We start from the raw sequence: 72,089 nt of genomic DNA on the forward strand, positions 1-72,089 counted from the left end.
ACTTTGTGAATCAACTATTATCAACTCTTTATTATCACTAATAAAGAGAAAAAAAGTCAATCTGGTATTGAAATGCTGTGATTTTTCCTTAGCACAAACAGGATTAGATTATGCTACAGAAAAATTAGCAGTACCATTATAACTTAAAATATCAACATCATTATAACCATGGATTTGGAAGGTACAAGATCAGTGAAACTATGGTTTCTTTTATGTTTACCAAAGCAGTGCAGTAGGATAGTGGAATTAAAACTACAAACTTCAGCAGCCTTTGTTTCATCAGCCATGTCCTAAAGATGATTCAACACTCTCTAATCGCCATTTGAAGTTTTAATTCAAATGGCTATATCATGTTTTTTTTTAAAAAAAAATAAATACTCACCCACAATTTCTGCAAAATGCAGCAGCTATCTTTCCAGCAATTGTCCTTTTCAGAGAGAGATATTCTCCCTCATATCACACATTAAATTCTTAAGAGTGCATGGCTTCCCTAACATCAGATGCTGCCTTATATTTCATAATCCAACATTTCCATCTGTACAGCACAATTCATACATACATCTTCACAGGTATGTGCAACTGAAATAAACTATTTTAGGATAAGGATGTATAGGAATATGGACCAGCCCAGAAGTCTTCTTTTACTAGTTACAACAATCTAGGGGTATCAGGTGGTCAGTACAAGATCTCAAATGGATGTTTTCCCCATATTTCTTGTTAATGATCAAACTTACAAAGTCAACACTGGGTTGTACTGAATGCAGTATTTAAGTGGCTTGTGAAAAACAAGAGTACATTACTCCTAAAGATAGGCAGACTCGGGACAAGCAGGGCCAAAACAAAGCTAAATGTGACCAGGATTTTCATCTATTAAAAGATAACCTAGAAATGCAATTTGAATTACTGGAATGGATAAAGTATAATTTGGAATTGCTATTAATTCAATTTGATACTGACAATACATACTAACTAGAACTGGAATGTCTATGGGCAATAAGAAGTTTTCAAGTGCATTTTTGCATATATGCAAAACATCTTTGCAAAACATCTTTTCTGACATGGGCAATGTTCACCACAGTACAGGTGAAACTTGCAAAAAAGATGCAGCTTCCTCCTTCCCCTGAATATGATCTTGCCTCTATGTGTTTGTTATCAGTGCTATTTAATGCAGAAATCAACAAAAATAATAAACATTGTCAGGTATTAATCTGTTAACCATCCATAATTTTGAACAGCTTCTTAAATCACACAAAAGCATATGAATTGGTATTAGTTTAAAACATCTATTTGAATAAAATGAAGTCTGTGTCAGTAACAAATGCATAGTTATTATTGACACCATTAATTTACAAAAATACAGTTTGGTTAAACAAAACTATACACATCAGAAATACAAGGTATGTATAATCTTCCTGATATAATACATTTTGCAAATAAAACTGCATCTGTATAAAAATCATAAATCTCTTTTAAAGTACAAGAAGTTTCTTTTTAAATAATGTTCACTTTGAGGTAGTAGAGTTCTTGGTTCATGAGCTGATTTTGGGCTGGCACTGATGGCAAACTATGTATCTAAGTCAAAAGATTGAAAAATAGAAGTCCTATAGTTTTCAGTTGATTGCCCACAAATAAAATTGCAATTGTCCACTTCAGGAAAGGTCCTACCCATTTTATTACCACCTTCAAACTCCAAGTCAAAATCCAATGATTCCTTAGAATAATGTTGGGAGGCTTTTGGCTGCAAAACTGAGGACTGCTTATAGCTTGGCAAAGAATCAATCTGAGGCTTCCATATAGGTTTTCCAAATGTTCCTAAAGAGATAGAGAAAACATTTATTATAAAAATGGACAAGCAAAATAAGTATCCACAAAATAGCCAACGATCAAGTCTATGTTAATATAAATTATACTTTTTCTAATTACTCAATTATTCTGTTTCAGACCTGTGTTCACATATTTGGGAGAAACAAAGCAAGACATTAATTTCCTATTCATCTTTCAAGATTTGGTGTCTTGTGCAAGTTAAAGAGAGATTTGAGTTCACATTTTTATGCAGTCATGAAGTTTAACAGATAGCCTTTGAAACCCGACAGGCTCACTGTAAGGCTCATTGAATGAGAATTCTCTCTCAATTTACTCTACTTCTAAGGATTATCAGAGGATAATACTGGAAGGTAGTAAGACTTAATACTCTCTGAGTTCTTTCAAGAAAGAGCAAATAACATAGATGCTTGATGAATGAGACCTTTATTTCGTATGTGTAAGTTTTTTCAGTTACTACTATATAGGAAAATGGGACTTTTTCAATGAATACAGTAGTTAAGTCCTCATTTTTCAACTTTACTGCCTTATAACTTTATTGCTTGCATTCAAATGTAGTATGGCATAGCTTCTAGCTATCCCAATATGGAGACATGCTAAAAATATTTTAATGGGCATAGGCCACTAAGTGGTCAGCCCCTTTTTAGCAGAAAGGCAAACTCAATGTTTAGTTAACACATCCTGAAAGAATCTCTAAAGAAAATGTTTAATGGGTATGGAAGAGAACAGTTTTTCAAAAAGCAATTCTGTTTACTTAATTTCAATGTGGTTTTCTTCCCCATTACATGTATTTAGGATTTCTGGATTAGAAAACCATTAAAACATACCCACGAAAGTGGTGCTTGGTGTAACAGAAGATAGTTCTTGACTTCTCTTAAATTGACATGTGTCTACATTTAGATGTGAGCTTCTTATTCCATTCTCTTCATTTGGGGGATAAATAAAAGGAATCAACTGATTACTTGGCATGTGTATTCTAGAGATACAGAGGTATCGGTCAAAAGGATCTCCAGGTGAGTGGATATATGGGTAGCAGTCTTTTTTCTTCAAGCAGCTTGATGGAAATAATTAAAACACGTATATAATATAAATTACCTGTATGGTATGTTTCAAACATTTCTGCGCTACATAAATTTTCTTTTAAATGCAGGCTTCCTGAAGTTCCCAGATAATGGCAAAAGAATGGATCCATTACAGCTTCCAAGTCATTTTCACTACAACTATCCGTATGACAACATCCTTTGAAAGGGAGATGACATGTATCAGTCTCCTTTGATTTCAGATTTATTTTCAAACCAAAACATCTTTGTATGGTATTTCTCAACTCACTTAGTATATGTTCAAAGTTACGACATCCCTGCCAAAAGTACTGACAACCAGGTCCCAAAGTTATGTATGTTGCAGCACCACAGCGATTAGTCTTTCCAACTTCTTGTGAAAAAAAAAAAGTTCTCACAAAGTTGGAAAGGCTGATTTTGCTTTTTTTTTTTATCACCAGAAACTTGCCCCATGAAGTTGCTTGGTCTCTCCTGCTCTGTGTTGGGGAAAGCGACAACTTTGGAGAAGTACCGAACCTGCCCAGATTTCACAAATCTTTGGAGGATTCTTCTATGGTTTCCCTGTGCAACTGGTTCCCAGTGGTTGGTGATGGTGTGGGGAGGAAAGGCTCAAGCAGCCTGGGACCCCAGGAGATGGGAAGAGGAGTATGGGATCTTTCAGGGGGTGGGGGTGGGGCTTTGGTGGCTGGATGCACTAGAGCCAGTACCACCCACTCCTGAGGTACTCCATGTGCTCTTAACAACCCAGCATTTGATTAACAAATGACTGGAGAGAGGAGCGATGGGGCTCCTTCATTTAATGAGTTCCAATTAATGAATTCTTGTATGTAACTGGCAGGTTCCATTACATTCGTAACTCGAGAATTACCTGTATAGAGAAACCTAACCAAATAGAAAGCAATGATTATCCTGAATATGCCGAGTTCCAGATTCTTTCAGCAGTTGCAATCTTAGTGGCTTCCAATTTTTTTAGTAAGACACACTCTCCATTCATTTATGATCACAAATTAAAACACTCTATTGATGGATATCAAATTGATTCTGCTGGGGATACCTGCAATCCTTAGATGCCTGCAAATCTTCCTAACTATCCAAGGCAACTCTTCAAAAAAAAAAATTTGAGGAATCTTTATTATGAGGGAAAGATACTGGAAAACAACATTATGCAAAAGAGTGTTTTATGTGACAAAAATCTAAAGTTATATTATGCTGAAATTCTAACTCAAAACTTGAAATAGACCAGTTTGGAGGCACTGCCTGCAACATAGTTGAAATATTCTTTCTCCAGATATGTGCATATATAGAGGGGGGAACCTCTCCTTCCTTTTTAAGCCATGGATAGACAAAACTATCCACATGAAATATAGCCACTTCCTGTTCCATGATGTGCTTCATAAGATCAATACTGAGAACACCGGTTTAAAAGTTTGGGGTTAGGTTAAATCTTTAGGGAAATTCTTGGAACATAAGCTCTGTTTCTTCTTTCACAACTGTGAAAAAACCAGAACTTTTCTGTTAACAGCAAGGCTTTAGCTAGTATTGCAGCTGAAAATACTGGACAGCAATCTGTGATTTTAGCATTATGGATTTTTGTTGAAAAACATGGCTCTAGGTGAAAACTAAAAATGAAATAATAAGCAGAGTAACAAGAATGTTCAAGTCATTTCCTGGAAGTGTTCTTCAGCTGGAAAAAGCTGTATATCAAGAAGATATACAGAATAGTGTCTAGTGTAAAACTAGAAATATCTGGACATATAATATTATGATGTCTTTGGGCCAAAATAGTCACAATCCTTCATTAAAACAATTGATGAGAAATTTAGAAATAGTAAAACTATTGGTTCTCCAATTTTTTTGATTAAAAAACAACAGTGATGGAATCTTAAATTGCAATTTTGTAGCACATTACATTGGAATGAATCCTCAAACACACATGAATAGCATAGAGCAGTTAAATCCTTACCGTTGCTTTCTCTCTGTTGAAAGAAATATCCACCCATGGGAGATGATTGTACAAAGCGATGCTGGCTTCCATTCTCTGATGACCCATATCCATCTTGTTTTTCAGCTAAAGTTCCTTGGGATGACAGATAGCTTGGAATATCTGCAGGTAAGTTTGTCTCATCTGTGATAATCAATATACGTGCACAAAACTATCAGTAGCTGAATTCTTTGAAGTATTTTGTATGAGCTACAGAAGAATGAGTTTCAAAAATGATTTAGGTTTCTGAATCTGAGTCAGAACACCCAAATATTTCTGCAAGGAAAACTTCAGGAGGGTAACCACAAACATCTTTGAGAATCTGTTCCAAATTTTAGTTTACTCACCTGTGTTTGTGACACTGCAATCTTCGTTTCTCCTTCTTGTGTGGTATATGATGACCACCCACACAAGGGAAGTGGCAACCACACAGCACACCACAGCTATGATCACTACTCCCACAGTAGCCCATCCATCATCATCGAGAGACAGGGCAGCATTTTGAGGAGAATCACAGGTAGGAGTAGGAATCACACTTAGGAGAATATTGCCTCTCTCGGTTCCAAGTGTGTTAGACATTTCACATGTATATTTCCCAGCATCTTCAAAGTCTGTGTCTACAATAATAAGCAACTGATTTCCCGCAGCAAAGAAATGCCTTTCTGTCACTGCTAAAGTGCGATCATCTTTGGTCCAATTCAACCAAGGAGATGGGCTGCCCCCAGCAATACACTGCAAGACTGCTGTTTCACCTTTCATCACAGTTCGATCCAGCAACGGTCTCAAAAAGGAGGGTGTTTCTGAAAATGGATAAAAAGTCAGTAAACTCATAAAGTTCTCAGGCTGGAATCTTAATCATAAATTGCATAATTATGTGCAAATGTACTGAAAATAATAGATCAAATCTAATAAAGAAACACTATGTGTATTAAGCTGTATTTATTGCTGTCAAAAACAAAATGGTGAGCTATCAAATTACCAGTGTTCAGCTGAGAGACATGATATTCTTACCTAATACTGTTAATGTCGCATTTGCAGAAATACTTCCTGCAGCATTCTTAGCTGTGCAGCTGTAAACACCTGTATCCTCAATTTTGACATCCACAATAAAAAAGACATCATCCTCAGGCATCACATGCATGCGTCTCTTGCGGGCTGCAGGGAAGTCAGTACCACCATCCTTCTGCCAAGCAATCTGGGGCATGGGATGACCAACAGCAGCACACTCTAGCCGTGCTGTTGCCCCAGTGCGGATTGTAAGATCCATGGGCATCTTGGTAAACAATGGAAACACTATAAGAAAGAATAAATCTATATATTGGGAGTGGTTCCAATGAAGATTTGTCATGAATTCTTTCAGGGAAGGTCAAAAGAATAGAATAAAAAGTCTTGTTTCTCAAGCCATTTTTCTGTATCTTGTGGCTTTGAATCAGTCTTGATTCCTGGTAGTTGCCTAGACAAGTACACATGACCTTCTTGGCAATATTTTTGGAAGTGGTTTGCCCTTTTTGCTAGGGCTGAGTAAGCATGACTGTCCCAAAGTCATCTAGCTGGCTTCATGCCGAAGGTAGGACTGAAACTAGCAGTTTCTGGTTTTTAGCCTAGTGTCTTACTACACTGGAACTTAACTTTATAAATTTGCTGACAATTTGTTGATTTACTTATTGATTTTTAATTATTTATCATTTTTAATATTTATTGTGAACTTTTTAGAGAAAACTAATGCTAGGAAAAAAAAACAGGTTTATAGTCTTAAAAATGAAAACAAATATATATCTGGTAAAATCCCCAGGGAGACCATTTTAGTGAGGATGTCACCTCTGAGAACCTTCTTGTTGCCACCTGTTTTTTTTTTCCAATTCATAGGGTTCCTTGAGAAGACCCACCCATCATAGAAGCAGATATAAAGATTAAAATGTTTTTATATAACTCCATTCTCAGTTATAAAGAACCTCATTTAATTCTGTCAGGAGAGCAGAAGCATAAGAGCTCATAAAGAAACCCTTGGTCCTCATTATCAATTGAGCATCTATATTCTAACTAGATATTTCCAGATGGCCTTGAAATATAGTTTTAGTATTAATAAATTCCCAGAGCAGGGATCTGCAACCGTAAACACTCAAAGAGCCATTTGGACCTGTTTCCCACAGAAAAGAAAACACTGGGAGATAATAATTTAACAACTGGTGTGACTGGGTGGGCGTGGCAACTTGACATCACTCACGCCCACTCAGTCACCTCCTGCTCTGGAATAGGGAGCGAGTCTCCATCCCCCGCCATCACCCTTACTTTCTCAGGCCAGGCAAAGAGTGATGGGGAGGGGGGGGAGGGGACAACCAGTGGTGGGATCAGCCAACAGGGAGCCGCAGCAAAGGGCCGAAAGAGCCGCATGTGGCTCTAGAGCTGCAGGGTGCAGACCCGTCCCAGAGGTTTCCACATGTTGTTGAATACTTTACAGAAACTACAGCTAGAATAGCCAAACATCGGGAATGATGGGAGCTATAATATGAGGCGCTCTAGTTATTTTACCTACAAATTGCAGCAATCTAAACAGAGGCTTGTAGGTATAAATAACTGTGATTAAAATGAAAAGCAGGATTTACTCTTTTAAAGTTCTTCAATAAAACTTCAGCAAAAAGATCAATTTATTTTCTCATGTATTCATACAGCCAGCTAATATGTGTTCAATATCTATTAAATATGCTAAGCAAAACCTTTCAGAAGGAATGCTATATCATACATTTTATTTTAATATGTAAGTATATTGTAAATGCTTACTGTTCACTGTAAGTTTTGCCTTGACAGAGTACGATGAGCCAAAGTGATTGGATATAACACACTGGTATTTTCCTTCATTACTGAATTCAACATTGTGCAGCCTAAGGATGGTGGTGTACTCCATCACTTCACCACTGTGTGCCCTAAGGTGGGCATAATTCTCCATTTCAGCATCACCTATTAATTCATTATCCTTTTTCCATGCAAAAGTCATCTGGGAATCACTGCTACTGGCTGCTGAACAAATAAAACTTAAATTGGAGCCTTTGACTGCTGACTGAGTTTCAGGTTGGACAGTTATCTGTGGCTTGGGAAAATCATCTATTAAAAAAGAGCAAAAAAAAAAAGAGTAGCATGAAGATCACACAATTTCTTGTCCATCAGAAAAAGTGAGAGATCAGACTAAAAACTTATTAGTTCTTATTAGCACATATTTTTAAAAACCAGTTCTTTTACTAATCTTTGTCTAATTCAGTCTTCTATAATTTGGTTGGGACGGATGCTTATTTTGGGGTTCAGAAAATATAAGACAGGGTCTTATTTTCAGGGAAACATGTTAATAGGCAAGATTTCTGCCTATAGGTGCCATGGTGGCTCATGTGGTAAGATGCTGGGCCTGCGCACTGCTGAGGTCGACAGCTCGGCGTCTCAATTCTTGTGAGCGAATAAACCACGGAGGGACAAGAAAGGAGCTTCCTCCGATTGCCTACTGGCATCCAGGCGTTCTGTGGGTAAAGATAACACCGTCTGAAAAAATTCCTTTCACAGAGGCAGCCAGCCACCTCAGTGATCCCTGGCTAAAAAGACGCCATATAATAAATAAATAAATAAATAAATCTGCTTATAGGTGAGGAACAATAAAGAAAACTGCTTAAAAGTTCAGGATGACTTTCTTGATTTTTGATATTTGTATAATGCTTTAGCTTTAACTTTAATTAAATTTAAATTTAGCTTTCGCTTTAAATGGTCACTGAACAAATGATTGCCTGTAAGTGGGATTTATTGTAGTTCTGAAATGACTTGTAATGATTTTCAGATTTTCTTAATCATTACTTATCACTTTAAAGATATGGTAAGATTACAACTCTAATAAATACATAATAATCCTGTATGAATGCTAAACATACCTATAGGCAACTCTTAGTACAAGAAGAGTGATTCTTTCATACCATTTTTTAAAACTGTAAGGATAGTGACAGGTACACTGGCCCAAGTGGAAGCAAATGATGACTTCTGTTTTATATCTGTTTTATCAGTCATATTCCAGGATAGCATGCAAATTCTTTGATAAATCAATTACAGTGTTTTTATTTAGCTAGCATGGCATGTTTCAATACTGATTTTTAGTTCTTAATTTTCTGAGTAATTGCCTTTGCATCTAAAATTGATTACCTCTGTGTAGCTGTGAGTTGTACAAGTTACATCCATTTTGAATTATAAGGATAAGAGAATGTGTACCTGTAAGTATGTTTCATCTTTGTTAAAATGAATATTTTATTTTTATTTTTTCAGCTATCACCTCTTAAAAATCCCTCTCTAACCTGGCATGTTAAATTAGTATTTAAAACCACATACACATCATTATTTACACTGTGTTTAGAAAGGCATGTGGCATTTTTCCTGTTGACCAATCATAATAATGAATGCAAGAATGAGTATTTGAATTAAGGTTAAAAACTAAGCAGCACACATGTTAGCAGCACACATGTTATAGTTGGTTGCAACTATATGTCATAGAGATTTTCTGTTGAAACATTAAAATGATAACTGGGATATGAAGATCAAAAATATGTTTATTCAATTCTTTACATTTGGTTAGCCTAGTAAAGAAAACTGAAGTTTGTCCAATTCCTGAAGCATATGGCACAGTAATATTAATTCAAATAGTAACTCTTCCAAATGGCATACTAGAAATTTATTTTAAAACTATTAAGAAGCCAGGTGCTGCAGATTCTATTAGCAAGTATCTTTTTATATATAAGGCATGAAGTGCTACAATTGGATGCTTAGCAGTTGGTTACCTCTACTTTAGTTCAACTGAAAATTATGAACAGTGTAGTAGAATATTATATATAAATTACTCTGCCTCTTCTTTCAATAGAGTTTTAAACTGTTGGAGATGGTAAATCACACTTAAATCTGGTGCATAGGTAGTAAAACTATTATTTTCCTTTTTAATAAATTTTATTAAATTTTCACCTTTAAAAACAAATTCTATATACATTTTTGGCAGTTGTTTGTGACATCAGTTATTCCATTCTCCTGTACATACACACACACACACACACACACACACACACACACACACACACTATTTACAATTACACTTTAACACTTCTATTTTTGCATTATATTTTCTTTCTGTTGTCTAACCAGATATACCATTTTTCCCAGGCCGTATAATATTTTAGTCAATCTCGCTGGTGCTAGATGCCAACGATAAAACATTTTGTACAAATTTTCTTTATATGAGGCTGGCAATGTTAATTTATATTTTTGGTCCATAATCTTTCCCAATCTTCTAATTGTATATTGTATCCAAAAATTTTCATCTAGTTGGTTTCACTGCCTCCTCTTCTCTATCGAATTTTAAAAGATAATTATACATTTTAGTTATAAACTTTTCTTCTGATCCTAATAATATTTTATCTAATTGTTGTGGCATTCTATCTATGCCAAATTCTTCTACATCTTTTTTGTATTTTGTTTGCAGTTGTAGATAAGGCCACCAATCTATCCCTATCTCTTTCCAATCTATTTTACTCTTTCCATTCTTGGTTTGTCTTCAGGATGTCCTGATCATCTAATAATTGGCTATATCTAATCATTTTATTAATATCCAAAGTATTTGGGTAGATCATAGCTTCCATAGTGGAAAACCAGCCTGGTATTTTAATGTAATGTTTTTCCTGATTCTATTCCAGATCTCTAATAGTGCCTCTCTTATTCCATGATTTAGGAAGTGTGAACTTGTCTTATTTCTCTTCTCCCAACCAATGCCAACCAATTTGTAAATCATGTCCTTCAAGAGTTAATAGCCTCTTATTGCTTAGGACAATCCATTCTTTGATCCAAATTAGTGCTGCTGCCTGTTGGCATAATTCCCATTCCGGAAGTCCAAAGTCCATTTATATCTATTCTCTTGCAATAATTTTAACCTTATGCAGGGTTTTTTCCCCTTCCCATATAAATTTAGTCACCACCCTATTCAGTTCCCCAAAACCTTTTTTATTTAATTTTATAGGAACCATCTGAAGTAGACATAGTCACCTTGGTAATAGGTTCATTTTTATTGCTGCAATCTTTCCTACTAGGAATAGCTGTAAGTTACTCTATATTTCTAAATCTTTTTCTGTTTGACTCATTAATTCATCATAATTATCCTCTTTTAATGACAAATATCTTGATGTCAACCAAATACCTAAATATTTAATCTTATTCGAAGTTTGCAGTTCTATTTCCTTTTTTAGTTCTCTACTTCATGGTCTGTCAAATTTTTAATTAACATTTTAGTTTTATTTTTGTTGATCTTAAGTCCTGTTACTGTGCCACATTCTTCTATTTCTTTTAATAGGATTTTCCCACTCTCATTTGGATTTTCTATGAAGAATACCATATCGTCCACAAATGCTTGTATTTTGTATTCTTCCTTCTTTATTTTAGTTCCTATAATTTCCCCATTCTTCCTAATTTGTGTTAACAAGATTTCTATTGCGAGAATAAAGATCAAAGCTGACATTGGACATCCCTGTCTCACTCCTTTTGCTATATTGAGTCTTTCGTTAAAATCACCATTAATCATTACACTTGCTTTCTGGTTGGAATAGATTTCCACTATAATCTTTTCAAATTTTGGTCTAAATTTCATCTCTGTTATTTGCTGTAATCCCCCCCCCCCAATTTAGATTATCAAAGGCTTTCTGTGCATCCAGAAAAATTAGCGCTTAAATCTGGTGCATAGGTAGTAAAACCATTATTTCCCCTTTTTTATTAACTTGATCTCTTCCTTTAATGAAAGAATGATGGATATATTAAAAAAAGAAACAAAAGCAAAGCTGCAACGTTTAGTCTCTTGATTCAAATACTATTTTTCTTTTAAAAACTAGAACATATATGAGGAACTTCAGCATCTGAGTCCAATATGCTTGGCACTGATTTTCTAATAGAGAACAAACTCACTTGGAAATGAACCGGATAAATTTGGAGAGAATTTCTTTTAAGGGGAAAATGGACAGGGATTTTGGAGCGCTATTCAGGATTCTCAAACATTTCTAGATTTGTGGAGATGTGCTGTTTTATTGACCTATTGTTTTCTCCCTGATAATGAATTGCTGTACCAAACTATCCTACTGTAAGGGCCAGTCAAAGATAACAATAAAGATATTTAACTAGTTGTGAAGAAGAGGAGATTGGGTCTTAATAATTAAGATTGGGTCTTAATCTATTACTTAAAGATATTTCACAACTGAAAAAGTCACAGTATTTGCATTTGAGAATATTAAACATGCATCAATTTAAACATATTAAACTACATTTCTTACCTAACAAATACATGTATTTTATGACCATAGTATATACCGTATATTAGCAACCTCCATTCACTGTTAGAAATATGCATACATGATCAATAACATCATGTGATTCCCAATCTGAAATCACATATTGTAATATATGCAGTTCAAATCAAATCAAACCTTTGTTGTCAATGCACATGAGTACAATGAAATTGAATGACCCTCCCTTGGTGCAGCCCCCCCCAATACAAAATACAGCTCAATAACCCAATAAATGAAAAATAGAAATTCCTAAACCCAAATAAATAATAACTAACACACATTCCCATATACCTTTATGTATGTAACATTATATTCTATTACACTGGTATGAACATATTGCACGTTGTGCTGGCCCTGCAAGTCTATCATGTTAAACCTAATTGTGGTGTTATGTTGCATCCAGAAGTCTAACAGCCCATGGATAAAAACTATTTTTCACCTATTCGTACGGCTGGCTATGCTTCTATATCTCCTGCCCGATGGTACGAGAGTAAAGAAGTGCTGACCAGGGTATGAATCATCCTGAGGATTTTTCTCACTCTGCTGAGGCAGCGGATGTCAGGGGACAGCCCATAATTTTTTGTGCTGTGGTCATCACCCTCTGTAATATCTTTTTATCCACGGCGGTCAAGCCAGCATACCATACCGTAACACAATATGTAAGAACACATTCTATCATAGACCGGTAAAAGGAACTCATCAATTGTTGTTCCACCTGATTTTTCTGCAAGACCCTAAAGAAATGGAGTCTCTATTGAGCCTTCCTAACCACCTGGATAGTGTTATTTTTCCAGGTGAGATCTTGGCTAAGATGGACTCCCAGGAATTTGAAAGAGGAGACCGTCTATAGACTAGTTTTTGCCCACTCACTCCATTATAACACCAGGAAGTCAAAGCCACAGTGTCTATGCGCGCTGCCATCTTAGATGGGGGAAAAAAGTTCAGAGTTAGAAGAAAAAGAACATCCTACACGCACATATAGTGAAAGAGAATTATAAAACATTAAAGATAAATCTTGCTAACTTTTTCAATTAACTACCAAATTTTACAATCCTGATAAGAGTTAAAAAGGATAGTTTTTAAATAGGATAAGTTTTAAATAGCAAACGTACCACATACAAAACCTTCTAGGCTGACAGCAAAAACATCTCTTCCTTTTAATGCCTGAGGATGAGCACATGTGGCATTTACAAAAGTCTGGAATTTATTCTCTATTAGCCACTCAGGTAGCCATTTCAGCTGGCAATCGCACAAAAGGCTTGATGTGTTTATATATCTGGAAAAAAAACAGGAAACACATTAGAAACATAAGAAAAACAGATCTACATCTGAAGGAAACAATATTAAAACGAATCTTGAGGATCAGCAACAAACTGGTGCCCAACATCTTGTTCTATAATAACATATCAAGACAGTAACAAGTAACTCTCACATGAAAGTCTTCCTACCGAGGTTCCAAATAACCAGATTTGCATTCTTTAATAACATATGTTGTTGTACAGGATCTCAAATTCAAAGTGATAAAAGTGATTGAAAGCTTGTTCAGTATGAAGTCTTAAAGATATTGTTGCCTGAATTCCATTAAACACGTGCTTTTTTCATGGTTTCAGAACAAGAAGTCCATTTTCCCTTTTTGATTCGATATCGGGGTATTTTCCAGTGTGAGAACTAGACCTCACAGTTCTTTTCAGAAGTTAGCAACCTCGTGTGTCCCTCCCTCCCCCCCAATTACATTGTGTCTTAATAAATGGAAAGACTCCTCCAAATTAACCTGAATGTGGTAACTTCATGAAAACATCCATGTGATTTTTTTGGGGGAAGAGGGGGAATAATACAGATGTGGCTCACCACTGCCTCCTTCTGGGAGTTGCTCCAACTGCCTGGTTCCCATCTCTCACTTTGTGATTTTCTTTTTATTATTATTATTAAAGTTTTTTATTTTATATTTACAATAAATTCATATGTCATTTAAACAGTGTGTCAACTGGGTACATATATCTTGTGCCAACAATTATAATTAATACTTTTCTTACCAATATAACAATAATAACAATTTCTGTATATGCCATTATTACTTACACCTATTATCTTTATAACAATCTTAACTTGTTTCTCTATATATTCATCTACTCAATTTTAACTTTTTTTATTTTCCAACCATTGATAGAATAGATCCCATACCACATGATATTCAATTTCTTCTTTTTCTTGAATTGCCAATGTTAATCTATTCATCTCTGCACATTCTAATAATTTCTCAATCACCTTTCCCTCTACCGGATTTTTTTTCACTTTTCCAATTCTGAGCAAATACAATTCTAGCTGCAGTTAATACATGAATAATCAAATATACTTTTTCTTTGCTATAACATTCAGGTACCATCCCTAATAAAAAATATTTCAGGTTTCAGATCTATATATTGCTTTATCGTTTTTTCCAACCATGTGTGGATTTTTGTCCAATATCTTTTAGCTTCTATACATGTCCACCACATATGGTAATATGATCCAGGTGTCTGATGACATTTCCAGCATTTAGCTGATTTGTCTTTAAACATCATGGCCAATTTTGCTAGGGCAAAGTGCCATCTATAAAACATCTTGTACAAATTTTCTTTATATGCTGTCGATATTGTTAATTTATAATTTCTTTCCCATAATTTCTGCCATCTATCTAGTTCTATAGTATACCCAAATTTTTTTGCCCATGCTATCATCGTTTCCTTTACTTGTTTTTCTTCTAGTTTGACACGTAGTCAATCACAATAAAAAATTTTAATCAGTTTGTCTTCCGTTCCTGTTAATATTTTGTCCAATTCTGTCAACTCCTTATAAATACCTTCTGCTTTAACATCTTTTTCGTATCTTGATTGTATTTGCATATATGAATACTAATGCATATCAACCACTTGTTCATCCAATTCTTATTTAGTTTTGAGCTTACCCTTTTCATTCAATATATCCTTATATCTAATAATAGTTCCCTTTTTACAAACATCTGGATGTATAAGTGCTTCCATTGTTGATAACCAGACTGGAATTTTCAAATAATGCTGTTCTCTAGTTTTTTCTCACATTAGCAATAAAGCATTCCCGACATAATGTATTTGAAAATATCCGTGTCCCTTTCATATTACTTTTATCGGATTATGATCTGCCCAGATATTTGCTTCAATACGTATTCCTTGTATATTAGAAATTAAGTCTGTTGATGCCCACATCATATCAATCCCAGACCAAGACAGATGTTTATTTGAATAAAATGTATATTGATTATTTTTTGGGTGTATTTCTCGCCATGCATCTTGGATTGTTAATTCTTCCATCATCTTCCGTCATATTTGAGGGGCTGCCACAGAGAGGAAGGGATGAATCTATTTTCTAAAGCGCCTGTAGGCCAGACAAGGAATAATGGATGGAAATTGAACAAGGAGAGATTTAACCTGAAAATAAGGAGAAACTTTCTGACAGTGAGAACAATCAACCAATGAAACAGCTTGCCTTTGGAAATTGTGGGAGTGTTTTCACTTGTGAATTTCAAGAAGAGATTGGATTGCCATTTGTCAGAAATGGCGTAGGGACTCATACACTTGGGTGGGGGGGTTGGACTAGATGACCTACAAGGTCCCTTCCAACTCTGATTATCTGTTATCTGTTATCCTGAAGAAGGATTTTGGTAATGTTTTCCTGGTTTTTTTTGTCTTTGTGTTTTATAGTCCATTTCCATATCCACTATTGCATTGTAATCTTCTAAGATGCATATACTTTCATATTCAAATTCCATTATTTTCTTATGTAAGTTGTGGTAAAATTCTTCTTGTTTTTCATTTGGTGCATATATTGCCACTAGTAGCAATTCTGTTTGCAATTCATCGTCATTTCCATCATTAGCACCTCCCCTCATGATCTTGAAAGATTTGTTTAGTTTTTATTGTATCTTTAATATATAATGCTACTCCTCTTTTACTTTGTTGTGCTAGGGAGGTGTAGCTTCCCATTTTTAGGATAGTCCAATACTTTATTATGTTGTTTTTTAATATGCACCTCCTGTAAGCAAATTATATCCAGTTTTAGTTTCTCTAATGTATTAAAGATCCTTTTTCTTTTTATTGCCGAGTTCAGTCTGTTTATGTTAATTGACATTAACTTTATTTCTTCTTCCATGTCTTTATTTATAATAAGGTTTTGTTGCTCGTTGTTCTTATCTCTCTTGCTTCCTTTGGTCTAACTTCTCTTATCGCTCTCTCTTCTTGTTCTCTTTCCTCTCTTTGTCATCCATCTCTCTCTGTCTTGCCACTTCTTCACGATGTCTAATTTCCCTCATTTTCTCTCCCTCTTGCTCTCTAAAGTAATGGTCTTAAAATTGCTCCGCTTTCTCTATAGAATCTAACTTGTGTCTCTATTCCTGCCATGTAACCATTATTTCCTGTGGTATCAGCCATCTAAAATTAATCCCTCTTTTGATTACCGTATTTGCCGGCGTATAAGATGACTTTTTTGCCCTGAAAAAGATGCCTCCAATTGGTGGGGTCGTCTTATATGCCGGGTCGCCTTATACGCCGGCAAATAGTAATTGGGAAGCACTGCGGCTGTCGCGGCTGAGGCACTTTGCGCACCGTGGAATGATCCGTGAAGCCGAAAGAGAGCCAGCCTTCTCCCAGCTCCCAAGGAATGCAGGGCTCGCACCGCCCGAGCTCCGCTGAGGTATCCGGCTGGGGCTGTCAGGAGTTGTTACCGCTGGCGCGGCTCAAGCGCGCTCCAGTCCGTTGCCTCGGGAAGGGAAAGGCAAAACCAGGAGCCGCTGCTGCCATTGCAAAGCGCCGCCGCGGCTCTTCCTTTTGCCTTTCCCTTCCCGAGGCAACGCGGGACTGGAGCCGCGCCAGCGGTAACAACTCCTGACAGCCCCAGCCGGATACCTCAGCGGAGCCCGGGCGGCGAGCCTCGTTTCCTTGGGAGCTTGAGAAGGCTGGCTGCTCCTTTCAGCTTCACGGGATCTGCTTTCACGGTAGACAAAAGTGCCTCAAAAAAAAAAAAAAAGTGCAAAAGTGGAAGGCGTGCGGAAGAGGGGGCGAGTATATAACAAACTATATTTTGAGTGGAAATGTTGGGGGGTCGTCTTATACGCCAGGTCGTCTTATACGCCGGCATATACAGTAAACACTTTGTCACAAATTGATATTCCCTCCTTAAATCTCTGTCTTTCCTTGGTATTTGCTTCAAAACTGTTATTCCTTTCCCTTTATATTTCAATGGATTATCTCTCGCTTTCTTTAGGTTTTCTGTTCTTACAGCTTTCTTAGTGAATCTAATATGTACCTCTCTTGGTAATTTGTTCCTCAATGCATATCTGGTCTGGACTCTAAATATTTCATCTATATCAGCCATCTCTTTTTTTTTAGTCACTTCCAAGGCCCCTGCCAACAAATCTGCCATTATTTCTGCTAAATTTTCTCCCTTTTCTTCCTCGATATTTTGAAATCTTAGATAATAATCATCACAGTCCATCTCCAACCAGATAATTTTGTGATTTTCTGATGTAAATACAAGTCTAGATCTAATTTTTTTTAAAGCTTAGCATAGGTCTCATAAGTAGTGTAATCTTAGATAAACTCAGTTATTATTGGGTATTTTTAACTACTGTATTTTTTGCTCCTCCCCACCCCAAAAAAGTGGGTGGAAATGTATATGCGTCTTATGGAGTGAAAAATACGGGCCGAAGCAGCGGGGTCCTTTTACATTGCTGAACCCTGCCTCTTCTGTTTTTGTCATTGCCCATTTTCTTCCTCTAAACCGAGGTGAGTCATATGGTCAGATGCGTCTTATAGTGTGAAAAATACAGTAAGTGAAAGCTGTGTTGGAGGAAAGGCAGATACTTACAATTCTTTAAGATTCTTCATTTGTAAAAATGTGTTTCCTTGAATTGACATTATTGCATTATTACTTAGATCTCTATAGGAGAAAAAAATAATGCAGATCAACTTAGGACAAATTCTATACCAAAAAGGGGAAAAAGTATCTCATTGTACATACAACAATTGCACATACAACATTGCACATACAACAATTTAGTAATATTTCTGGATAAAAAAATAACATTGGGTAAGGGATATTTTTTGATGAATTAAAAAAAAGAGATTTCCATTTAAAAAAAACTGTACATGTATCTGAATTTTTAAGAAATACAGATAGTCCTCGACTTACAACAGTTCATTTAGTGATTGTTCAAAGTTACAATGGCACTGAAAAGGTGACTTATGGCAGTTTTTCACACTTATGACCATTGCAGTATCCCCTTGGTCATGTGATCAAAATTCAGAAGCTGGGCAACTGACTCATATTTATGAAGGTTGCAGTGTCCTGGGGTCATATGATCATCTTTTACAAGCTTCTGACAAGCAAAGTCAATGGGGAAGCTAGATTCACTTAACTGTGTTACTAACTTAACTGCTATGATTTACTTAACTGCGGCAAGAATGATCATAAAATGGGGCAAAACTCACTTAACAAATAAATTTAGCAAGATAAATTTGGGACTCAATTGTGGTTGTAAATCAAAGACTACCTGTTTGGCCTAAGGAGAGAGAGAGGAAGAAAGAAAGGAATGATTAAAAAGGAAGAGATCTTAACTTCACTTTGTGTGTCAGTTTTCATTTTCATTTTCTTTTTAAAGCCCTTTTTAATTCTTTAAAGTCTATCCTGTTGAGGATCAAAGTTAAAAGATGATTGATGTGCTTCCTAAAATGACAGCAGCTTGTTCTAATGTTTAAAAAGACCAGCATTCCTACAACTATGGTAGATAGTTTGGTAAACCAAGAAGTTCTTCCTGGAATTTCCTGGACCATATGACTATGCAATGTCATAAAGAAGTCAATACTTCAAAGAAACTACTGCTCCAGGTATATTTGGATTTCCTAAAAGCTCCAAAAAGATACAAGGATCTACTTTACTCACTTTGATAACAGAAATGAAAATAAAAACATTTTGGAAAGTAAGTGTACCCCCTGCTACTTATAATGTGAATTTTCCAATTGTGGATAAATACTAATTGGACTGCAGTGAGCTCCAACTGTTCCTAGCAAAGTTTGGCATAAAAATATTTTTAATCCCTAACCCAGAAAAGTGTTCAAATTTTCTTTGTGGACAGTGCATTGCCAGCCCTAAGCAACTTTTTCTAATATTAGAACCACTGTACATTTTAGTAACTTTATATAATGATGATTTTCAAGTACTTACAGGTGTTCAAGTGCATCCAGACCAGAAAATGCTTTCTTAGTAATAGACCTAATTCTGTTCCCTTGGAGTAGCCTGGAAATATAATATGTACATTTTAGTAACTTTATATAATGATGATTTTCAAGTACTTACAGGTGTTCAAGTGCATCCAGACCAGAAAATGCTTTCTTAGTAATAGACCTAATTCTGTTCCCTTGGAGTAGCCTGGAAATATAATATGTAACAGATGCAATAAAATAAGAAGTATATCTGGAAATTTTGATAACACCTTTGGAGCCATATTTTATCATGTTGCAATTTTTTGCCTTTTAAGCTTCTTCCTGCTACAGTGATTACATTTCCTAAATAGGTGCTTTTATTTTGGTTCAATAACTAGAGAGATGAAGGCATTTTAAAAATGGGCTTTTGTGGAACAGTAATAATAATAACCATCATTGTCACAAGAATAACAATATTAACAATGATGATAATTATAATTTGCAGGAATGTGTGTCCTTTATAAAGCTTCGTATCCAGGACCACAGAAGAAATATTCATCATTACTCAAACAGAAAGAAGAAAGTTATACTTACAGCCATCTAAGTTTGTCAAGTCCAGAGAAAGCACCATTCATATCTTCAATTGTCCATGAGATTTCATTATTTTTAAGGTCTCTGTAATGAGGGGAGAAAAGTATTTTAAATCAGTCCCAAAATATAAAAAAGGTGTACATGTTTGAAATCACAACTTGTATAACTCTTAAGTTTATAATCTTTTATGTGTGTTTGTGTGCTTCTGAGTCAATATTGACTCCTGGCAATGACCTAGAGAGGTTACTGCAGTTTTCTTGGCAAAGAAGTAATTTCCATTATCTTCTTTCTAGATCTGACAGAGAGTGACTGGCCCAAAATCACCCAGCTGACTTTGTGAATGTCTTCTGGTTTCTAGCCTCACACCTTAACTACTACACTAAGTGATTCTGTATCTGCAGTTTAGATCATGTTAATACTTATTCTACTGAGAAAAAAAGACTCAATATACTATTCAGTTCACTAAGCATTGATCACACTTTTTCAATGGTAGTCCCATCTGCAAGCCATAAAGTAAAATGTGATTTTATGGTATCCTACTGCTTTTAATGCTTTTACCAAACATACAGGGCTTTTATGCATCATAAAAATATTTTGGCTTCCCCATTAGAAGAGCTGCTATGCCAGTAGCAAGTGAAGGGAGTTAACAAGGCAAGCAGGCTACTAACTGTAACAGAGACTTAACAGTTGGATTAATGTACGTGAATGGTACCAAAGATCAGTAACTTCTTACACTTCAAACAAGTTATTATAGATAACACAAAGAGAATTCAAGAGGTTAAGATCATTGTCTGATTTGTATGTCATAATATGAGTTGGAATACAGCTATCTCCATCAATGGCACATATGACATGTAAACATCAGTGCATGTGGGCAACAATAGCAAATACATGGGTGAGTGCTTCTATAATAACAGCAACAATATGTGATGTTTCTTGTGGTTGCCACTCTTTTCCATTATGCCATTATGCAGATTACAACACCACAATTGAAAGCTTTTCAATGGTAAACCCACAGCTAAAAGTTGGCAACAATGCTCCTGTGAGTATCATAGGATATATGACTCCAAATATGTAATGTCTGAAAAATCCAAAATTACTGTGAGAAGTTTTATATCCAAATATATTTTATTCTTTATACTGTTTCCATCTTCCCTTAAACTATTAACATAATCCACAATGGTCTGAGAATCAGTGTCTCCAAGTTAATCAAATTAGCAAACTTCCTCAAACTCTGAAATACGTTACCCAGACCTAATAATGTACATATCAAGTCTGCAAACACAAATAGAGTTAAATTGTCTCCTAGAAGAACTATATGTTCACAGGAATACACCCCACACCCACACCCTCACACTACGTAGATACTTCTACACCCTGGACAAGCTCCCCTTATAAAAGCTTGGCTCTGTACCCCATTTCTCTGTAGCCTGTCCCTAAAAGCAAACTGTTTTATTTTTAGAAATAAATATTTCTTCTTTCCTCACAACTGTCTGGATCTCATTTTTATTTATTCTTGTGCAGCCTGGCTCGAATTGGAACCCCAAGTTATTCTTCTGACATTAAATATTTTTATGCACATGAAATTCTATCTCCAAATCTTTCAATATTTTGTGTTCCTTCCCAAAATCATGCTGTTGGAGTTTCACACACCCCTCCCCCCATGATGGCACTGTATGGCATGTTTTGTATTGTAATTCCTTATTTCTATAACAATCTGTCTAGGTTTTTAATGACATAATTTAAAATGGAAATTCATGAAAGAGTAAGCAATATGGGTTTTTTTTTTTTTAGTTTTGGTGCTTTTAAATTAAAAGTCCTTGGTTCTTTGTCAATCTGTATTAAGAAACTTGCACCTATTACTAAATTTTCTGTAGTATTCCAGTGTTTCTAAACCGTGGCAACTTTAAGATGTATGGACTTCAACTACCAAAATTCAAATGCTGGCTAGGGTATTCTGGGAGTTGAAGTCTACACAATAGTTGAAAAACACTGGAGTAGTCTTTAGTTCTAATATTTTTTTATATATAATGCAGAATTGTGAGTCACTCAGAGTCATTTGCTGAGATGGGTGGCTATAGAAATCAAATAGATTAGATAGATAGATAGATGACAGATATATTAGATAGATAGATAGATAGATAGATAGATAGATAGATAGATAGATAGATAGATGCCAAGAGTCACTTTGTTGAAATGAGCGGCTATAGAAATTGAATAATAAACAAACAACACTCAGCTGTGGGGGGGGGATCTTTAAACAAGTTTTTTTGACACTTACAGAATTTGTAAACTGGATAGTCCCTGGAACGCGCAATCTGCAATGTCGCTGACTTTGTTGTTCCCAATATCCAGCCTTACCAGTAGGCTTAAACCAACAAAGCTTGAATCTTCTAGTTTTGCTAAATTATTATACTTTAAATCACTGCAAATTTAAAAAAAATGGGGGCAATGTTGTTTTAAATCAGCATAAGCAAAACATTCAAGCTAAGAATGCAACTTCTCAATTAGTTTCAGAATAATTCATTTTTAATTCAAGTTTGTGGCTTATTTTCCATGACATGTAATATTATTGCAGAACTAGTTTCTATTATTTGAAATTACAGAAACAACGTCCAAGTGTTACTGGTACAAAGAAACACAATTGACTTCAGGTTCTTGCAAGGAAGCATCAATGAATTCAGCACATGCACATAAAAGCAAATGTACTGCTTTCATGTAAAGTTGTTCTTTCAGACATACTTTGACCTGCATCCTACTTTTAAAATAGAGGAGAGCTAAAGACACACACACAAACTCACACACACACACACACACACAAACTCACTACTCACAGCTCACTGAGTTTTTGGCAAAACTCCCAGGCATCAGGTCTGATCCTGCTGATTGCATTTTGGCTAAGATGAAGCTGCTGTAACATCAACAAGCCATAAAGCCAGCCTTTGGAAATCTCTGTTAGGTTGTTATGATCCAGCTGCCTAAGAATACAAAATGAAAACCCAATTTATAGCTTCAAGCTTTAACCATTTAAAATATGTCAAGAATCTTTCTCATAAAAACAAGCTAAAAAAATATCATTTTGTACATAAATATTTTGTGAACAAATTAGTCCTCAAACACAATTAATTCTAATACTCAGAATGGTTCTTTCTTGAAGACTGTGAAAATATGCACTTACAGAATTTCCATGTTACTTAATCCCCAAAAAGCTCCATCCATGAGCCAAACAAGCCCATTTTTCTGTATTTTTAATGATTTCAAAGAAGGCAGTCCTTGAAAAGTAAGTCCGTCTATTTTTTTAATTCTGTTACGGCTCATCTCTCTGAAGGGAAAAAAATATTCCATGTTATTGTAGGTAAATTCAAGTTTCTAAGCACTGTGTGTGTGGTCCTATGTCTTTATATGTTTAACAGAAATACAAAACATTCTTTTTAAACCAGACTTCGCTTTTAACAAAAAAATACTGAACTCTTAAGGCACAACAGTGCCAATAATTTTGAATGTCTTTCAAGCCTATTTTACTTTTTTTTAAAAAAAACTTGAAAATTATGTTGCCAGGAATTCAGGGGGTTAAGTTAACAATTTTAGGAAATTATTTGCTATCTATGGGTGTGTGTGAGTCTGCGTGTGTTTGGTGCTACTTCTGATGTTCTCTTATGGAACATTTAAAATGTTGGTTAGATTTGCTGTAGGTAACATCTTTTTCGGCACCTTAATTTTTTAAACTATGTTCTATATCTGTCACTTCTATAATTGTTATTCTTTTTACCCATGCGAACTCTGGAGCAGTTTTTCCTTCATCCCCATCTCAAATCTTCTGTAATTTAAAATGTTACTAATGAATTATTACAAGCAATAAAAAAGAGTAATTCAGTAAGTGCATGCTAGCTTTCTGTGATGCAGCCTCTTTTTAAGCTTTTGCAGTGACTCTTATGAAACCCCTCAAATACCAAACTATTAGCATTCAGATTCTTGATATTTGTATTTATTTATTTCTATCCAGCCTTTATTATTTTTATAAATAACTCAAGGAGGCAAACATATCCAACACATCTTCCTCTTCCTATTTTGCCCACAAAAACAGCCTTATGAGGTGGGTTGGGCTGAGAGAGTGTGACTAGCTCAAGGTCACCCAGCTGGCTTTTATGGCTAAGTAAAAAATTGTAGATGTTTCACGTCCGAGATTTTACAAATTCCTTTTCCATGTTCAATATACATAATCATACTTTGCTGTTGTTGATCATATCAATTTACTTGAAGCCTAGTTGCTTGATTACCTTTGTTTTCCTCTTCCAAATATGAAATGACTATGCTGCATTATCTTAGAAGCTTCTGGAAAATGAATGTACATCATGGAGTACAAAATAGATGCCTTCCAGAATTTTCTGGATCTAGTTCAAAAGACGTATGAGCTGATTAATATCATTGCCTCGAAATCCAGGATTACCAATCTCTTTCTGGAATCCCAGAAAGGGATAATGCGGGATTGGAACTCATGATCTTCTGCTTTCTAGCTGGTACCTTAGGGATCAGAAACTTTTTTAAGCTGTAGGAACTTAAGTTTTTATGAGAATGTTTTATGAAAATGTTTGTGTTAAATTATTTTTTTATATTGATATGTGATCTTCTGGTTCAGTAACTGCTCATTATTCTATTATGGTTATTTCATCATACTAATTTTATGCAGCTTAGAATTTTTCACTGAATTGGCATCGATCCTCAAAATTGTTGTATTTATTTGCGTCCCTAAAATCTGACACTTCTCTACTAATTTTCTCACGTTGCAGTTTACACATTCAGCATTTTAATCAGTTTCTCACTTTACTTTTCTTAACAAAAGTAATTAGTCATCAAGGAGGTTACTTTGGGAGTCTGGGAGTAGAATAGCGAATGATGAAGGTTCGGCCATGTGGGGAAAACAAGTAACTTCTTTATTTGGTACAGTCAGCCTTTTACAATGTACCCTGTCAATATTTTTAGTGATTTACTAACAATGAGAAAATAATCTAAAGAAAATGTCTTATCTTCCTTCCATACTATAAACCACAACAGCATTACAAGTATCTTATTTCAGGCAATGCAAACAAAATAAATTAATATAAACATTCAGAATGTGGGGCCAGAATTGTGTTTTTGTTGCATCTAAATCTTTTCTGAATTTATGTGATTGCTTTAGGGCTAATGTTCAACTATTGAAGGAAGCCTACAAAAATCAATGAAAGGAACAAGGCATTTGGAGGATGTACTCACAGATGTTGGAGATGGGGAAGTTTAAACATTTTCTGTGTAATGGTTGAAATGCGGTTCTTGTTCAACTTCAAGACTTGAAGTGTGTTAGCCAAGTTGTCAAAAATGCCTGGATCCAGTGAAACTATCCGATTGTTGCTAATGTGGCTGGGAAAGAAGGGCAGAATAACATATCTGGAAATGTTGAAATTATGTACTCAAATCCTAATAATCTGCTCTTTACTCATCTTAATCTTCATTTTAAAAGTCCTTGTCTTATCAGATAACAGATAATCAGAGTGGGAAAGGACCTTGTAGATCATCTAGTCCAACCCCCCCAAGTGGGAGACCCTACAACATTTCTGACAAATGGCAATCCAATCTCTTCTTAAAATTCACAAGTGAAAACGCTCCCACAATTTCCAAGGGCAAGCTGTTCCATTGGTTGATTGTTCTCACTGTCAGAAAATTTCTCCTTATTTCCAGGTTAAATCTCTTCTTGTTCAGTTTCCATCCATTATTCCTTGTCTGGCCTACAGGTGCTTTAAAAATAGCTTGACCCCCTCCTCTCTGTGGCAGCCCCTCAAATATTGGAAGACTGCTCATGTCTCCCCTGGTCCTTCACTTCACTAGACTAGCCATGCCCAGTTCCTGTAACTGTTCTTCATATGTTTTAGCCTCCAGTCCCCTAATCATCCTGGTTGCTCTTCTCTGTACTTTTTCTGGTGTCTCAACATCTTTTTTATGGTGTGGTGACCAAAACTGGATGCAGTACTCTAGGTGTGGCCATACTAAGGCTTTATAGAGTGGTATTAGTACCTCCCTTGATCTTGATTGTATCTCTCTGTTAATACAATTTAGGATTGCATTAGCTTTTTGGCTGCTGCTGCACATGGCTGGCTCATATTTAGCTGGTTGTCCACTAAGACTGCAAGAGACCTCTTACAGTTACTGCTATGGAACCTGGTTTCATCCAATCTATATGTGTACTTTTGGTGTGTTTTTTTTGCCTAAGTGTAGGACTTTGCTTTTCTCTATGTTGAATTTCATTTTGTTAGATACAGCCCAGTGTTCAAGTCTGTCAAGATCCATCTGGATTTTGAGCCTATCTTCTTGGGTGTTAGCTATTCCTGCCAGCTTGGTATCATCCACAAATTTGGTAAGTTCCCCTTCTATTTCCCCAGGTAAGTCATTTATGAAGATATTGAAGAGTACTGCGCCAAAGACAGAATCTTATGGCACCCTACTGCTTACTTCTCTCCATGTAGACTTAGACTCATTAAGGACTACTCATTGAGTACAATTTGTAAGCCAGTTGCGAGTCCATCTGGTGGTGGTGTTATCTTTTTCACTTTTTTTCTAGCTTACCAAGACGTAGGCTGTGGTCTACCTTGTCGAATGCCTTGCTGAAATCTAAATATATTCAGTCCACAGTATTTCACAGGTCTACTAATTTAGTCACTATGTTGAAGAATGAAATAAGATTGGTTTGCATGATCTGTTTTTAACAAACCCATGCTGACTGCTAGTTATTACTTTACTTGTTTCTAGATGTTGGCAGATCTGTTTTTTATTATCTTTTCCAGTATCTTCCCGGGTATTGATGTTAGGCTGATTGGTCTATAGTTTCCTGGGTCTGATTTTTTTTCCCTTTTTTGAAGATGGGAACCACATCAGTACTTTCCCAGTCCTATGATAATTACCCAGTGCTCCAGGATTTTTGAAAGATATGGTGCAGTGCTTCTGAGACAACCTATGTCATCTTCTTTATCAGTGAATAACTGTCACTTTGAACAGTTCTTAAAAGTCAGAGAATCCCCCACATTGATTCCAAAGAAATATAATTTACAATTTACATTAATCCTGAAATGACAGTGATTTAAAAATATTAAACCAAATTTTAAATACTTTCAAAATATTAAACTGAAAAATGTGATTCTTTTTCAAAATAGCCTCAAATACTTATTTTTTATTAAATATATTAAATATTAAATACTTTTTTAAAAAAAAAAAGTATAGTAATTATGATGAAAAGGATTATGAATGAATCAGTTGGCTCAATCAACAGTCCAGTAAATTTTCGTTTGATTAAAGTGATGGTTCTCTCTTGAGATTCCAACTGCTGTCCTATACAACTTTTAATGGACATTCCTGACTCTAAATTGTAGGCATTATGTTCACCACTACTTAATGAAGCTATGAGAACAGACTTCTATGCAAATATAACATCCACTGTGCATAGAGTAAGGATAACATCAACAAAAAGCAAAATCTGCACAAGGCACTATTTTTCCCAAATTATTTTAATAATAGTCATGTGAACATGTGTTATTATTTTGAATTTTATATTCAATCAACTCTAACCAGGAAGTGGATAGCATAATAGACCATTAATAAGTTCCAAAGTACGCTGGTCTGTGTGGGCATTTTTAACCTATTTTCTTTAAGGTCAGATGTTAGGAGTAAAAAGGGAAGGGAAGGGAAGGGAAGGGAAGGGAAGGGAAGGAAAGGAAAAGGAAAGGAAAGGAAAGGAAAGGAAAGGAAAGGAAAGGAAAGGAAAGGAAAGGAAAAGGAAAAGAAAGGAAAAGCCCAGTGGAGAATCCATACCCACAGACCTTTTTGTGAATCACTATAAATCTCTTCGGATACCAGAGTTCCCTGATTACATTAAAGTTTTTTCAAAGAAAATTTTGGATGAAATGAAAGCTTGAACTTAACTTACAGGTTTTTGAGCACCAGTGGAGGAAATGACCCCATCTCAAGCACAGAAATATTGTTGTTACTGAGATCTAAAGTTTCGAGGGATTGAAATAGTTTCAGTTCTTCAGGCAGAATGTTCATGATCTTGTTATTTATCCTGAATTAAAAATTAGCAATCACATTAAAAACAACTTCTGGACCACTGACAAGCTTTATATTTCCCAATAGTTTAGTTAAATCATATACACAGTCATACATTGTATCAACATCATATATTGTTTAGAAAATAATTAAAATTACTAAGTACCAAATAAAAATTAAAAAGTTTTGAAATGGAAGAAGGGAAAGGGAAGAATGCAAGCAAAAGAAGTATCAGAAAATAATTTTGAACTCTAATCCAGAGTTCACTAAAAATAGACTTATAAGTAATAAAATCCAGACATTTTATAAGCAGCAAGTGCTGCACATGAACAGAAAAGAGAATCTACTGGTTCCCAGCCACAATATACTAACACAATACAATTAAACAAAAATTAAAGAAAGTGAGAGGGGGAAAAAAACATTTTCTTCCAATAAAAATGAGGAGAAAAGGAAAAGAAGTAAAAGAATAAAAAATACTTCCCTAGGAAAGTATCACGATAATCAAAGAATTAAGACCTCTGTTTTTGAATAAGCTACCCAAATAGGAAGTCAAAAATTTAAAAGCTTACAAAAACACCCGAGAAAAGAGGCAGAATAATATGAAATAGTACAAGAAAGATCAAATCAAATTAAAACTCAAAATAGAACAAATGACTAACAAAAGGGCTATCAGGAAATAGGAGGGATGACTAGAAGATGAATGTAAAGAACAGGGTGATATGTAAGGAGGAAACCTAAGAAAGAAAATTTATCAAATAGACAAAAGGATATTATTTATCTCATAAAGAACAATACATAGTTGTTTAACTAGAATACATAGTTGAATTAAATTCAGTTGATATATTATCATATCATATACATATATATTATAAACATGAAATGAATTTGTGAGACAATCATTAAGAGTATCACCATAATTGCAATGAGAAACAGTCAACAGAAGAAAACAGGCTTTTGATTATACCATTTACATGACATACAAATATTGGAATTGTGTCTTTCTGCTACAGTCGTGATGGCGCACCTCTGTGAGCACATGAGCAGTTACCCCAGCTCAGCTCTGCTGCGCATATGCACATGCCTCCCGCCTGCCAGCTGGCCTTCAGGTCTCTGCTGAGCATATATGGGGGGCATGCAGGGGTGGGGTGCATGCAGAGGGTCGCACGTGCATGCGTGGGGGGGTGCATTGCATTTTGGGGATGCGCATGCACATGCACGGTTTGGGCATTTGGTGCCGAAAAGGTTAGCCATCACTGTGCTACAGTGTTTGCAGATATCCTAGTCTAAATTAAATTCAATTATTTGGGGAAAACAAATGAGTCAGAATTTCCTGAGGATTATTCCAGCAAAGGAAATTATCTTCTCCATTTTTGAACTTTCAATTAGATATCTGATTAACTGTTATTGAAGTACCCTACCTTTCTTCAGATAAAATTCTGTTAAAAACTAACGCTGTATCATTCTCCTCTGCTTATAACCCTATAAAGTGACTTCCGCCCTTCAAGGAAAACTACAGAAAACTGTGGAGAGCAGAGTATACAAGCAATGAAGGTGCAGTACCACATCATTACAGAGAGGTTTTTAATGTCTCTATCACAACTGCATCTTTTCTTCCTTGTACATTATGTCAAGACATTTGATTCTAATTACAGAATGATTATAGTTTTCAGGTCCAAAATTAAGAAATACTGTCTTTATTGTTATAAAGATAAATCCAGATTTTAGAAGACTCTAAAATTGCTTGAGTGAGTTTTCTCCTATGTTAATCCTTGACAAGCTTTGTATCAGATAACTACGAGTGTAACAGTAAACAGAATAAATTTAGAATACATGAAAGGGGGTGGAAAGAATTAAGCTTTTATGCTTTCCACACCAAGATGGCATTCTGAGGGGGAAAAAAATCAAACGATACGACTTGGATGAAGGTGAAAACACCCACGCCGCTATTGCCGATGTAGAAAAAGGCAATGCGGAATCACAATGGCAGGGGGTAGAACAAGCAGTTGAGGGGGGGCTCGGAGCGATGCCGAAGCCGCCTGCCGCTTCGGGGCATGAAACGGTGCTGCCCAAAAATGCAAACGATCTCCGACGGCCAGATGGAGAGAGCTAACGTCGGGAGGTTGTAATGTGATTTGGAGGCTAAAAGAACAAAAAGCACTGCCTCTCCTCAACGAGGCTGAGCCAAAACTGGGGAACGCTGGGGAGAGTCCCGTGGAAGAGGAGCGTTCCACAAATTAAGCCCAGCCTAGACATGCAGAGACTGAAGCACCTCCCACTACTGGATGCTCTGAACAGCTCATGGGAGAATTATTAATGCAGCAAGAAGTTACAAAAAGAGGGAAGAAAAATAAAAATTGTAATAATGTATTTGAGTCACAAACTATGCAAACTCAGTCTCAAAATGGTGATTTTAGCAGACCAAAGACATTAGGTAGTAATAAGAATTGTTGAAATCAGATTATTTTTTGCATTCTGAATACCATCAATCCCCAACATTTTTTGTTTTATTTTCAATTGCCCTATCCCTATTAAAACAGTTGTGAATATGGCATTACTTAAATAATTTTCTTTTAATTTGAACTATTTGAGTGGTTAATTTAGACTAACCTCCAAAAGGGAAGAGAAGTTTCAGATGTTTTAGAATAGAATGAGCTGCAAGGGTTCTTGGAGATCTTCTAGTCCAATTCCCTGCTCAAGCAGGAGACCCTATACCATTTCAGATAACTGTCTTCTTAAAAACAACCAGTGATGGAGCACCCACAATTTCTGGAGGCAAGCTGTTTCACTGGTTAATTGTCCTCACTGTTAGGAAGCTTCTCCTTAATTCCAAGTTGCTTCTCTCTTTGATTAGTTTCCAAACATTATTTCTTCTCCTGGCCTCTGGTGCTTTGGAGAATAATTTGACCCCCTCTTCTTTGTGGCAGCTTCTCAAATACTGGAATACTGCTATCATGTCACCGTAATTCTTTTCTTTAGACTAGCCAAACCCAAATCCTGCAGCCCTTCTTCATACGTTTTAGTCTCCAGGCCTTTGATCATCTTAACTGCTCTTCTCGGAACTTTGTCCAAAGTCTCAACATTTTTTATAGTATGACCAATATTGATTGCAGTATTCCAGATGTGGTCTTACTAGGGTTTTATAAAGCATACTAATATTTCACGTGATCTGGATTCTATGCCTCTGTTTATACAACCCAGGACTGTATTATCTTTTTGGCTGCTGCTGCACACTGCTGGGTTATATTGAAGTGATCATCCATTAGAACTCCAAGGTCCCTCTCAGAGTTACTATTTTTGAGCCAGGTCTCGCTTAATCTATACCTATACCTTTGTTTTTTACTGCTTAATGTAAAATCCCTGGGATTTTTCCTTTAAATCCCTGGGATGTTATCTGTCAGATCCCAGTGATTTATATTTGTCAAGGTCAGGTAGGTGTTCTCTTACCATTTTCCTGCTTATTTTTTAATTTCTAATTTGTCTTTTTACAGTAGGTTTTTTTTTTTTGGGGGGGGGGGGATATGTTGGACTATAATTTTCTTTTTGTGTGAAGACTGATGCAAAGAATGAGTTAAGTAGCTCGGCTTTCTCCCTACTGCCTGTTACTTCCTTGCCATCTTCTCTCTTTAATGGACCTACTGTTTCCTTGACTTTTTTTCTTGTTATTAATATGTTGAAAGAAATTTTTTTAGTATCTTTGATTTTTGTTGCAAGTCTTTGTTCATTCTGAGCCTTTGCTCTCCTGACTTCATTTTTGCATGTTCTGGCCATCTGCTGATAATCAGGCTTAGTTAAGTGTTCCACTTTCCATTTTTTTGTGCTTGTCCTTTTTGCCTTTCAGTTTGTCAGAGGGTTCTTTGCTGATCATGCTGATTTCTAGTTTTTCTTTTTCAGTGGTATTGTGCTGGACTGGACTTCTAATGATTGCATTTTTCAAACTTTCCCAGGATTTTCATCCATGAAATCTTTTCTAGGCTCTGTCTGAGTTCATTAAAACCAGTTCTTTTAAAGTTTAAGACACTGGTTGGATTATTTTCTATTGTTTGTGTTTGCATTATATTTAATTCCAGTATGACGTGGTCACTTTTACCCAAGTTTCTGGCAACTTCAACTCCCTCTATCACTTCTTCTCTATCAGTAAGAATTAGGTCCAGAATAGCTTTACTTCTAGTTCCCTCCTCTACCTTTGGGATGGCAAAGTTGTCATCTAGGTTGGTTAGGAATATATTTGATCTCCCACTTGCTTCAGAGTGTTTCTCCCAGTTGATATCTGGACCATTAAAGTCTCCCATTACTACTGTGATATGCTTCCTACATACATTCATTAACTGGTTGGCAAAGAGTTCATCTATTTCCTCTGATTGGTTGGGTGGCCTGTAATATACACCTATGTCAATGTTACTTCAACTTTAGTTTAAAGCCCTTCTGATAATTTGGGCCAGTCTTTTTCCAAGTACATTTCTCCCTGTTGTCATGAGGTGCAGCCCATCTCTTGCCAAGAGTCCTTTATGAAGGTAATGCAGTCCATGGTCAAGGAAACCAAAGTTTTCTCTGGCAACACCAACCCTTTATTCAATGGTTTATTTCCAGAATTCTTTCCCCCCCCCCAATGGGTGTTGACCTTTCTTTGGGAGTACTGATAACAACACTATTTGTACTCCTAGCTCCTTAACTTTGTTGCCTAGTTGCTTATAATCTCTCAATATTGTACTCAAGTTCTTTGTTGGGTCATTCATCCCAATGTGAAGGAGGAAGAAAAAATAGTAATCTGTAAACCTAATTATTTTGGTTAGGTTCTCAGCCATATCTTTGATTTTTGCTACAGGGAGACAACGTACCTCCCTAAATTGTATGTCCCATCTACAGATGGCTAGTTCTGTTCCTTTGAGAATAGAATCTCCTATTACCAAAATTCACATTTCTTTTGTGTGTGTGTGTGTGTGTGTGTGTGTGTGTGTGTGTGCAGTCTGTGGGGCTTTTCTGTTGATCTCAGGTGTGTTTGTTAAGGGATATTTGATGCTGTCTCTTCTCCAGGTGTCTTCATGTCTTCTTGGAGAGGGAGGCTGTGGTCTGTGTATTTTCATCTAGGGGGAGAAATCAATTGCTCAGTTTTAATGGGGTTGTTTCTGGTTGGGTTAGATTCGGCAATAGGGATGATTTGCTGCTTCTTTCTTATATTATTGTGTTTCCTTCTATGTGTGACATACCTCCATTTGTCTTCCTCCAAGGGTTTATCAGCAGGGTCAAACCCTCCGGGAGTTATTTGTTCATTATTTGGTTCGATTTGGGTATAGCTTTCTTGCATAGGTTGCAGTTTGGCTAGAGTTGCCTCTAGATCCCTTACTTTTTCCTCTAGTAGTTCACATAGTTTACATTTAATACATGTATAATTTGAGTGTTCTTTGGGCATACATGTTCACATACATGGAACATATATTGCATACCACAATAGTATCAGTCACCTGTTCCATAAGTTTGTTTCTTTTGCTGGTTCTTTTAAGGGTAAAAATTATGTTTGTTTCTTTTTTTCTATCCTTTTTTCTGCCTTTATGTGCTCATTTTTCTACCTTGTTATTTATTTAACTTGCTTACTGTTATGTTAGTTTTATTTATCCTTTTCTCTCTGAGCTGGCTTAATTTGTTGCCTTCACTTCTGTTGTTCACTGCTCCAGCCTCTTGTTGTTTTCTCTGCCAGCTCTGTTCTGTCTTTCGGTGCTCAGGTCTTTTCAGCCTTGTCTCTGCTCTAGTCAGCTCTCTTGGCCTGCTGTTCAGCTTTGTTTGGCTCAGCTCCACTGTCTGGTCTGCTCTGCTCTGCTCCACTTGCCATTCAGTTCCACCGTCGCTTTCCCCATTGCTCTCTGTGCTGCTCTCAGGCTCTAGCTTGTTGCACCAGCCTTTGCTGCTGGCTCTTCTCCCTGCTGCACTGATGCTGCTTTTTGCTCTGTAGTCATGTGACTCCCTCTGTAGTCATGTGGCTGGTCCGTCATGCCGGTACACTGCTTCCACCAGCAAATAGGACTAACCTGGATGGTACACAGCAAGCTCGCCTCTCCTCTCTTCTCCTCCTCCCTGCTCTGCTCTCTCACTGGCTCACCTCTTTGTTGCTGCCTGTCATTCTCTGCCTTCAGTCTGCTGGCCTCTCCGTCCCATAGCTGATTTTTCTCTCTGCTCCGCAGCTGGCCCCATTCGCTCACTAGCTCGCCTCACTGGTTCTCCACTGGTTGGTTTTGCTGCCCCCAGTCAGTTTGCCTCTGCTCACCTCACTTCAATGAGCCTTCGGTCTCTTGGGTGGCCTCTTGGGTGTAGCTGGGGTTCTGCCTCTCATAATTTCTCCAGTCTTCATATCCTTTTCCTTTCTCCAGTTTTTTTTCTTTTTCTATGACTTATCTTTCCCACTCAATCTCTCCTCCTACCATTTTATCTTAGTTTAATAGCAACTTTTCTCTCCGTGATGTAACTATACTTCCTCTGTTGCTGCCATCTTGGAACCATCTTGTTTGGATGTCCAAATCATCTGGTTTGAACATTTGTAGAATGGAAGACAGGTCCTATTCAATTTAAATGAAAATAAACCTGTTGAATTTGAACATCCAAACTGATTTGAACCAAATCTTTCATCATATCAGATTCATTGTGTACCAATTACAATGATTTAAATACATACATCCATGCCAATTTGTCAAAGTGCCTGAATTGGACAAAATTGATTTGGACATATTTGGTCAAATGGATCTAATAAAACTGTCTATTCAATCTGTGAAATGAATTTGACATTCAGAATTAGTTCAAATCAATTCAGAGCTTCAAAAAGTTATACAGTAACAGACACAAATCCAAAGATCTGGAAAGGTTTTTCGATTGCTCTGGACTAGAATTTTCTTGGAGGCATGTTACCATTTTAACTAGATTTTTTAATCTATCCAGCTGCCATGGTATATTCATGCACTAGTGAACTAAACAGGCATTACAAAGTCCAGTGCTACTTTCTGTAAAGAATCTAATCTCCATAAAATATTCTAAGTGTTTCTATTACACTAATATTCACTGTCAGTAGAATTATTTAGTGCCTAAAACAGTGTAAATGCTTCGAATAAATGTATCTGTAATAAAACTTAAGGCATTTAACTTGCAATTTAACTTGCAACTACTAGATTTCAGCTTTAACAGCCATCAATCCCACTAAGAATTGAATGTGACAGCAGACTGTGATTTGTAACAACACTCCATTAATTCTCACTGCAACCAATAAGGACCCACCAAGGACATCTAAAGCTATGAATCTAAACTTAGAACAGAGGCAGAACAATGCATTCACTTATTTCAAGTTTTATTTGTAAAAAATCTGGTTCTAACAGAACCCTTACATACTTCAAGACAAGTACTCTCCATTATTTCTGCTTGACTAATTACCGTTTCACTTGGCAGGTTCAAATTTGATGTAAGAATACTTCAAGTTCTAGGTGTTTGATCAAGAGAGGCAGCTCTTCATAAAAATTAAAGAAAATTAGAAAATTCCAAACTATTGTATCAGATAATAGGGCTAGGACAGTCTTTCTTAATCTAATGTCTTCCAGATATTCCAATTTTTAATCCCTTTAACTTCCAACTGGCAGAAACAGCAGAAACTAGTTTAGATAATCAGCTATTAATGATTCTACAGTGTATTATTTATTTAATTATTGTAATATTAATGCATAAAAGCACAAAACAGCAAAAACAATGTATTATTTTATGTATTACATTCTGCTTGTCTTCAGTTCAATGTTCTTTCATTTTTCTGTTTATCAGAGATATCCACAACTCCATTTACAGTGTTAAGATGTCCTTGGGCCAGGGTTCCGGTTTGAGCTTCTTCAGCGACAGACCTCGTCTCTGCGAGGTTTCGATCTGTGCTCGCCGCTGGAGCACCCCGAGCCGGCTGGTTTCGGGGTTAAGCCACCCCGTAGAGGGGGTGAAGAGGAGGGAGACTGCCAGCAGGGTTGAGGAGAGCCGCATCTCTCCTCTCCAGCTGGCCATTACTCCCTTTCCCGAAGGCGGTTGCAGTGGTGGTCAGAAATGGCCACCACAAAGAAGAACTCGACCGGAAAAGAATGTGCAGGAGGAAGATAAGAAGAGAAAGTTTTAGTTGACCAGGTCAAACAGCAAAAGCAACAAATAAGGTACCCTGGAATTGAAACTGTTAAAAAACAATAACATAAGAAGATTTTTAAGCTGCGAAGGAGAGAGAAAAGGGAAAAGATTTGGTTTTCTCCTTTTCTTATACTGACAGCTAAGAGACTTAAGCAAGAAATTGGAAAAAAAAAACCACTGTGACATTAATAGGCATTTAATGCTGAAAATAAAAAGTCAATGGGATAATAAATATTTCTGGATAATTAAAAGCTTTTGAAAACAGGAAAGGAGAGAGGAAGAATAAAAGGGCAGGATCTGGAAGGGAGGAGACTGCCTGGAATTAAAAAAGAACTTACAGCAAAATCTCAACAAGACTTCCAAAAGATACATTCTAACTGAAATATCGCAACAAAAACCCCAGGAAGAGTAAGTCGAAAAAGAAATAAGAAGATATAACTCGGAACTATCTGGATTACTTGATGATTTCTGGATTCTTGGTTATTGTTTTGAATGACTAAAATCAATCGGGTGGTTGTTTAAAACTTTTTTAAATGGCTCCACTTTTAGAAGAACTGAAAATGGAACTTAAAAAGTACAAAGAAGATGCACAAGAAGGGAGAGGTTCTTTTGGCTTCGTATTTCAGTTTTTAGAAATGGAGATTTGGAATTATGAGAAACAACAAGAAATGCCTGCAGAACAAGAAGATTACAACAAAGAAGAAGCCATCTTTAATGAACAAGTAATCTTAGATGGGGGGGAAAAGGAAAGGGGAGAAAGAGAATGGAAAGTTTAAGATTGGGAAAAACAACTCCAAAAAAAAAAAAAATAGAGTGAAAAATAAGTATAAAATCAGAAAGCAACAGAAGAGGGAAATGCAGAAGAGAGAATTAGAACTAGAGAGACAAGGGGTAAAAAGGGGAGGGAGAAGATGAGAGGGAAGAAAGAAAGGAAAAGAAGTTATAAAGGACAGAAGCAAAATATAGAGAAACAGGGTCTATTTAGAGATAATGGGTGAAAACTTAATGGAAAAAGGGATTCTGCAAAGGTACATAAGATAGAATGGTTATATTAGAAGCAGAAATAATTTTAGAAAATATGAAACAATGTATGATTAAAACAACTGATAAAATAGCTATCGTAATTCAGTGGAATGCTTGTCAATAAATAAATGTAACAAAAGGTATATTTAATGATTTATAAAACATATGTGAAGAGAAATAAGGGAAAAATTAATTATGGAGATTATATGTGTTTTTAAGGAAGCATGATATTTAATTGAAAAGAAGTGTTAAAGATGTTATGGTTTTAATGATTATTAATGATAGAACTGAACTGGAATGGAATGAGGGTTTATAATTACATATATTTACAATCTTTCTTTCTTTTTTTAAAGAATATAGTGTGTATTATTAGAATGTGCCAAGCAGAATTTGATTGGAAGTTATGTATTATGTATTATATTGAATGTTATAACCTTAAGGTATACATTGAAGTTTAAATAAGAGTTGAATGGATAAAATTAAAAGATATAAAGGTGTCATACTCCAATTAGTAACTACAGGAGAAAATTTGTTTAATGAGAAAAGATAATATGAAATTGAAACAGAACAGACAAAAGTATAAATATAATGATTTGAATTGAGATAAGATAATCAAAATAAAATTGAGAAAATTAAAAGAGGGGAAAAACTATATAGAAAATGTAAAATGGTATAAGATATGGAATAGAGTACAAAAAGGAGCATGAAATTGAGTTTTGTGTCTGTATAAAGAAGTTCAACCTGGGACCATGCTATTTTCGAATGAGCAAGGGGTAGAGATGCTGGCATGCTATTGAGGTCCAGGTGAGAGTGAAGGGACCTCCCACCAACCCAACAAAGGGTCAATTCAGTGACCAATCAGGATTACAGATGTGGCCACATGGCAAGAACTACATTTTCCAAGATGTGTTAAACTACATTTACCATGATGCATTCCCTTAATGGGACAGCTCTCGATTCCTAACTAACTATGCCAATTCCCATTAACTATAACTGGCTGGACAGCACAGTGCTGTGTATCTTTGTTTTATGGTTTCTTTTTTTAAAAAACAGCTAATTTTATGTGATGGCCCCTTCCCACAGCTCCACACAGTTCTTAATTTCTGCTGGTTTATTTTGAATCCTTGCCATATCAAATGGAGTATTAAATGGAGTTTGGGGATATCTGGCAGTGACTTTTGCCACATCACCAGCTAAAACAAATGGTTAGCAAATACACCACAGGCTTCCATACTTGACCAGATGCATTCCTGACAAATTATAAATCACTGCTATTATCTTATACAACAACAGAGAGTGTCGATTTTATGTGCATTCTACCAAGAAATCAAGCATACTTAATTGGATACAGATCATATGAACATGCATATGAACACTTGCATTCATATACAAAATTATCATATAGATACTGTAAAAATCACATACGTTCATTGCAGATTTGAATCCTACAAATATTCTGCATATTCAGAATCTGATGCCTGTGTATATCTCACTACATGTAACAGAGTGTACTTCAAATTAAATGTAGATAGAGTTCAACACATCACCATCAAAATCTGTAAAAAATTATACAACAGAATAATCTCTAATTCAGGAGAATTAGATTTGAGCTAATTCCCGAGCACCCATTCAACTAAGGGCAGCTTATAGTTAAGATACTTTCTACTATGACTGAAAGTAGTTCTAAAGGATTTCAGAAAAAGACTGTCCTGGTTATAGCTTGAGATACAATAAATTGAATCTACAAGTTGTTCTGTACAGAATTTAGGGGAAAAATAAACCATAGGATACTCAGAATTTGATCTATAATATTCTCTAATAAGTACAATTTCTACAATATGTGCTTCTATCCTAGAATAATATATCATGACAGTCAAGATGATCCAAAGGTAGCACTACATTAAACATAGTTAATGCTATCATTTCAAATATTAACTTTTATGAACATCTGATTAATATTTGAATAGAGAGTATGTCTATATATTTCTTTTCATATACAAATAAAATATACAAAATCAACTTACAGAGAAAGGAAAGTAATGTTTACTGAAGTAGGTCCCAGATTTGGAATAGCTTCCAATTCATTGTTGTTCAGTTTTCTGTTTTAAAAGAAATAATGAAAGTTTAGCCAAGATAGACATAGATGGTAACTGGTATCTTATCTTCCCTTCCTATTTTATCTCTTAACAACTTAGCAGTTTTCACCTCCCACCCTCATAATGGCACAAATTCCCAAAGAAACAAAGTCTTTTAATGATGCTGACTTCCAGATGCCCAGTGAATTGTTGTAAGTCCTTTGAACATTTGCATTTGCCATTTATCTATGGAATAATAAACCGGAATCCTGGTTTATTGAGAGTATCCTTTGTGTGGTACATGTGGCTCATTTACTCCTCCATGCTAGTGAACCTGTCCCCCCCACACACGGAAACTGCTTTACTGTTTTTTTTAATTCTTAGAAGTTGATTTCTGCAGATAGAAAAAAAAAGGCTAGTGATTGCTTGTGGTTGTGTAATACCTTCTGTGACTTGGCATATAACTGTTACTACTCGTGCTTTCCATTAGCTGGGAGCTATCAGCTATCAAACAAGAGGAGCTTTCACTTAGCAGCATGGGCAATGAGTGAGGGTATTGAAATACAGCAGTGTGTCGTGTGTCTAAATAGGTAAATACCATATTTTTCCGAGTATAAGACAATCCAAAGTATAAGACGCACCTAGCTTTTGGGGAGGAAAACAAGGGGGGGAAATCTGTCTCTGCCTCCCAGCAATTTGTCTCCTTGTAGCAAAAAAGCAAACAGCCTGGTCAGCTTCAGCACAGCCTGATTAGCACAAGCAGCTGATTGTTGGCTGGATCTGCCTCCCAACAATCAGCTGTTTCAGACCGCAGGGATTGCCATCACCTATTGCCAACTCTGTGTGTCCCATTTTCAGCCACCGCATCCCATTTTCAGCCACCGCACGCCCCGTTTTTGGCCTCCATGTGCCCCATTTTCAGCCCATTTCAGGCAGCAGGGATTGGAATGAGATGAAAATGGGGCACACGGAGGCTGAAAACAGAGCATGCAAAGGACAAAAATGGGATGCAGAGGCCAAAAATGGGCCGCACGGAGGCAGCAATAGGTGATGGCAATCCCTGCAGCCTGAAACAGCTGATCGTCGGGAGGCCGATCCAACAGACAATTAACTGCTCGTACTAAATCAAACTGTGCTGAAGCTGACCAGGCTGTTTGTTGTTTGTTTGCTGCAAGGAGGCAAATTGGTGAGAGGCAGATGCTAAAGGGCGGGGGCCGGCAGGTGAGCAGGGCTTTGGCAACATTAGCTGTATAAGATGCACAGACATTTCCACCCACTTTTTTGGGGGGCGGAGTGCATCTTATACACTGAAAAATACGGTATATGGTCATGACTAGGCAGAAAACATTGCTACTCATCTCTAAGAAATGCAAAGCGAAAGCCAACTGCTTTATATATCAGCTTTCTTTCGAATCACAACTTATCTCTGAATGCAAATCAAATCATTCTAGGTTTTATATGCACGTCATTATGATTTTAGAAATTTAGAATAAAGCAATGGAAAAGAAGATATTTATAACAAGATAGCCATAAGAATCTGGCTGAGGCAGAACAAATACTTACATTTCTCGCAGATTATAAAGATGACTCAAAGAACTAGAGTTGATTGAAGACAATCTATTGTGGCTTAGATCACTGTAAATTTTTTAAAAAGCATGAATACTCATCAAAATGAGAGATATTTAAAAATAATCTAAATACATTGATTTGTATCTATCTTCTCCCATTTTCCCTCAGCAGCTCATATGATAGCCTTTCATATATTTTCATATGATGTCTATCAAGTGCATACAACTCAAAAGCTATTTTCATAGGAGCTTAAAACAATAAAATAAAAAACTATTTAAGACCAGCATGTCAAATAACTGTCCTGTGTAGCAGATAAATAAAAAAAAATCTATCTTGGCAGCATAGGAGACCAAAGGCATATTTGGCAAACAAAGCTAATGCTGTCTTTCAATGTATAGTTTTTACCTGATATGTCTAAATTTGTGGTATATGGATGTACTGATGTTGGGTGGCATGGAAACTTCTCCGATTCATATGTTTCTGAATCATTAATTCTCACATATAAAATGCAATATCAAGAATTGGGGGGGGGGAACCCAAATAAATACTTCAGCTTCAAGGCATAACCCATTTCAGATTCAGCAGTGAATAAAACTGCTCAATATGCCAAAGAAATCTATTTCCTGTAAGATCATGTGTTTATTTCTGGTATGCATATTCTTGATGGGTATGTACCTGTACCTTCTGGAAGAAATGAAAAAATGCATGAATATTGTGTAAGTGGTCTAAAAAAAGCTCACAATAAATACCACCCTGATTTATACTAATATTTACTAATACTAATATAGCAATATTTGACTTTGGATCAAGGCATTATAAGCCCAATTTTATAAAATTATTATTATTAAAATACATTAACCTTTATTCTGCATAAGCAAAGAATATGAATAATTATTTAAACATAGGATTTCAGGTTTCTATTGACTTAAAAGTTACAGATAAAACAGATAAATGCATACGCAAGGCACCAAGGTAGAAACTAGCTAGAAGACTATGAGTTGTAGTCCCACCTTAGTCACAAAGCCAGTTGGGTGATTTCGGACTCATCACTCACTCCCAGCCCTAAGAAGAAAACAATGGCAAACTACTTCTGAAATATGCTGAGGAAACTTTAGGGACTCATCTAGGAAGTCAACATTGACTGGAAGGCCTGACACTAAATAGATAGGAAGGAGTCAACATCATGAAATAATATAGAAGACATACTTTCTTTCGGGTCTGCCAGATAATAACAGAAATGAGTAGAATTGCTTTGGTAAATGGGAATGTAGCAGCGAAGGAACCTGGCACAGATTTTACATTATAGAAATCCAACTGTTGCAACTACTGCTGTCAATTATCACTAAACTAGACTCAGGGATTTTCACTAAGGAGCTCAAACTTACTCTCCATCTGGACTCTATCAAGGAGATTATATGTATATATGTAAACATATTTGTTATATGTAAACATATTTGCATTATTTTCAGACTACCTTTGTATTTTCAGGAAGTGCTGGTATCAGCAGATTTTCTGTGATCTGTTCGTTCCCTCCTCTGTCCAGATTTTTAGTGTGTCTTCATTGCTCAGCAGCCAAAATCAAATACTAATACTTATAAATACTAATACTTAAACAAGAAATTTAATAGGCCTGCCATTTAAATCTATTTTTTGCTTATAGAAGCATACAAAAAGGAAAAGATTGTTTATTTGAAGAAAGAGACATTTCTACAAAACAAGTAGAAATACTCTAAGAGCTGAAATAAACGTGATCCTTTCTGAAGTCAATTTTGAAGAAGCTTCCTGACAAAATAGGTTTTAAAATGCATCTCTTTCTGGCACCTCAAACAATTTTTGACAAAAATCCTTAAACTGATATGAAATCATATGAATCATTCTTTCCTTGTAATTTAGCAGTAAGTAAGCACTAGCATCACTGAAGTTCTGGAGCACACATTTTCCACTCCTCTGGCCTCCCACGTCTTTAAAACCACAGTTTTAAAGTAAAATTTCTCCAGTGGTTTCAAATCTCTAGTAGCATTGGAAATTTTAAATGATTAAGAATGACTAGATTCTGGCATTAAAAATACTCATTTCACTTTTAAGAAGGCAGGCCTGTTAAGCTGCCATTAGTTGTTACAATCTTTGAAGGAGAAAGACTCTTCTTTAAACTTTTCAGAACAACATGCAGAGCCCTTGCTCTCTTGGATGTGGAAAATGCAAAGGATATCTTGAAACACTGCCTTTTTATTAAGAAACTGAGGTTTTGCAGAGCAGCAAGCCTCTGTGTACATATCTAGACAGATGTTGATCTCTTTGCAATATATATGTAAAATGAATGAAGATGTGGCACACTTTGTTCACTTCTGCATCCTCCAGTTACTTCCCATAAGGCTCCAAAGAGAAGAACCAAAGCTTTGAATTCAACACCACTACAGCAACTTTACAACTATGCATATCATAACTATGATATAGTGTAAGAAGCCAAAATTAGACACCAAGAATTGAATTTGGCTTTAAACATGATAAACTGCATCTTTTTACAAATGAAAGCATATACTGTACTATTGTCATTGAATCATGGAGAGGAAAAATCTCAGGAGCCTGACTTTCATTCCAGTAATATTAAATCATTTCTTGTTTGTATTTGAATGTTGGGACTGAAATCACAAACCCCTATTCAACTTCAACTTCTAAATACCAACTCCTGAATTTCCTCGTTTCCTTAGATGTAGGGACAGATGTCAGTTTCATCCTTCACAATTCTTGCATTAGGATAATGAAGATTTTTAGAAATATTATTCAAATGCTCAAGTCATTGTTTGTTATCAGAAAATATTAACAATATATCTGTGATAGCGAACCTATGGCATATGTGCCAGAAGTGGCATGCAGGGCCATCTCTCTCCGGGCATGCCAGCCATCATCTGTTGTTCTTCCGGGTTCCAGCTCGCTAGTCTTCATGTACACGGGAACACCGAAATCCAGAAGAGCAGCTCCCCGGTGCCCTAGCTGGTCTTCATGCACTCATGCGTGTTAGAAACTGGAAGACCGGTGGCTGGTGCACATGCACGCACCAGGAAGCTGACCTTCCGGTTTCCAGCACTCCCACACGCGTGAAGATCAGCTGGCCAGCATGCATACGCACGCAAAGAAAAGGTTCGCCACCACTGATATATATGATCTCAAATGTGAGCAAAATGATGGTGTAGAAAGTTAGCACCTAACCCCTCTCCTAGAAGAATGAAATATTCTAGGAAATATTTAAAAGGCAGAATATTTCCCCTAAAAGAGAAATAGAAATCTTAAGGGACACAGAAACTCAGCCCCAGCAGATATTTTGGTGCCAGCTTATCTACAGAACAAAAGGCTGGGCCAGGTTATCTACAACACAAAATACCTTCAGCTTCAGGGTGATAGGATTAGCCCTCACTCAAAATCCAAACAGAACAAAGCCATTAAGCCATAAAAGGAATTGCCTAAAGCCCCTTCATTACATCACTCAGCAAGATTCAACCAAGCCTGGGACTCAAGACAACCTACAAAGTTACCCCTGCATGGCCCTATGGGAGTCTGACAACCAATCAAGATACATTTCTTGCCACAGGAACAGGAAGTAAGTTCAAAGCCCAACAGAGGGTATAAATCTCTCCCTCTCTTACCCATGTGCTCATTTTTGCCCAGGACCTCAAACCATGTGGTCCTGTCCACCATTAAAACCATCGTTCCAAGCAGTCTCTATGTTTTGAGTGTCTTTCTTCCCACTTGGAACTAGACCCAGGTGGACATTTCTTCCAACAATGGTAAAGAAATAGAGCAACCTAATACTATGCCCCAAGGTTCATAAAACTTAGAAATTTCAGAACAGTCTTCACAAAGCACACTGATATAATTGACTCAATGTACTTTGTTAAGTATAGTATCTTCTTTTTGGAAATGCTGAAATCTAGTTGTTTTTTTTAATGCAAATCCAGCAACATATTAATTAAACCCCACTGAGACCTTGAGAGTTGCTAATTCAGCAGAAAGGAGGAAAGCTAAAAAACAAAGAGGTAGGCTGTAGCTGTTTTAAGACACAGGTCCAAAGTGACTCATAAATCAGCCTGCTGTGTTCAAATTCCAGTCTGGAAAATACTGCAGAACAGCTGTGAAAACTATCCAAACTTTTTTTCCCCCTCTAGCAAGTCTGGTAAGGATAGAGAGTTTAGAATATGTAAATACCGAGATGTAATGCAAACATTAGTAGAAAGCATCCTTTAGATTTCCCTCCCTGTCTCAGTGACAGACTTAACATTCCTAGACAATCCTGATAAAATAATCTAAAATTCCAAAGAGAATGGAAAAACATCAAAGATGTTTGGCAATTATTCAGATTTTCTCTTCTTTTCCCATCTGGCTGCTAAACTTTAAACCTAACAAAAGCTACATTCTTAAAATGAGGAGTTGTTTCTATGAATTCTTAAACCTTTACGCTAAAGTTGGACTGCAGAGGTTTTTAAAAAATAAATTATTATAAACATTCACCTCTTTTGAACAGTCTTGGCTTTATTTTTAGTATATGCATACATCTTTATGAAAGCCTGCATTAAAGCTATGTTAAAACTGGCTGTTTTCCACTACCCATTTTGCTATGTCAATCACAATTATAAGAGTAACCACAATGCTGACAACATGTAAAGATAATTTCAGTCTTTCAAGAACCAGGAACCTTTGGAGAGCTTCCAAAATTTAAAAATAATAATTTCAAAATTTGTACTTAGTTTGTTCCTACCAATCATCCAGCATTTATTTTATCTAGAACTCTGAATATGAAAATAAAATTTAAAAGGGGGTTGTCTCCCCAAGAAATTATACAAAGAAAAAGCGCACCATCGTGCCTACTGTCCCTGTCCTATTGTTTCTCTTATTCTTTTATTTTTCTTATATGTACCCATTTCATGTATTCACAACTATGTATACACTTATACTTATTATCTTGTAAACAATTGGCAAATCAAATAAATAAATAAAATAAAATAAATAAAAAGGTTGGGTTGAGCAAAACTACATATATTTTACAGGGTGAACCTTTGTCTGCTTGCCTGCCTCCCCCCCCACCCCGTGTGTGTGTGTGTGTGTGTGTGTGTGTGTGTGTGTGTGTACAAAGGCTCACCCTGTAAATTTTGCTCAATTTTGCTCAACCCAACCTTTTTCTTTGTATAATATCTTGGGGACATCTCTCTCTCTCTCTCTCTCTCTCTCTCTCTCTCTCTCCCCCTAGGTTTACACTGTGACTAATTATATTACCAGTAATAAATATATAAAATAAATTTCTCTTGGGGTTCATTCTTTCTTTATACACACCTTCTCTCTCATATACACAGACACCCCACAGAGTTATATGCGTGTGCATGAGTGTGTGCAGTTTTAATAAATCAAATCCACTGTAATCAGCATTTTGTCTTCCCTAAAAATTAAATTTAAAATATACTATTTAAATACAAAAACAAACCAAATGCTTTTTTGTTATTTATCCATTTATCCTGTTGCCAATATATCATGACATTCCTCACAAACAAACTGGGTAAACTATGATCGGTACTAAATACAGCCAATTTTGTTTAGTTGTTAGCATTTGAGGGTTCCCGGGGGCAAGAGCAAAAGGAGGCCAAGGGGGGGAGGGAGGGAAGGAGGAACAGCCAGTTTGCTAGCTTTTTTTAAAGGCATGAAAAGCAAGCACTGAAGGTACTTAATTTTAACAAAAGAAACTTGTCACAAAATCTACCAGACCACATGGTCTGATGACATTTACAAAGATGTCACCCAGTCAGTTTAAGAACAAGTGACACAGCTGCCCATGAGTGATCACAGCAGGGTTCCTTACAAAAGACCAAGTGTGTATTTATACAAGTGGAGCCCATTTTTCACACTTCTTGTAAAGGAATGTGAACATACATATGGACAATTTGCCTCTCCAGGGGAAATCCAATTAGAAAGCTTCCACTGCTTCTGCAGCCACAAAAGATCTCTTTGTTTTAATAGACAGTAAATTAACTGTCACCAAGATATAGGTATCTTGTTCTTATTTTGATTAATCCACCATCCATTTGAAAAGAACATATTTTTAAGTTTTAAGTCCTTAATTAAAATGAATTAATTATTAGCTACACATCTCTATGTTGGTTTTACTGGTCTCTTACAAGCAAAAATGGTTATCCATGAAATTGGTTATTCAAGAAAACATGTACTTCTATAAGCACTTCTATTTCATGTCTACTCAAAATTAAGTCCCTCTGTGTTCAAGGAGTTTTATTTGCAGACAATTAGTACATGTTTATTGCTTTTCCTCTTTCTAAATAAAACATTTAAAATACCCATAAACAGCCTTAGGTAAACTATCCCTCAAATCAAGCCTGACTCCTGAAAACTTAATGGACACATCTATGCTGTTTTCTTGTGTTTTCTGCTTAAGAAGTAACTGAGGTGTTTCGGTGGGACTGGGAGACAATCAGACAACCGATTTTATATTTTCAGAAATAGGAGGGGGGAAAAACCGTTACATATCTGTCTTTTCTTCCCAGAAATCCTTAAGAGTCCTGGTGCAACCTGACATTACTGAAAGCACCTGAAAAGGCTCTATTTGCATGTCTGTAGTCTACTCCCACATTCCATCTAAAACTGTAATAAAATACAGACATGGTTGAACATCTGCCAATTTTTCTCTCTCGTTTGGTTTTCTAGTTTAGTTTGTTTTTTAAAAAAATCAGGGAAAGTTCTTGCCTGATAAAGAGTGCTTAAATACTGCACCTTTTGTGAACAGATATTTATAATAAACCTTGAAAAGCTTTTGTTCAAATGTTGTAAACAATTAGGTCTACCTTATATTGACTGGTTTTGGGCCTCTTTGCTATCATCTAGAAGTTTTCTGGATATTTACAATCTATATATAGCTTTTAATAAAAATGAAGATTTTTTTAAAAAGTATTTTAAAAAAGTTATTCAAGATGATCTTTACATCACTTGTTATTTAGTAAATAAATATTTATTTTCTGTTTACATTCTTTGAATCTCCTTTCTCTAAGGCTACAATTCACATATTTATCTATGAATTGCATACAGTTTCTGCATACAAGGGGATTTACATTTGAGTAGACATTTACAGCTATAATCATACATAGTTGATACCATATGACTTACTATATGGAATGAATACATCAGTGTCTTTTTTTCAATAAGCAAGGACAATTTCCAGAAGAGGCAATTGAACAGAATTAGCCACAACTAATTGAACGACTTCCTGTTATTTTAAATTCTTTACTAGCTTCTGAACTGAAACAGAAAATTACTATTTCTAGAAGTGATTGAAATGACAACACATACAGAACAAACATACAACACTAGTATATTTAAATACCTTGATGACTTTAAACAAATGTAAACCATTAAGATTTTATATAAGAAATCCCTACAGAATTAAAAAATATCAAAACTATTGTGGCCATCCCTCATGAAAATATAGATATTAATTTATCCCATTCTTAACAAAAATCTAAGTCAGAAGGAGAGAGTGTCTACAGAAACTAATAGAGCAATTAAATAAAATCACATGGACAAAAATTATTTAGAATCCTTCACTTTCCCATACAGATCTCACAGCATGCAGGATTGTTGCTCAGGAACCATACTGGACCCAAAGTTAGTTTAAACACAAATAGAATGTTTTCTGTATCAGAAATTGGGGGAAATGGTCCTTAAAATATTTTTAGATTTCAGGTCCCATTGTCTATAACTGCTGATTAACAGTCATGATGCTCACAATAAATCCATGTGAATATCAGTGATAGAATTTATTTTCCTCATTACATTAGGTATTCTTGTTGTTATTGCTTCTAAAAAATTGTACTGGTCCTAATTTAGATTTGCCCTTCAATTTTAAAATGAGAAGCAACTCCTGCTGAATAGTTATTTTAAAATGTCACTAGATAACATCCAAATCAAATAATATTAATGCATAATAATAATGCAATAACAGATTTGTTGTCATGTATCATACAAATGAATGTTGTTGGGGTTTTTTGCTTTTACTTGAAAGACTAACTTGGTTACTCCTATCTCATCTCTTACATGTTCTGGTGCAATACATCAAAAGATCAACATATATGATCTTATCTTATTCAAGTTTGAAATCAACATATATCTTCTCTTACCCATGTTTGGAATCATATTCCCAGTACAGAGACAGACCAACACTTGTAAACAGCTGGACTAATTTTCTCTATCCTGATAAATTCTAGTACCGGTATTTTGTATTACAATTACCATAATCCTTAGTTATCTATATTAACTATATGTGATATATAAATTGCATTTACACAAGAGTATACAAAGTTGAGGGAAATTCATGTGCCTTCTTCAGAGTTGCATGAACAGACTTCTTTATGAAAGTATCTCGGTGGCGCAGTGGTTAGAATGCAGTACTGCCAGCTACTTCTGCTGATCACCGTCTGCCAGCAGTTTGGCAGTTCAGGTCTCACCGGCTCAAGGCTGACTCAGCTTTTATCCTTCCGAGATGGGTGAAATGAGAACTCTGATTGTTGGGGGCAATATGCTGACTCTGTAAACTGCTTAGAGATGGCTGTAAAGCACAGTGAAGCGGTATATAAGTCTAAGTGCTATTGCTATTGCTATCTCCCATTTTAGGTCTTTGCAAAACATTTTTTTTAAACTGTTTTTCTCTTAAAAGATAAAACACTAACAGGAAAAAAAAATGCAAGAGAAAAACAGTGGCCTTTCTACTGGAATAGATGTAGATGTGACATGAACACTGGCCCACAACCCAAATTTCAATGATTAATCATATATAAATCTATATTTTTTCTTCAGTTATCTAAATGGCAACATCTATTCCCCATTCAAAAGGCCATTACAATGTATAAAAATGCCAAGACCTTTTCTTGCAGCATCCAGATACTGATGTATCTCCAAAGCCTTAGCTCTAGAACAGGGGTGTCAAACTCGATTTAACTGAGGGCCGCATCAGGGTTGTGTTTGACCTCAGGAGCCGGGGGGGGGGCATGACCAGGGTGGGCGTGGCCAGCTTGCCATCACTCATATCGGGGACACCTTTGATGGCCGAGCACTCTGCCAGTAAAAATGGGCTCCTGAGCTCCGTTTTGGGTTGTGACGGACTCCTGCAGTCCTCTGCCAGTGAAAATGGTGTTCCATTTTCACTTGCAGAGGCACTGTGGGCTGGTGTTTCCAGGGTGGCCCCACAGGCCAGATCTAAGCACCCCGTAAGCCTTGAGTTTCACACCCTTGCTCTAGAAAGAGGGGAACATGTCGTACTTACTTGGAGATTCTGGCTTCTTTCGATTAGTAGATTTGTTTTCTATTTTTAAGCCAACAATTGTACCTCTTTTTCCAACTAAGGCAGAGGCAGCACAAACCAACAAATCGCAAGTGCATGGAGCAATTCTGTTTTCATTCTTCTATCTTTTCCTTCTATGTAATCATGGTGATAGATACCTAACTGCCCCCAACCAGGCAATCAGATGTCAGTACAAACTGTCACCATTACTGCCTTTCATTTTTCAAAGTGAGAAAAGGAAACCCTTCACTTGGTTACCGGTTTGCTCTTTCCTTCTAGACACAAAGCAATTGGAGACTGGCTAAAACCCCAACTTCCATGATGTCCTGAGAGTAAAAAAGCTTTGCTAGACCTCCTAGGCCATCCCCGTCCCCCAGGACTATTGAGAGGCACAAAATAAGTAAATGCCAGCTCCATTTGCACACAACAGGATATACCATAGTATCAGAAGTTGTTTCACATCTTAACTGCTTGCCTGTCTTTAAGTGAAAGGACCATTAAAACTTGGGCCAATCCTCATTTCTATAATGCCTAGATGCAAAGTATATAGGTGAGTAACTAAACTGCTTCCAGGTGATGGATAAGAATTATGGGAATGATGTTACCTTTCAACATGCTTGAAATGGGGAAGGATGGCTTAATGCTAATTCTATTGATGCTATTGCAGCTAGGACCTATCAGCAGCTAGGGTTGTACCCCACCAACTTTCTCCCTGCAACAGGAAGTACCAAGACAACCCAGATAGACTGGGTGTTCTGGTTTGCTAAATCAATTCTATTGTCAGGCCTTGCACAACAGATAAACTGCCCATAAACTATCCATAAGGGTCCACACAAAGGGATGAATCACAGTTTAGCCAAGGACATCTTAGCCTAGTTGTGTAAATGCAGTCTTAATAGCTAGAAAGGTGCAGGACAACTCTACAAGATTATCTCCAATCATTGACCTAGAGTCTCCATCCACACGGCCCAGAAGCTGGGATCAGGCTGCAGAAGTCTACCAGAGAGGTGGGAAGCTGAGATATTTGTGGGGAAGGGAGCCAAAGTGTTGAAAACGTAGTTGTAGTTCCTCTCCAGCACCTCTATTTAGTGGGCTCAGCAGGAAAACCCTGAGCACCTCCTAGCGCCGGAGACCCCTGCTTCAGACTCGCGGCCAGTACCTCCCCCCGCCACCCGACTATACTCACAGCTGCACCGTCCTGGTGGGAAACAGCGCGGGGACTTCTCTCAGTTTGAGGCGGCTGCAATCCAATCGTTTTCCCAAACAACGGCAAGTAGCCGGGCGTTCTTGGGCCAGTCCTGAGAAGAAGAGGCTGCAGCAAAAGAGCAGGCGTCCTAAAAGTGGCAGCGGCGGCCGCTGTACCACCCAGCGGCGCACAGAGGAGCCCATGTCCGAAGTCCCTCGTGCGTTCAGTATCTGAGGCTTTGGGGCTGGGGAAACGGAGTGCAGTCAAGACAGGGATTTGCCACTCTCAGGGCGCTGGGAGGCGTCGTTTCATTCCCTCCCGCCATCTGGCAAATCCGCAAGCAAGTCTCCTCACCGACCAGCCAACTCTACTCAGTTCGCCTAACTTTCTGGCGCTTCCCCAGCGCCTGCCCGGACAGGCTGAGCCCACCCCCTGCCATGTGATAACAACAAAACGGCGGGCGGGGCGGATTGGCTGAGGAAAGATGGGGGAACCCGGGGGAAGCAGAGCTCTGGCTTGGGGAGACGATCGGAGGATACGCTTTGCAGGCAAGTGTCTCCAGAACAAAAGCAGCGGAGCCATCTCGAACTAAAGGAAAAAATCCAAACCCATTTGTGCAAACGTACCAAATGTCCGCACAAATACGCCTAGAAGGTGATAAGGAAACTAAAGCTCCAGTCAATCTGATTTGATCAATATCTTGATTTTAGTAAAGATTTGAATTTTTTTAAGACACAAAAAACAGGCACCACATAAATACTACACGGAACAGCCCAGCATACACATTCTGGAAAAAAAAAGAAGGATGGGCTCCAGTAGGAGTCCAAAAGCTTGTAACTCTGGTCCTGGTGACCGACTCAGATTGGATCCTGCAAAATTTAAGTTCAAAATCTAAATAGAGGTCATTCAATAGCAGTTGAATGATAAGTGTTCTTTCTGCTGGTATGAGCTGGGCTTGATTGGAAAACATCACAGCGTTTCTTATCTTAAGTATTGGCAAGGGCAATGACTCATGAATCAGTGTTAATAGAGGCATTAATGCATTCACTTTAACTTTCAAGAAAAAGAACGGCCTAAAAGGACCTTAAATTATTGACAATTTAACCTAATTAAAAAACAAAAACAAGAATGACTAGAAATAAGCTGCTCTTTTATTTGCATTTTAAAATAATTTATATCAATGGATAATATAATAAACTAAATATATTGTTAGGAATCTATACACCAATTAGTTGGGTTGGCAATATATAAACCAACAATGTATGTTTGTAGCTTTAAGACAAAATCACTATTGATTTATACTATATTCCGATTGGTTGATTATATTGCAAATTGTAATAAGACTTCTAAAAGATACATTTTAATTGGAACTTTGTAACTGAATTGTAACCCCAGGAAAAGAAAGTGAAAAAAGAAGAAAGTGTTAAATGAAACAGCTTGTGTGTATTTGGACTGCTTGGTGACTCTGGGACTTTTGGAAAATATATTTCAATGATTAAAAACACTTGGGTGGTTGTTTAATTTTTTTTTTTACAATGGCATCGCTTGTGGATGAACTGAAAATGGAATATAAAAAATATAAAGAAGAGGAACAAGAAGGGAAGGGCTCTTTTGGCTCTGTTTTTCATTTTTTAGAAATGGCGATTTCTACTTATGAGAAATTACAAGAACAAGAAGATTGGGACAAAGAAGAAGCCATCTTTAATGAACAAGTAACTTTATCTGAGGAAGAAAGGGGAAAGGGGGAAAGAGAATGGAGAATTTAAGACCTAAAAAAAAACCAAAAAAGGGAAGAGAAGCTACAAAGGTTTGAAACAAGATGTAAAGAAACAGGATTTATTTAGAGATAATGGGTAAAATATAACTGAAAAAGAGATTCTGCAAAGGTACATAAGACTGTATTGTTGTATTTGTATTAGAAATAATGTTAGAAAATTGGAACAACGTATGATTATAAAATGGGATAAAATATTCAATGTAATTCAGTGAAACTTTTTTTTTTCTTGAACAAAATAAATGAAATGAAATATGAGAGAATTGAATTAAGAAGGAATGGGGACATTTTAATTATATAATGTTTTAAAATATAAGTGAAATGAACTGTTCCCATAGAAGCATGATACCTATTTGAAAAGGAATGTGTAAAATGTTTAAGATTTAAATGAATATTAATTTTTACGACAGAGCTCAATTGGTATGGATTGTTGTTTTAATTATATATTTATATTTTTTTCTTTTTTTAAAATAGCTTTAGAATGTACTAAGCAGAATCCGAATGAAAGTTATGTATTATATTAAGTGTTAAATTTAGGGGAAAGATATAAAGGCATCATACTCCAATCAGTGATAACAGGAGAAATTTTGTGTTAATGAGAAAAGATAATAGACAGCTGAAACAGGACAGACAAAAGATATAAGTATAATGATTTAAATTAAGATGAAATAAATAAAATAGAATTAAGAGAGTGAAAAGAGGGGAGAAGCTATACAAAAAATGTAGAATGGTAATAAGATATGGAATGGTATATAAAAGTGAGCATGAACTTGAATTTATGTCTGTACGAAAAGATGTAACCTGGGATCAAGCTGCTTTCAAAAAAGATGCTTTATGTTTTTCATGTTTTGTGTTTTGTTTGTATATGTTTGTTTTTTAAAAATTAATAAAATTTTTGGGAAAAAAAATCTCCACTACTGCCGTTGACTGGCATGTTTATGGCAGGTACCTTACGGGTTTGGAGTAATCAGAATGGCCATCAATTTCATGCCTTCTCCATGAACATGGCAGTATGCTTAGAAGAGAATGGGGTCTTTTTATTATGTGGGGAAAAGGCATATGTATGTTTACCAACCAACTGGATTGGAACGTATACTCTGGTACATCTCATCCCAAAGATGAGTGTTGTTAATGGGGAACAAGCCCTCCCTGTTCCTCTCATGGGACATATACAGAAAAGAGTTCCCATAGTAATACCATTATTAGCCATACTAGAGATAGGCACTGCTGTTGGAATAGGTGTAGGTAATTTAACCCATTCTGTAATACAGTTTAAGCAACTTTCTGAAGAATTTCAACAAAGCCTAAGCCAGATTGCTGGGACCTTGGTAGAAGTCCAATATCAAACAGACTCTTTGGCAGCAACAGTCTTACAAAACCGGCGTGCTTTAGACCTCTTGACAGCCCGAGAAAGGAGATACGTGTCTATTCTTAGGAGAAGATTGTTGCTTTTACATGAATAAATCAGGCGTAGTCAGAGAAGTGGCAAGGGACTTGCAAGATAGGGCATCCAGAATTAGACAAGGAATACAAGGAACTGACCTGTGGTTCTCGTGGCTACCAGGAACCGCTTGGGTCAAACAGATGCTGTTTGTGTTGTTATGTGGAATAGCAGGACAAGTATTTATGAGGTCAGACAAGTAGTTATGAGGTCAGTGAGAGAAATAAGGGCTGAAAAGGAATTAATTGTAATGGAAGGACTTTGGGAAAATAAGTTCTCCTCAGACCTACAAAGGGAAAGTGAGGATCCAGGCGGTGGAGTGTATATACGGATAGGACCCTGGGGATTGGAGGACATGCCTGAGGAAAATGAGCTCTGAAAATTGCTTTGGGGCTTTTTCGCTGTTTCGTATTGTTGAAAAATGGATGCCGGTCTAAAGTGTTAATCATACCATATGTTATACCTATCCATGTATCTGTGACTTCTGCAAAGCTATCTTACCTTGCAGGGAAAAAGTAGATGCTTTAGTTACAGGCTAAAATGATAAAGGTGAGACTCAATTGTTAACTGAAATAGAGTCTCAAAGGGGGGAATGAGGCAGGACATAAAGAAGAAACGTATTGCTTTTAGAGAAATATTGACATGATTCTTCTAGATAGTGAAATGTGTGTATTAGTGAGAGAAAAGAACAAGAAAATGGAAAATATCAGACCACAGGTTCATCTGTCAGTCACTCATATGTGTCAAAAGCAGAAAGTTTCATTATAGGTAACCGCATATGTCTCGCTTGCAACAAACCACAAATGAACTGTTCAAGTAACCAATGAATGCTGACAAGTTATAGTTCTGTGTTTTGCTGCTTCTGAAGAGTATATATGTAAGTGTTGCTCCATAGGAGGTTGTTCAGATGTTGCTTTGGCTATATTGTTCTGAATCTTTGTGCAAATAAAAGCAACTTCTTTTGATTCCAAGGTCTGAGTCTTGTCATTTTCTGCAACAGTACATTTTATGCTATGTTTAAAATGAACTTTTTTATACTGTAAAGCAGCTTTTCCTGAACAGAATATTACAGATATGTTTGTCTATTTCCACCACTTAATTTCCATCACTTAAAAACATCTTGGATCATATTGAACTGGGAATTATAAAAAATGTAACTCCCAACCGATTTGGAGGGCAACCGATTAATAAGAAGTATGGAATGAACACTGAATTATGGCATGCAACAAGTTTACATCATTTGTCATATTGTTGTATTTTAATTATATAAGTACAGGGAAGGCTGGGAGGTTGACATTTGAATAGTTTAATTTACTTGTTGGAGGATAACAATGCTTTCATATTCAGAAATATAAGTAATTCCATTAAAACAATATTTTAAAAATCCATCCATTTCCAGATTTGCAGTTATCAAGAAATTGTTTTAGCCTGGTTAATTCAATCTGTATGGCATAGTAGATGATGAGGATGCTGATGATGTCCTCATTTCCTCCAAAGTGTGTTCAGTTCCATGTACACATCCAATTAAAATATTCAATAAAATTTTGATAAGTAATTGTATTTTGTTTTGTTTAATCATTTTTAAAAAGAGTTCACTTTTTGAAAAACTCTGGTACTGGAATAGTTGCAATCACTGGGGGATGGGAGGGAGTTAGAAAACATTAAGATAATAAAAGTAATGCTAATAAATCAAGTTATTTAAAAATAGTAATTAATAAATGAGTAATTGCTCTCCTTTCTCCACAATAAGCACATTGGGGTTGATTGTTGGATGATCTAAAACTGCTTTTAAAGATTTTCTAGAAAAAACGGGAAACTTTATGAATCTCTTGGAACAAGATGCTTCTTTTAATTTTAAGATTGCTATTGCTATTGGAGGACTGATTGCTATTGCTATTGGAGGACTGTTTAGATGAGCTGTCAAACCTGCAGCCCATGGGCCAGATGTGTCATGCACTGGCCATGTTCACACCCAGTTTAGTATAGGGGGGGAAAGTCCCGATACATCACATGACACTGTGATGACATGAGTTTGATACCCCTGGTTTAGACGATTCAGTAGACTGCTTGTCAAGAGATACATATAAGCTTATGATAGAACATCCCCTGAAAAAGCTGGTCATAGGTTTGAGATGAAATGGCAACCATAGGTCAATGTTTACAAGTTACATTTAGTAATCAGGAATAGTCTTAACACCCTCCATTTCCGAGTGAGTGGCATAAAGTGATTTCATTGAAAAATGTACAGTATTAAAAATAGAGGCATCATTAACTTCTTTTTGGCTTTGTTTTGCTTTGGGTTTTTTTTGTTTCACATGGTTGAAATATAAAATAAGTATATTAAGTCTTAATGTACATAGGCACCTACGACATTGGAGTTGAAAAATTCTTGTTCATAATTGGCAATGTTGCCATCACATTTCAGCATGTCAGCTAAAGATCTGAGTGCAGAAGATGCTGTAAGCAATATAAGATGAACATATTACACAAAGCCAGTGGTGATGAGTGTTGGAAGACATAATTCTGGAACATCCTCAGGGGCAAGTAGAAAAAAAATCCAAAGCCAATTCTAGAATTTGCAGCCCCTACATATTTCACAAATGCCAGTTTGGAGAAAGCTGACATAGATTATATGAAGATTATTATCTATTCATTATAGCAAAATATTTTATCTTCTTCCTTCTGTTTAGTTTTCCCCACCTTTTGCTTCCCTTATCCTTCCTACTGTAAATTCTTTAAGGACACTCTTGCTCTCTACGCGAAAAAAGTTGATTATTTTTTAATACTACACATACATTACACATACACACGCAATCCATTTACCTTAGATCCTGTGATTACTCACTGCAATTCACATGCCTTTGAGGGGTAAACAAAACAAAATGTGTTTAAATCATTTCCTTGTAATTGTAGAATCTTTTTCTAGTGTGTCATAAGTCCATCATGAACGTCCTGACATGCATCTACGATAGAATACTCCTTTGTGGTAGTGATTATACTTGATTTTCAGCTAAGACCCAACTGTGAAAACCAAATTATGGATAATTTGAGTTGTGCTGATTACAACTAGCAAAACCATATGAACTCTCTCTGAAAGTTTTGCCTAGGGCACCAAATGTTCAGCCATTTGTAGCATCCACCCAAATGTGGGGTGTTTGTCTCCATTACAAATAAACTTGACTCTCCTTTTGGCAACCCACAGTTAGTAATAATGGCTAATGTCTTCAAGATATGTCCTGGATATGGTAAATGGGAAGTTAAATGAAGGCTTGAAAGCTTGGTGGGAGTACAGGACAAAATAAGTCCTCTTTTTTTATTACATTATCCCTTTTAAAAATATACAGCACTGTTCCACCCGCTTCCCTCCCTCCCTCCTTCCCTCTCCCTGTCTCTCTCTCCCACACATACACACATCTAAATACATTCAAACTTGTGTGTTGTTCACTAGCTGTAGTGAAGTGGACTGTCAACCCATATGGGTACATGTGTATTTTGTCTGTCTGTCTGTGTGTGTGTGTGTGTATCAGTATGGATTGACACAGTTTTGAAAACTTTGGGACAGGGAGATACTGTCAGAGTATATTCATGAACTGGAATAGAGCATGGTAACAAGGTCAGCCAATGAATAGGCAAAGCAACTAAGTCAGCCAATGAGAACTGTTTGGAATCTGAAACACTAAAGTGAAACTGATTTCTGTTTCTGAGCTGAAGCTGAGTTGCTATTCTGCTCTGCACTTGTAACATCTTACTGAAGTTACTTGCAACATGTTTCTGCCTGAGTTTGCTCCATGTTGGAGAACTCTACAGCTGGTTTGTAAAATCTACTTATTATGTTTATAAAGATGTTAAATGAAGCATCAGCCATCTGTGTTTATTTTTCTGGCGCTGAATTAATGCTGCAAAACTCTGAATAGATACCATGTCTTCCCAAAAAGAAGAGTAGATCTTATTTTCTTTTGGGCCCTAAAATAAGTACGAGGGCTTATTTGGGGGGGGGGGGGGGGTTCTTATTCCCCCCCATGTATGGAAGGCCCACTTATGCTTCTTTGCAGCTGGGTCTGGAGACTGTGCGGTGCACCAGTGCCACCACCATGGGGTGGGGTTGACCTGCCCCACATGCCCTGTACCTGTTACCTCAGGGCCCAACAGCCAAGCCACCCATGCCCCAACACCTGCCTTGTCTTGCCTCGTGGCGGTGGCTCCATCCCCATCCAGCAGGATCCCACGTTGCCACAGGCCCACTTCTGCCTGCTCGCAGCCGCAACAAAGCAGGAGGCTGAGCGACATGCCAGTGCTGCAGCCATGGGGCAGGAGGCTGTGTGGTGCACCAGTGCCATCACCACAAGGTAGGTGGAGCTGCCCCATGTACCCCACACTGGCCTAACTCAGGGCCCTGCAGCAGGCCATCCACTCCCCGACACCTGCCTTGCTTTGTGGCCATAGCACCAGCACATCACACGGTTTCCTACTCAACTGCAACTGCAAGCAAGCACAAGAAGTGGGTCGGAGATCACATGGACTCCAGCTGCACATGGTTGCTGGTGCTGCTGCCATGAGGCAGCTGTCGGGTCATGGATGGCCTGGCTGTGGGGGTCCTGTGTAAGCCGGTGCAAGGCACATGGGCAGTTCCACCACCACCCTGCCTCGCCTTGTGGCTGTGCCACCATGAACAACCAGACAGAATGGGCTGCACAGGCTCTTATGTAGGGCTTATTTGGGGGAAGGGCTTATATTAGGCACATGCATAAAAACATGCTAGGGCTTATTTTTGGGATAGGTCTTATTTTCAGGGAAACGGTATATGTGTTTGTGTACGTGGATAGACAGACAGACAGACAGATGATTGATAATGTCTAATATGGATTTCCTGTAGGTGTGAGATTTCCTTTAATTTCCTATCACTACTAAAATGGATGCTTGCAATAATATAATATCACCAAATTATGATGGCAAACCATAAATAACACTGCCAGGATAGTTCCCAGAAGCCCAAAAACAACACTTTGGTGTCTAGCTAGAACTGAGAATTGCTCACTCATTTTGCTGATCCAAACTCCATCATACCTTGATGGCAAAGCAGAACTTAATGGCTTTTGTGCTGAAGGTCCCAGGGTCAACCCCCAATTACTTCAGGATCTCCAGTGTGGATGGAAAAGCTTCTTTCAAACCACTACTACTAACAGACTTGAACTCAGCTGTGATTGGAGTAAAATGTAAGCCTAATAAAACAAATAAACTATCTTGAGCTAAATAAACAAATACTTTACCTTAATAGAAGGGAGTTTCCTATGCTCCTATCTCTACATTACTATTTGTCTGCACCTGGTTTTTGGTTTTTTTTTGAAAACAATTTTATTAGTTTTTAAAAACAAACAAACAAACAAAACATGTTTTTTTTTAATCATTACTCAATGGAAGTGATTTATTCTTGTCCTCCCCTTCCTGTCTCTTTATTCCCTTGATGTTATTTTAGTTAGATGGGTTTTAACTTTAAAAATATGTAACAATTTAATGTATTTTTTAAAATGTTTATTAACTTGAAGAAATCTGTGCCCAGGTTTCTTTCATTTAAAAGCTGTTTAATCAGCACAATACTGTATTCTAATATTTTTGAACCCTGCAATATTCCAAATGTATTCAATCTTCTGATAATGTCTGAGTTTGTTTACTATTGCAATTTAACACATTAAAAGTAGTTTCTCAGTGCTACAACATTTACACTCCTTTGGCTTCAGCATATTTTCATGAAAGCAGCAATCAAGGATATGTTATGACTAGATAAATTAGAAATTGGTTAACAAGTTTCAAATTGCTTATTGCCTTAGGAAAGCTTTAAATATATTTTCCTTAGATGTGACTTCATTTTTTGGACTATGCAAACACTGGAATGGAATGAAGAAGCAAAATCCCAAAATATTTCTATTAAAGTTTAAGTAACACAGGAAAGCCCATATTAAGGAAAATATTTTTCTTTGATTCCTATATTCTTTCATTTCAACATACTGAAAATTTCTTGTGAATTAGGAGGAATGGATCTAAATACCGTATATACTCGAGTATAAGTTGACCCGAATATAAGCCGAGGCACCTAATTTTACACAAAAAACCTGGGAAAACTTATTGACTCGAGTATAAGCCGAGGGTGGGAAATGCAGCAGCTACTGGTAAATTTCAAAAATAAAAATAATTAATTTGGGAAACGATCTCACTATCTCACGTCACCTCGGGAAGGGAAAGGCAAAGCGCTTTTTGCCTTTCCCTTCCCGGCTGGGGCTGTTGGGAGTCGCTGCCGCCTGCCTTTCCCTTCCCGGCTGGGGCCGTTGGGAGTCGCCGCCGCCTGCCTTTCCCTTCCCGGCTGGGGCCGTTGGGAGTCGCCGCCGCCTGCCTTTCCCTTCCCGGCTGGGACTGTTGGGAGTCGCCGCCGCCTGCATTTCCCCCTGCCTTTCCCTTCCCGGCTGGGACTGTTGGGAGTCCCCGCCACCTGCCTTTCCCCCTGCCTTTCCCTTCCCGGCTGGGGCTGTTGGGAGTCGCCGCCGCCTGCCTTTCCCTTCCCGGCTGGTGCCGTTGGGAGTCGCCGCCGCCTGCCTTTCCCTTCCCGGTTCCCCGGTGGGGCCGTTGGGTCGGGAGTCGCCGCCGCCGCCTGCCTTTCCCTTCCCGGCTGGGCCGTTGGGAGTCGCCGCCGCCTGCCTTTCCCTTCCCGGCTGGGGCCGTTGGGAGTCCCCGCCGCCTGCCTTTCCCCCTGCCTTTCCCTTCCCGGCTGGGACTGTTGGGAGTCGCCGCCGCCTGCCTTTCCCTTCCTGGCTGGGGCCGTTGGGAGTCGCCGCCGCCTCCCGGGCGGGACTGCCCCAGTCCCGCGTTGCCTCGGGAAGGGAAAGGCCACGGCTTGGAAGGCCACCGCTGGAGCGAAGCTGCGCGCAGCCGCTGTGCTAGCATCGGATCGGGCGTGCCGGACGGTTCCGACTGAGCCCGAGCGTCGTCTTTGGCGCCTGCCCAGCACCGCGGAGCTCCCTGTACCGGGAGAAGGGGAAGACCCCCCCCGGGGCGGGGCAGGGAGAGGAGCTTCTCCCGCCCTCCCCTCTTTCCGCGCCCACCGGTGTCCCCGCAGGATGACCCCCACCCCGCAGTCACCGCCGCTTGAAAGAGACGGGCCGGGTGTGGGTAGAAAGGCGCCGGGCGCCTTGGAGGAGAAGGTTCCGCGTTCGCCTGTCTGCCCGCAGATGTCAGCGGAGCAGCCGCTGCTACGGGAACAGTTTACTGCCATCGCCCTCAAAAGGGGGGCAACCGGACAGGGAATCCGAGGGCAGCGCTCGCGTTGCGTGCCGGAGGCGACAAGCCCCGCTCGGGTGGACATGTTTGCCCAGAGACCCCGGACGAAGCAGCGGCAAAGCTCCGCTGACATCCGCGGGCAGACAGGCGAACGTGGGACCTTCTCCTCCAAGGGCGCCCAGCGCTTTCTACCCACCCCGGCCCGTCTCTTTCAAGCGGCGGCGACTGCGGGTGGGGGTCGTCCTGCGGGGACACCGGTGGGCGCGGAAAGAGGGGCGGGCGGGAGAAGCTCCTCTCCCTGCCCCGCCCGGGGGTCTTTCCTTCTCCCGGTACAGGGAGCTCCGCGGTGCTGGGCGGGTGCCAAAGACGACGCTCGGGCTCGGTCGGAACTGTCCGGCGCGCCCGATCCGATGCTAGCACAGCGGCTGCGCGCAGCTTCGCTCCAGCGGCGGCCTTCCAAGCTGTGGCCTTTCCCTTCCCGAGGCGGCGGGACTGAGGTCGCGCCGGCGGCAGCGACTCCGACAGCCCGGCAGGGAAGGGAAAGGCAAAAGCGCTTTGCCTTTCCCTTCCCGAGGCGGCGGGACTGAGGTCGCGCCGGCGGCAGCGACTCCCGACAGCCCGGCCGGGAAGGGAAAGGCAAAAGCGCTTGCCTTTCCCTTCCCGAGGCGGCGGGACTGGGGCGCCCGGCGGCAGCGACTCCACACCATTTTTTTTTTCAGAGGGGAATCTGACTCGAGTATAAGTCGAGGGGGATTTTTTCAGCACAAAAAATGGGCTGAAAAACTCGACTTATACTCGAGTATATATGGTAGTTAAAATTTAAAGCTGCTATAGGTAACTTATCCAACCTTTCTTCTCCTTTTTGGGATCAAATATTCTTTAGCAATTTACAACATATTTTGATTTAGTAGAGTTAATGTTTAATCCTAAATGCCTATAGCAGGGATGTCAAACTTGATTTCACTGAGGGACACATCAGTGTTGTGTTTGACCTCAGTGGGGCTGGGGTGGGTGTGACCAGGGCGAGTGTGGCCAGCTTGACATCATTTATATCAGGGGGCACTTGTGATGGCCTCCTGCAACCCTCTGCCAGCAAAAATGTTCCGGAGGGGCACACACAGACTCAAATGAGACTCACATGTAGAGTAATTTCATTAAATGCACCATAGGGGAAAGGCAAAAAGAGAGAGGGAAGACAACTGCTTCATGTATGCATGCATGTACTTTTATATGTATGTGTTAATATTCCACATGATCATTTAGATTAGATTCATATTTAAAGGAATAATAAGTATTACCCCTACAATTAGTGTTCTTCCTTTCCCATCAAAACATACAGAATAATGGATGATTGGATTCATTGTAACTTATCTTTCTCATAGATCCTGGAATTTAGAGTCCTGCCCAAATTACACCAAGGATTCACTGAAAGTGCTGCAGCAAGAGCTTAACTCTGTCTTTCTTTGCTTTTTGTTGATTTGGTAGAAAACTGTAGACTTGCAATTTGCTTCTCTTGGTTGCCATTCCTTGTCCTGCTTCCATTACTTTTGCTCTGCTTCAGTGCCACAAGTTTTGTGCAGCACCTGACAAGCAAATCACCTGGCTGATGCAACTGGCTTTTATATCCTTCCCCTTTTACACACTGCAACCAATAGAAAAACATCTGCCAATCTTGGCAACTGCAAGAGTCTTAATGCTTATTGAGAAATCGATGTACAAATTTTAAAAGCTAAATGGAACAAGAAAATGAAGATTCTCACTTTGCTTAAACAATGGGGAACTACTGTATCTTTATGTCTGCATCAAAAATTTCAATACATGGTAACGCATGGCTTATGTAATAGTTCAGACATATTGGATTTCATTGTATTTGTATAGAAAAGAAACAAGTACATCATCTTTGTTTAGAATCAATAGAATAATACTTCATTAGTTCATTAATTCTTTGTGATATCCTAAAGTTGTTACATTCTGGGAACAGTAATTACATAATTTAATTTGCCTCTTTTGAATTATATACCTATTGTAAATTGGTTGAATAATGTAAATGGATTTTCCATGTCTTTCTTATTGCTAAGAGATTAATCTTTTGGTATTGGGAAGAAACATAGATGAATTATGTATCATTGATCTAATGTCACCTGCAACTTCTAAAGTTTCTGATCATATAAATTATACTGATGATCATTAAGAAACTAAGAAGATCCCTTTAGGAGGCATTTTGAGTGTGCAGATTTTGGGAGTACGATTGCCATTTGGCAGGGAGGAAGAAGCCAACTAACATAATGTAGTGTTGTTATTACTGTTATTACTGTTTTAGAAAATCTTTGTTTTGAAAGGGCAAAAGCCATATAAGAATTTAAAAAGCCAGTTTTCTCAAATATCTTTGGTGGTGTGTGTACTGCTTGGCTCCTTTGGAGGCTAATATTTTTGCAGGGCAAAAAGATTTCAAAATGAAAGTATTGTAATATTTACTTTGTAGGGAAGAGTGATTGATTTGCATGATGATCTTCCTCCACCTGGCTAGGAAACCCTGAGAAACATCTGGTTAGGTATGTATTGCACTGTGGGACAATTTGAACCAGCATTGCAGCTGAGGCAAAATTTCCATAGCAGAAGCTGTAACTATTTGTTTTTCAATGGACTGATTCCCCTCCCTTATTAAATAACAGTTAATACCATGTTGTTCTTAGAATTGAATAAAAGTTAACTTCAGAATGTTTTCCACTTAGAGAATATTTCCCTTAACCAGTACTGCTGTCAGCAAATTTTCACAAGATAAATCTTGCCAAGAATCAGATCAACATGCAACTACTTGATAAAAATTTCCCATCCTATGTATTCTGTAAACAAACACAGATAGTACTGGGATGATTCATTTTTCCAACAAAAAGATATGTTAAACTGTTAAGTCTAAAACTGCCAATTGCCCCAAGCAAAGTTTGCTGTAGAAAAGGTTCCAACTCAGTCATACTGCAATACAATTCACTCTTGTAATTTGTTGTGAACAGGACAATGAAATCTTGTTGAGCCCCATATTATTGACTATATTGATTATCTGGACTCACTTGTCATGTCATCATGGTATTAAAATGAGCTTCAGTGGCCAAGCTATAGACTTCAGTTTACAAAACTCACTATACCAAAATCATAGTATGCTGCAGAGGTGGTATTCAGCAGGTTCTGACCAGTTCTGGAGAACTGGTAGCGGAAATTTTGAGGAGTTCGGAGAACCAGCAAATACCACCTGTGACTGGAGATTTTACCCTGCCACACCCACCAAGCTATGCCCACAGAACCGGTAGTAAAAAAATTTGAATCCCACCACTGGTATGCTGTAGCATATTGTTTGCTCTTTATTCCTGCTTTTTGCAATAGCTTACCTAATGAACAACTCTGGAGAATTCAAAACCTTCACAATTTTTCTGTTACCTTGTTTTCCCTAAGAAAGGTTACTATCCAGACATGAATTTTATATATATAATATTTTTTTAAATAATGCAATTCATCTATGACTAATTTATATGTCTTGGATAATACTATAATTAGATGTCTACAGAATAAGAGGATACTCTTTTCTTGGAAATGGGACTATACAATTCTGTCCTCATCACCTTCTACTGTAGTCTGATCATGAGTCTATGAGTTTTACCTTCTTCTTTATTCCTGAACCGTCAATATAATCTCACACTTACAATTACTGCAATATATGCACCTGGTCTTCATTGGGACAAACCTGTGGTTGAAACATGAGTGGAAGGGCATAAAGGAGAACATGGCAAAATTCCCCCTCCTGAGCCTGATCACTATAGTTCATTTCTTAACCAGGAATGCTTGTCTCCAAGGAAGTTGGAGATGCACTGACTTTAAAAAGAGAGAGGAAAAATTATAGCCATCTATCTATCATACAACAGGGATTCTGAATGGCACACAGTGGTTAAAGCAAAAGCATATCACTATCCTTAATCCAGCAATATAAATGGAAAAAGAAGCAACTAATCCAAATTACTAATATGTCTGAAATCTAAAAACAAATCAATTTCAATGTATCACAGCAGACAAATCCACTAATGTCACACTGTCCAATTTCCTGGGTCAATGCTTGAGGGAACAACAATGGCTTACAACAGACCAAAAGGATCAGGCTTCTGGCTTCTGCTTGTTTTTATGGACTAAAGTCTTAAGTTGCATAGCAACTTAAATTAGAGCACAATTTTATACATCCCTTTAGAAGTAAATCTTAGGAAACTAACCTACGATCTATTTATTTCATGGAAATTGAGCATTTTTCTTTCAGTGTTCCTCAGGAAAAAATGAAAGCTGTCTCCCAATTGGTAAAGAGAGACTGAGAGCTAAGTTTGGAAATTAGATAAAATATTTCATAATTGCAGTTGTTTATGAAGCTGGTTTTGTAAGGCAGATGTTGATCAAGATCTACCTGTAGGTAGAACAATCTGATGGAATTATCATTACCAGCAATAGGTGTGTTTTTTAGTCCACTTGGTATGTGGAAAAGGGTGTTTCCATCAAGCATATAAATTGATTTAATATGGTAACTGCTGAGAACAGCATATTCCTTTCATAGATGTTTCACCCTTAGGTGTAATTTGATCCTCCATCCAATCTTTTGATCCTCCAATCTTCTTTACATCTCAGCATTGCATCTGAGATATGCCATTTTGCTTCAGTGTGCTTGTAAGCTGTGCCTGGGCTACAGTTATATTGATAATATTAAAATAAAATAGTGGCAAATTGTCGTGACTATGCAATACACATGTTTGCATCAAAGCCACAGCGACCTGAAGGATAGCATCCCCCCATTTTGTGTTACGAAATACTGAAGCGAAGAATGTCTTATTTTCTCCCTGCATTTGTGCCAAAGAGTAGCTGAGAGGAAAGTTGGATCTGTTACATCCTATAATATTTCGTTACCTGTGATATTATGGCTGAAGGTACTGCTGTTGATGGAGGTTTTAAGGACGTTTCGGAGGTGGATGCAGATAATGCTGTTGGAGGGGCTGGCGTGGTGACTGAGCAGCCCTCAATTCAGTTGGACGATAATGTGCTGTCTTTGGAAAGTGGACAAACAGATAATGTGAGATGTGAAGAGGATCCTCAGCCTGTGGTAAGGCCGAAAATCCGGAAGAAACAGAAAGCAGGATTGGAGTTGAGAGATGATATGAGGGGAAAAGTTTCACAAGGGAAACCTCCTACTTTTATGCCGCTGACCTCTGGGACATTTGAGAAGTGGTGAGAACGACAGATTGCTGATGAAGATAAATGTAGTACTTCTACGACCAGTTTAAATGCTAGTATGTTGGAACTGCTCCGTGTCAAGTATGGTGACTTAAGCATTCGTGACTCTACTCCCCCAACCGTTCGGGAAAGTCCAGGGAGGGGATTTAGAACGGAAGACACATCTTTCTTTAGTTCAAGTGCCAGAGATAGCAGGGAGATGAGTAGGAGGAAGTCGGAGGGAGCATTTTCTATGGAAGTAGATGAATCATTAGCAGATGTAGTAGGAGTATCAGGAACTTGGAGTAAAACCTCTAAACCAGTCCCAGGTTCCAGGGTTGAATTTAGGTATGCGCAAATGGGGAATAGACAAACAATTCACTCCTGGGGTCCATCAGGCACGTCTGGATATTGGCCCCAAAGAATGGTTTGGGGTGGTCCTCCTCCTATAAACACTTCCTTTGATGGGAACCCTGATAAGCTAGCATTATTTTTAAGCCAAATTGTGAATCACCTAGAATTATATTCAAATTGCTATCCTTCTCAATGTTCTATTAAAGTTGCGATAACTACAGTGTTAACAGGTGATGCTGCCGATTGGGCTGCAGAGTTGCATAGTGTGCATGCAAAGGAATTGATTGATGTTGGTTTGTTTTTGGATGCACTCAAAATTCAATTTGAAGATAGGTCAAGGATACATCAATATGAAGAAGCATTAATGTCATTGAAGCAGGATGGGAGGCCTGCTCTGTATGTCAGAGAATTTCGGAAATTAGCAACTAGGTTGCACACCTGGCCAGAAAGACTATTGATTAGAGAATTTAGATCTGGTTTAGATAGAGGATTGAGTCAGGTTTGTCTTTATAGGGGGGTTCCCCAGAAACTGGGGGAATGGTATAAAACAGTTGTGGAGTTGGATATGGGACTGAGGGAGTTCCGTCCTACATTTGGAGGGCCCAAAAGACAACCAATAGGAGCCAGTAGCACCACAGGGTAAAGTGAGGGAGGAGACTATGAGGTGGGTCCAAATAGGGCCCATGAAATGTTTCCGATGCCAAGATCTGGAACATAGGGCAGTGGAGTGTCCATCTATAGAACTAGATGATAGAAAACAGGTGGCTCACATTCCTAGCACCACAAGTAGCAATTTACCAGGTGGTATCATGCCCCGTGGTACAAAACAAGGGATAGTTACATCTGAAAGATCTCAAGGGGTGTCACAAAAAATGAACACGGAAGTAATGACAAATAGACATGAGAGGAAAACACCTGATAGCAAACAACTACCCAAGGTAGTCTCGGGGTTATACGATAGTGGAGATGACAGTCCAGATGAGGATGATTTGGTGAGTAATCCTGTGCGACCATTTGTTATACCAATAGTATTGGAAAATCTAACAAGCAAATTGAGGGGTCAGTATGGAGCATTAATCAACACTGGATGTACTAGATGTTTAATCAGTAAAAAAGTGGTCGATGAATTACAGTTAGCAGTGGAAGAACTGCCCAAACCTATGCGTTTTGAACAAGTGGATGGTTCATTATTAGGTGGGAGTCCTGCTACAATAATGACAATCCTTATCAAATTAGAGATAGGGAGTCATGGGAGTCTTTACGATTTATTGTAGTACCACAGATGAGGGAAGCACTAATTTTAGGTCTAGTATGGTTAGACAAATGGAAGCCCACGATATGGTGGGAAGACGGTTTTAGCAAGTTACGAATTGCAGTTGGCCCTATGTCCCCTCCATATGTAAATAATAGGGAAGTTGTAACAGCTATAGATGATTCTGAAGAAGTACGTTATCCAGAGGAATATAAAGACCTAGCAGATGTGTTTAGCAAAAAGGACTGGGAAACATTACCACCACACAGAACAACTGATTGCGCAATTGATTTAATTCCTGGAGCAAAGTTTCCAAAACCACAAATGTATGCCATGACTCCAAAAGAGATGGAGGAAATGAGACAATATATAGATAAAAATTTGGTGCGTGGATTTATTCAACCCAGGAAATCACATATAGCTGCCCCTGTTTTGTTTCACAAGAAAAAAGATGGTGGGTTACCTCTTTGTGTTGATTTCCACGGGCTCAACGCTATTTGTATAGACAATGTATATCCTTTACCACTGATCAACGATTTGTTAGCAACATGAGCGACTGGCAGGTATTTTATGAAATTGGACTTACGAGAAGCCTACTATAGAGTTAGAATACGAGAGGGGGGTCAATGGAAAACTACTTTTAATTGCCCCCTTGGAAGTTTTCAGTTTAACGTTATGCCACTTGGGTTGCAAGGGGTGCCCGCTGTCTTCATGCAACTTATAAATGAAGTATTACAAGAACATTTATATTGTGGCGTTCTAGTATATTTAGATGATATTTTAATTTATACCAAAACAATGGAGGAACATGTGACCTTAGTGAGGAAAGTTCTGAAAAAATTACTTGACGCCAAATTATATGTGAAACTTTCAAAGTGCGAGTTTCACTGTACATCGTTGGATTATTTGGGGTACAGAATATCCAACAAAGGAATAGAAATGGATCCCAGTAAAGTCAGAGCTGTAGTTGATTGGAAAGAGCCAAAAACACGAAAACAGTTACAAAGTTTTTTAGGATTTGCGAACTTTTCCCGCAGTTTATTCCTAAATTCACGCAAATTGCTTTACCACTAACAGAATTGTTAAAAACTAAACATTAGGTGCCAAAACCCAGACCTAGTCAATCCATTGTATGGTCACAGGAGTGTCAGTGTTTGACAACCTGAAAGCTTTATTTGCTCAAGAGCCCATTTTAAAACATCCTGATACAACTAAACGTTTTGTAGTACAAGCTGATGCAAGTGATGTGGCTGTGGGGGCTGTCCTCTTACAGTATAACATTGATGGACAATTACATCCATGTGCATATACATCACGGAAATTTACAATCACAGAATGCAGGTGGGCTATTTGGGAAAAGGAGGCTTTTGCTGTAAAATGGGCACTTAGTACATGGAGACACCTATTAGAAGGGTTGAAAGAAAAATTCAAAGTTTGGATGGATCATAAAAATTTACAAGCATTACAGAAACCAAGAAAACTATCCCCTAAACAAGTAAGATGGGCTTTGTATTTTAAATGTTTTGATTTCCAGTTGCGATATGTTCCAGGAGGTAAAAACTTCATGGCGGATGCACTATCCAGACTACCTCAATACAATGTGTCAAGAGACAAAGTTATTCAGCTCATGATCTCTGTAGGACCATCAACCGAACAAATTCAGATGTTGACCATGAAAGAGATAACCAAAAAGGAATTAGAAGAGGCTACAAAAATGAGAGACCTTTTAAAAATATTGTATGGATGTATGGATAAAAACAAATAATAGTGCCTGTTTACATAAAGATGGATTGTATTGGAGAGGGGATAAAATATATGTTCCATCAAATTGTAGGAAAAAGATATTATCCCGATGTCATGATGTAAGGCAGGCTGGACACTTTGGATTTTTAAAAACACTACATTTGGTAAGGCGGCAGTTTTGGTGGCCACATATGAGATCAGACATTGAACAGTACCTTAAAGAATGCCACATTTGTGCTACTACGAAACCTTGAGTAGGAAAACCTTTAGGACTATTACAAACTGTATCGGATCCAAACCGGCTGTGGCAAGATATAGCCACTGACTTTATTGTGGAGTTGCCCAGCAGTAACGGATATACAGTAATCTGGACTATTATAGACTTGTTTTCAAAACAAGCTCATTTTATACCATGTAAAGGATTACCTTCGGCAACAAAATTAGCCAACCTGTTTATAAAACATGTATATAGATTACATGGCACACCTAGGAGGATAATTTCAGATAGAGGTGTGCAATTCACAACACGATTTTGGAGAGCGTTTGTATGCCTTTTAGGATGCTCTCAAGGTCTTAGCTCTGCATACCATCCCAGCACCAATGGCGCTGCTGAAAGAGTTAATGCGATGATTGAAAGGTATTTCAGATCATATACATCTTATCAACAGCGAGAATGGGCTGATTTACTTCCATTTGCTGAAGTAGCATATAATAATGCTATACATGAAAGTACAGGATATAGCCCATTCCAGGTAGTAAATGGGATAGAATTTGTGCCAATCCCTGATTTACAATGTGATGAACAACAACCCATAAATCTCCAAATGTGGTCAAAAAAAGTTCAGGATAGTTGGGATAAAGTAAAAGAGACTCTCAATAAAACAGCACTAGAATATAAACATCAAGCAGACAAGAAAAGGAAAGAGTATAACGCATTCAAACCTGGAGATCATGTTTACCTATCAACTAAATATATAAAATTACACCTAAATAGTCGAAAATTGGGACCAAAATATATTGGACCTTTCCAAATTACGAAAGTGATAAATCCCGTGACTGTAAAACTTAAATTGCCACCACGGTTACATCAAATACATCCTGTATTTCATGCTAGTTTACTTAATCCTGTAGAACACATTGATATACCTCAACTTGAAGAATCTGTAATAGCTAAAGATGTAACCCATGCTGAAATTGATAAAATTCTAGACTCGCGGATATGTAGAAAAGTGTTACAATACTTAGTGAGATGGAAAGGATATCCTGAAACAGAAGCAACCTGGGTGAAAGTAGCAGATGTGTGTGCAAATAGACTGATAAGGCAATTTCATACCAAATATCCCGATAAACCTGGACCACAAGCAGAGACATAATTAGTGATATAATGTATATTGTTTTATAGACTGGTTCCTAGTAGAGGGGGACGCATGTCGCGACTACGCAACACACGCGTTTGCATCGAAGCCACAGCGACCTGAAGGATGGCATTCCTCTTCGTCAGAATAAACTCTGTATCATAATTATATGCGCGGTCCATGTAAAATGCTGTGAGGTGAAACTCTATGCATTAACCATGATTCATGTGATTGAGTTCATACGAATAATTATCATTAAAAACGGTAATCATGGGTAATAAGGGTAATCAGGGGTAATGAA

At 37.6% G+C, this 72,089-nt stretch overlaps 1 protein-coding gene across 3 annotated transcripts; it reads right to left on the bottom strand.

The window, feature by feature from the left end:
* Positions 1 to 1,263: 1,263 nt before the first annotated feature.
* Positions 1,264 to 51,750, bottom strand: LRIG3 (leucine rich repeats and immunoglobulin like domains 3). 3 transcript variants are annotated; one of them, XM_087967936.1, is made up of 18 exons: positions 51,369 to 51,750; positions 40,852 to 40,923; positions 39,238 to 39,312; positions 27,945 to 28,079; positions 25,247 to 25,390; positions 23,175 to 23,318; positions 22,831 to 22,974; positions 22,278 to 22,421; positions 20,000 to 20,080; positions 19,428 to 19,499; positions 18,072 to 18,143; positions 13,307 to 13,470; positions 7,639 to 7,959; positions 5,872 to 6,153; positions 5,208 to 5,660; positions 4,843 to 5,004; positions 2,917 to 3,060; positions 1,264 to 1,812 (listed from the first exon to the last, which is right to left on the bottom strand). In XM_087967936.1, the coding sequence occupies exons 1-18, from the start codon at positions 51,569 to 51,571 to the stop codon at positions 1,565 to 1,567; spliced, it is 3,060 nt and encodes a 1,019-aa protein (XP_087824062.1). In that variant the 5' UTR covers positions 51,572 to 51,750; the 3' UTR covers positions 1,264 to 1,564. The 3 variants fall into 3 exon arrangements, with proteins under 3 accessions (XP_087824062.1, XP_087824061.1, XP_087824063.1); XM_087967935.1 differs by lacking the exon at positions 19,428 to 19,499 and adding an exon at positions 19,560 to 19,631; XM_087967937.1 differs by lacking the exons at positions 1,264 to 1,812; positions 2,917 to 3,060; positions 19,428 to 19,499 and adding an exon at positions 19,560 to 19,631 and having other exon boundaries at positions 4,934 to 5,070.
* Between the last annotated feature and the right edge of the window lie 20,339 nt (positions 51,751 to 72,089).

Source organism: Notechis scutatus, chromosome 6 (assembly GCF_049901735.1).
Source record: "Notechis scutatus isolate UNSWTSFEM ecotype Mainland chromosome 6, rNotScu1.2, whole genome shotgun sequence".
Classification (NCBI taxonomy): Eukaryota; Metazoa; Chordata; class Lepidosauria; order Squamata; family Elapidae; genus Notechis; species Notechis scutatus.

Bases quoted from the DNA above. Each gene is read 5' to 3' on its own strand.
- LRIG3 (XM_087967936.1), bottom strand. From the start codon at position 51,571: ATGGGCTCCTCTGTGCGCCGCTGGGTGGTACAGCGGCCGCCGCTGCCA. The intron at 18,144-19,427 runs GTAAGTACTTGA...TTTCTCCTATAG, and splicing joins CTGGATGCACTTGAACACCT to AGATCTAAGTAATAATGCAA. The intron at 7,960-13,306 runs GTACGTTTGCTA...CTTTTTTAATAG, and splicing joins CCTAGAAGGTTTTGTATGTG to ATGATTTTCCCAAGCCACAG.